The sequence below is a fragment of the Lactuca sativa genome, chromosome 3 (genome assembly GCF_002870075.4).
Source record: "Lactuca sativa cultivar Salinas chromosome 3, Lsat_Salinas_v11, whole genome shotgun sequence".
NCBI classification, from domain to species: domain Eukaryota; kingdom Viridiplantae; phylum Streptophyta; class Magnoliopsida; order Asterales; family Asteraceae; genus Lactuca; species Lactuca sativa.
This window is the reverse complement of record NC_056625.2, coordinates 184451722-184523810: the sequence shown is the minus strand read 5'-3', so window position 1 is coordinate 184523810 and position 72089 is coordinate 184451722. Positions and strand designations below refer to the sequence as shown.

Below are 72089 nucleotides of genomic sequence, written 5' to 3'. Positions count from 1 at the left end.
TTCCTCTTCTTTCCCTTTCCTTGACCAATAGCCAAGACAGGAGTAGCGGGTGGATTGGGAGTTGGTGCAACAGACTTGTCTTTGAAGTTGCTCTCAGCGACCCTCAAGAGACCTTGGAGTTTGCTTAGGGTGACCTCCTCTTTGTTCATGTGGTAGGTCATCCTAAATTGTTGTACATCGGAGGCAAAGAGTGAAGCACCATGTCGATCACCAAGTCTTCCCCAAAGTCAACATTTAACTTGCGAAGGCGGTCGACATACCTTTGCATCTTTTACAGGTGCACGGTAAGAGACTCTCCATGACCCATCTTAGCGGAAACCATGTTAGTGAAAATCTCATACCGCTCTTGTCTCGCGTTTTGGTGGTATCTCTCCAATAAGTCTTGATGCATCTCGTACGGGTACATGTCCTCGTAGGACTTTTGGAATTCGGAGTTCATGGTGGCTATCATGATGCAATGTATCTTCGTTGCGTCTCGCTCATGAGTTTCAAAAGCGGTAATTTCAGTCGAAGTAGCGATTTCAAGGTTAATCTTCTCGAGCTTCTCATCGAGGACATACTCCTTATCCTCATAGCGAGCAATGGTGCGAATGTATCTTATCCATTCGCTAAAGTTCGTTCCATCGAAGGTGACCTTTTGGCAAAGGCTCATCAACGTGAAAGAACTAGCAGCAGCATTGTTTGTGTTCGAAATCTACAAATAGAAAGGACAAAGATAAATTAGAATATAAATCCATAATTATCACCCAATAAGAAAAATTAGGGCTAGGATCCAACAATAACATTTACATATTAGAAAAAGGATGCCGTAATCTAACATGCAAATAAATTGAAGGTAAGTGAATGACAATTCACTAATTCTCCACCATAAAACCTAACTATTAGTCCTAAATGTATTGAGAATTCCTAGGATTGGATGAGATTCATTGAAACTATTCAATGGCATGTTTAAATCTCGATATGCCCCTCTAGTTTGTGACTGGGATACCGAGGATCACAAAGCGGGTGTGAATTACCATGCAAATCACATGGTGCCTTCATTGTAACGATCACTTATTCGATGTGCCAGTAAACCACACACGCTCCATCGAACTATGATAAATAATGAATCACCCTTTGCCACCTTTTCTTAGAACCAATTAGTGTGCCGGTAAACCACACACGCTCCACTAACTTCTTAGCAAGGGTGCAAAGTGTAATTTCATGGGATTGCATCAATTCACTTTTCCTAAAGTAACTAAGATTGAGAAATTTTAAAATATGTGTAGTTACTTTGTATTTCCTATTATAATTTTAATGAGAAGATGAGGTTGCCCTATCCTACCCGTTCGGCTAACGACCCTCCACCGATCAAGCAAGCGGTGGGTGTGAGTGTACACCCATTAAGCGCCATTTTATAGGCCGCAACCTTATACCCACCTTATAGATCAGCTTTGTGAATGAGGCCTACTAACGGTAAGACTAGCATTTTAGTTATACATATATATATATATATATATATATATATATATATATATATATATATATATATATATATATATTAATCTTGTAATATTATATTAGTATAGGGTTGTATTTTAAACCTTTTAAAATCTAGGGTTTTTGAAATTTAAATTGTCTAAATTAAAACTTTTAATCACAAAATATAAATTTCAAAACTTGAGGACAAGTTTTAAACATTTAAAACATGAAGGATCAAATAACAAATAATTTTAATTAACAATTAATTTCCTAATTATCTATATTTGATTTATTCAAGATTTCTTTCAAGATAATTACCAAAATAATCAAAATAATTAATTAATTATCATATAAGGAAATTAAATATTTTATTAGTTGATAATTATATTTAATTAGATCAAGATAATAGTCATATATATCAAAAAATCGGATTAGGGTTGATCTAATATGATTAAGGTAAGTTTCCATAAGATAATCATGAAGAAATCCCGAATCTGGCCATTCCTGACGCTTGGACTCGCCGAGTGCACCAAGGGACTCGCCGAGTCAGGCCAACTCGCCGAGTCCATGACACAGAAACACAAAAATCGAATTTTTCAGTTTAGTTTCAAACAAATAAGCAACAATTTAATGAAAACCAAACTAGGCTCTGATACCACTGATGGGTTTTAGCCATAAGAACTTTCCTATGTGCTCATGCAAAACCCTAATGCTTGGATCTAGGCTTTCTAATTAAACATGCTTTGAATCCAAGACTTCTAATGACTATTTAGGTGTAATAACAATATTGAAACAGATCTAGAATCATACCTTTGAATTCCTTGTTGATCTTGTTGTCTTGGAGCTTCTAGAGTCACAATTGTCACTCCTCTAATGGCTTACAAACACCAAATAGCAAGGAGGATGATTTGGGAGAGAGGAGAGGGGAGGAAATCGGCCAGGGTTTTCTTACTTTAGATGAAGTGCCGATTTCCTTATGCCATAGGGTCTATTTATACTTGTAGACTCCTTAAGGTTTACAACCTAAACCCAAATTGGATAATCTTCTCTTAAGGCTATCCAAATCCATTCCTTAGATAACTCTTGGACGATTTGAGCTATCCTTTAGCTTCTAGAATCCGTCCAATCCATGTCTATATGGATTTACAGTCTAAAGTTTAACTATAAAACAATTGACAGTTTATACCCTCTTATTTAATTAATCTCTTTAAGTCACCAAATTAATTCCAATTAATTCTATGACTTATATTAATCAAATAAAAATATATTATTCTTTATATTATTCTCATAATATACTAATAATATTTACTCTCTCCTAATAAATCATCCTATCAAGTTGCTATGGTGAAGGCAACCCAAAAGGACCATGCACAACCGGGTCAAATACTTGCCTAATATAGTTGCAGCCTTAGACACTATTCTAACAGTTACAACTCTCCCCCACTTAAACTAAACTTCGTCCTCGAAGTTCACTATGGCTAACTGACCTGCAATCTGCCTCCAACACCTTTCCTAGTGACTCTAACCCTATTAGCCTTATGCCCGATCATTTTGGATGGCATAATCCTTACAGGTCAAATCCCCGAGTACAATCTAATCCTTAACCTTCCTGAGAACACCCCTTGCTCAACTGGCAATCCTTCTTGTACTCCCCGAGTACCTAGGATAAACATTCTTGGGGTTTACTTCCTTTTCCTCGTGTGTTTCTGGCCTCCCCAAGGCTAACCTTTATAGCTATCCATTTCCTTTGTCACTGTGAGGAACGTACCCTTCACGATGACCATCACTCCAGCCACTCCCGGTGCCGGTCACTATTGCCGGTAGTACCGAACTGCCTGAAACACTGAATTGACTAAAACACTAAACTGTTATATGGTTGTGTCCCAAAATATCTCGAGACCTTCCTGGTCTCCAATCATCCGTCGGTTATCAGCAACGACGAGTTCCAACTCAACTATGGAGTCCAAAGACTCCTCACTCAGTCTCTCCCACGACTTATGAACAAAATCTTTCTCTGGAACTAGTTTCCACTAGTTATCCTGTCACTGTGGCTCTAACAACCTCCCACTACTACGAAACTGCTTTTCTGAAGAACGATCGGGACCTCCCTGGTCCCGTCTTGACTGTCAACTGTCCGAAGCACCGGACACCTTCCTGATTGCTGAGCCAGAGACACATGATCCACATTCCCACATGACCTCCAAAGGACACTGTAACACCCAAAATCAGGAAGCCAAGAAAGGAAAGAAAACCCTAAGTCAAAGGGTCAACTCGTCGAGTCCAGGGAGGAACTCGGCGAGTCCGAGCGGGATCCGGGTCAATGAGTAAGTGAACGACTCGGTGAGTCGGCTAAGGGGACTCAGCGAGTCTGGTCTGAACGAGAAAAACCCTAAATCCGGGACTTGGGGCCTATTTAAACGCCTCATTCTCTTCCTTAGGGTTCCTTTACACCTCTTCTCATTTAGAACATCGAACCCTAGCCGCCATATCCGTTTTTGAGCAAAGATCTAGCCTTGGAGTTGTGATTTGAAGCTTGGAAGAGATGGAAGTTCATAGTGGTGCAAGGGGAAGCCTTGGATCCAGAGTTGGTGTGGTTTTTTTTTGAGCATTTGAAGGTAAGAAGTCATTACCTTCACTTCTTTGCTCATAGTTTCCTTTTTGTCATGAGATTTGGGGCTTTTATGCCATGTTCCAGAGCCAATTGGAGTTAGAAGTCCAGATCTGAAGTTGCTACTTCAGATCTAAGTGTATTCTGGCCTAGAGAGTCATAAAGCATCAGTCTTTGGGTTGGTTGTTAAGCCTCTTTGTTTTAAACCCGAGATTGGAGTGTTTTGGGCCTAGATCTCCTTAGCTACACGTAAAGTTTGCACCTTTAACTGGGATAGGCTTTGGAAGTATGGATCTATGATTTGGAGCCCCTGCATGGCTCGAAGAGCCATTGAATGGATTAAGATTTGGAGCGACTCGGCGAGTCACATGGGTGGACTCGACGAGTTGGATGAAGTTGGGCAGGAACTCGGCAATTTGGAAGAACAACTCGGCGAGTCTGTTGAAGATTGCCTTGGACTCGACGAGTCTGTTCTTGGACTCGCGAGTCAAGTCGCGAAACCCCAAACCCTTCGAGTTAAGACTCAGATCAGTGAGTTGAGTGGGGACTCAATGAGTTGGACAGGTCAGGACTCAGAAATCGGTAGACTCGGCGAGTCAGGGGCTGACTCGTCGAGTCGAGTCGCGAATGGAAGGACTATGAGCATATGAACTCGGCGAGTCAGTAGGCAGACTCGGTGAGTAGGGTTGACCGGGAAGATTGACTTTGACTAAGACTTTGACGTTGACCAGAGTTGACTTAGTTGACTTTCGGGGGACAGTTAGACTAAGTGTTGCATTGATATTGGTAGCTCAGGGAGCTAGTGGAGCAGGAGTTCAGAGAGTTGTCGGGCAGTAGCTAGAGGGGTTATCAGCAAGTTCAGCAAGTGCATGTGAGTTTCCCCTTGTGTGAATGGGTCTAAGGCCACAATGCTGGCCCATGTAGTTATGAGTAGAAGACCCGAGGGTTAGCCCTAGGCACAATATGCTAGTATGATATTCAGGACGAGGTCCAATGATAGAGGGCGGGTGCCCAAGGATTGGTTTATATGATAGTTTATACTTGTTGTGTGTGTGATACATGTATGTGCCTAGTAGGGAGGTGAGTGTGGACGAGGTCCCGTATCTCACCAATAACAGAGTGTGGATGGTGTTCTACATCTCATTAGCAGCAAAACAGGGGTGAGGCCCAAGTTAGGGAAGAAGTGAGTGTGGGTTGGGCCCGTATCTCATTATTAGTAGGAGCGTGGACGGGGTTCCATGACTCATCAGTAGCAGGACAAGGGCGAGGCCCAGGATAGGCGAGGCCTTAGGACAGGATCCATTAGTATATGTTTAGCTTATGTGTTGCAGTATGTTTATGTGCTATTATATGTTAGCGGGCGAGGCCCTGTGATAGGCGAGGCCTAAGTGAAACAGATCTGTATCCGAGAGGGGCTCGAAGCCAGGCGAGGCCTGGAGCGGCAGGGCCGTTGTAGCGGGCGAGGCCCGAGGTAGGGGGCGAAGCCCAGAATAGCGGGCGTGCCCCAGTATGTGCAGTATGTGGTTATGCATGGTATGTGGTAGGTTGGGGAACTCACTAAGCTTCGTGCTTACGGTTTTCAGTTTTGGTTTCAGGTACTTCCGGTAGCGGAGGGAAGAGCTCGGGGTGATCGCATGGCACACACCATTGATTAGACAGCTTGGGAATGTTTTACTCTGATAATGAACATATGTTTTGAAATTAATACTCTGGTTATGTTTTGGATTGATGATTTTGCTTTAAGTAATGTTTTATTAAAAGAAATTTTTAGTCTTGAATTTTGGGACATTATAGACACCTCGTCTGACAATAACCGCCCTGGCGATATCTTTTCTCTCGACTCCTTCACTCCCTTGATCCATCCGATCATGATAGGATGACAACCCGTCGCCACTGAATCCGACGCAAAAATGAATGCCACAAGAACAACTGTGGTCTTACATCATACCCGACCTCCCTCGACCTGTCTTTCCCTGGTTAAACATGTCATGGTCCCATTACTGATAGAACCAATTCGAGTCACACTGTGATGGCTTGAGCTACCATAAACCACACCCATTCATTACCCTGGTATTCTGCATTTGATGCCCTTGTCATCTTATGCTCCCAATCTCATCTTACTGAAACAAAATCATGTACTGAACATGCACGAACCCTGATTCGGAATCCTTTCTGAAACCAGTCGACACCCCGCTACTACCTCGAGGTTCATAATACACCATAACTTCTGACGTCCCCTTCGTGGCCGATAGACAATCACCCTTAGCCGATCCCTGAGACTACCAGTCTCTCATCTGGTCCAACCACCAGGTTTCCAGGTGATCAAAAACCAAGACTACCCAGCCGTAGCCATACTGCATCACGTGCCACTTATCCACAAGATCCTGCAACTCGAGATCCAACCCTTGACTCAACAGTCTCTACCATTTCCATTCTGAAATCCCATACCCATTCGGGCTCGCCCATGAACAATCCATCGAATAATCCCTCCGATCTTGATTCTACCTAAGTTGTGGCTTTCCCACGACTTTGCGAACTGATCTACCGTAGACCCAATCGCTCGAAGAACTCATGAATGCTACGACTACTCCGTAGTCTTACAACACTTCCCATGCCATCCGATTATTAGTGAATGCTACAGCCCCCTGTAGTCTGACAACACTCCCACCCTGATTGTCCCTTAGTGAACGCTACGACTCCCCCGTAGTCTTACAACACTTTCACAGTGAATGCTACGGCTCCCCCGTAGTCTTACAACACTTCCACAGTGAATGCTACAGCTCCCCCGTAGTCTTACAACACTCTCACAGTGAATGCTAAGCCTCCCCCATAGTCTTACAACACTTTCATACCTCATGATCATTGCCCATGGCCCTACTGCTCACCTATCAATCCGAACGCATCTCACTGTTTAGCACTGACGTAGCCTATCCTCCCAAACTGAACTCAATTACCGACTGGAACACTATCTGGTTCCCTTCCCCGAAGCCTGCAATATGACGTCAGAAGGACGCGATCCAAATGTCGGGGAGTTTCCCGAACTCCCATCCAACAATATCCGATACTCAGTCGGCCCCTAAGGCCGCCTTTCCTCCCCAAAAGGAAAATGTGAGACGCATCCACGTCTCACACTCGCTTTTCTTCGGGATATCTGAATAATTCTCCCCCACTTAGATTCGACTAAGTCCGCTTGGCACATGAAAATTGAAGGATTACCACATCCTCTCTCTCTCGTTCCAATGGTTAATTTGCTGACGGGCGGCGCCTAACAAAGCTAGAACACCAAGAGAACCCTTCCCAAAACAACACAACTTCCGAAAACCTGCTAGCATCTCTGAATCCCAACCATATCAACAAATTTAGATGCTTTAAATACTGTTATACTCGGTTCTTGCTGACCGAAGGTCAGATGGTCTAACCAAATCTTCAGCAACAATTCTCTCTTCCCTTGAAAACCTTGGGAGCCTTTCCAAACATGATAGCTAAGGTTACTGGAACCTAGTCATAATTTCCCTCATATAATCCCTGGAACCAATCCAGGCCATACCCAAAATTACACGCGTGTACTAAAAATTCTGAGATAACTGGAGTCGGTGCCCTCACGGCTCCTCCCTGATCGTCAAGTGGTCGACTTCCTTGTCCCCGATCTGCCTTCAACGACAATATGCCGGACTTGCCCCCTATGGGCATTCCTTGCTGACGTGGCCAAACCTGCTACACCTGTAGCTACCCAGATCACCGGATAGCCTCCGACAATGACTAGGAGCGATCCCGATATGTGCAAAATCCACTCCGCAAGGTACGTCCATCTGAAAGCTCCTTAAAGATTCCTCGGCACGCTGGATGGCACCTGATACTCTTGCTAACTCGAACAATAGCAGAAATCCGACACGAGGTCTAACTATCACACTCCCCAAGTAATATAAATCACCGGTACCATCGGAAATGACCGAAGATAGTATATCCGCAAACATCTGGAGGACTCCTGACCATCTCCTCTTGAGTTACCTCGACCATCCGGAAAACATAATGTAACACTTCATCCCGATCCCAATGGCAATCCATTTCCTTGTAACGAGCTCCATCGCATAGTTTTCGCAAGTGTTGCACCGAATACGGCCCTGTTGGCCTCTCAAAAGCTGATGCAAACTCCTGGATCCCCCTCCCGAGATCCTCCACTATAGGCACCCGGGCTGGTCCCCTTTTCCAAAGGTGACCCTAATCAATCCCTGCTCTCGAACTCTAGAAATCATAACATTTAGGGTCTCGTACCCTGACACACTCACCTGCTCAATCGTCCACGGCCGATCTGCAATAGATGGAGCAACCTATGCTCCCAACCAGTTACAAACTATCCCCAAGACAAAGTCTTTAACTCCGAAAGTGTAATAGATCGCAGCATCAATCCTTGCCGCCTGATGCAAGAGATCCAATGCGAACTCCCAATCTTGGCAGTCCTTCTGCTAACTGGCTCTCTACCGGAGCCAGGACCAAACTCTGGTCCTTCCCCTTGCATGCTCATCCGCATTCTACACTACAGCTATCCCCACAGTCCACTCGTAATCACGACCTTTCCCAGGTTTCTTGGATTCTTCGAGACTTTCCCCGATTCGAGTATGGATCCTGTGCTTTCAGTAGTACGGGCCCAATACTACCTTCCACACCTATCCATACTTTCCTCCGGAATCATCCCAAATCCTATAAGTCACCTACTTTCCTGATGTACTAAATGTCTGCTAGACAACAACACAATATCCACCTAAGCACCTCCTAGGTCTCCCCCTAGGCTCCCAATCACACCGAACCGCCTCACTACTCACTGGAGCATATCCTAGGCTTTCCTAGGTTCCCGACCTCGCCCTACCATCAGCTGCTGAGGAACTCCTCACGATGCCAGTCATCTACCTCCTGGATATCGTCACATCCACTTAGTAGCTGACTCCCATCACTAAAGAGTTCCACAAAGCACAAAGCAAGCAGCATTAGTGAAGACGCACTCCTGACACTAATCTAATCCTAGGCTCATCCTAGGGTAATCTCTGACCCACAAACGATCATAGAATATCCGGCCCACGTACCATAACCCAAGTTGTCCACATCCACCCTCGCTGATGGCTGCCTTATGCATGCAAATTGTATACAGAACAGGAAACGAGCCGCACCAATTATTCTATGGCCATGAGATCCTAACCGTATACAATTTTAAAACATACGCGTAGCAGTTACCAATATCAATAATCATTCTCATTCTAGCATGGCATCCAACATCCCAAGCCTACAAACGTCACATATCAGGCCAATCTATCGTTGTCTACTCAGCACTAGCATGCAAGTCTAAGAGCTCATATAGCATACAAAGGCATCCCTCCTAGCCCTAACTAGCATGCGATATTCAGATTCATAACCAAATCATAACAGATAACAGATGTGGGTATTCTGGGGAAACTTACTTATGCTCGGCCGATTGCATGCACCACATCCTTTCTTTTCCTAGAAAACTTTTCCTTGAAAACATTTTCCTTTAAAAAAAACCTTCCAGATCCTAAGTCTGAGTTCAGACACACCTAAAAGTATGTCCGAATCCCTCAAACCAAGGCTCTAATACCAACTTGTAACATCCCAAAAATCAGGGGTACAATTTTCATTTTTAATATAACTAAAACATTGATACCATTTAATTCAAACAATCAAATCACAATCAATCAAATCCTTTATCAGAGTTTATCCCAAAATCATTCATTGCGGAAATCATAGGTGTGTGCACTGCGATCAACCCGAGCTCTTCCTTTCCAAAACGATGATACCTGGAACCATAAACAAACTTGTAAGCATGAAGCTTAGTGAGTTTCCTAGAGCATACCATTCACACAAACCACATATCACATATCCTGTTAGCTATAAAAGCTACACACATATCATATATACTGTTAGCTATAAAAGCTACCATATATCACATAAGCCCTGCATACATAAAACCTGTAATAGTGCCATGGGCTACCCCACATGGTCTTTACCTAGGACTTCCATGGGCTCCCCCACATGGTCTTACATCCAATGCCATGGGCTACCCTACATGGTCTTTACCTAGGACTGCCATGGGCTACCCCACATGGTCTTACATCCAATGCCACGAGCTTCCCACGGGGTCTTCCCTGCAAATACCATATATAACCAAATAGCATATCATGCATCACATTAATTGATGGGTTTGAGCCATAAGAACTTTCCTATGTGCACATACAAACCCCAATGCTTGGATCTAGGTTTCTCTAATTGAAAATGCAATGTATCCAAGACTTCTATTGATAGATCTAGTATAAACATTCAAATCATAACATAAGAAATCAGACCTAAAGGAATACCTTGAGTTGCTTACTTGAATCTTCTTGTCTTTGGAGCTTAGAGTCACAATTGTTACTCCTCTAATGGATTACAAACACCAACTAGCAAGAGGATGATAATAGAGAGAGAGAGAGAGGAGGGTGAGAAATCGGCTAGGGTTACTCCAATAACAAGGGTGCCAATTTCCTTGCCTCCATGGGTCTATATATACTAGTGAGCCTCCTAGGGTTTCACCCTTAAAACCCTAATTGGATAACTTAGGCCCTAAGCAATCCAATATCCTTATTGATAAGCCTTTGGACGATTTCTAGGCTCTTCCAAACCCTAAAATCATCCACCCTCTTATTCATAAGGAATCATAGCCCAAAATACAACTATCATACAATTGACAGTTTATGCCCCTTTATTTAATTAATCTATTTAAGTCACCAAATTAATTCCTAATTAATTTATGACTTATGTTAATCAAATAACAATATTATTATTCCTTATACTATTCTCATAATATATTAATAATATTTCTTCTCTCATTATAAATCATCCTGTCAAGTTGTTGGGCTGAAGTTCTGTTTTGTATTGCGTCTTTTGGGCTCGTAGATTAGCCTTGTATTCTCCGGTTTGGGCCTGTCCAACCGAGAGCCTTTTATGTATTGTATATAAGTTATCGCTTGCATGCATATTAGGTTAAGATTCAAGATTTCTGTTTTAGCGTTCCAGAGTTTACGATATTGCTCTCTTGTAATCTTCCAATCCTTTACAGTTGATGTTCTTAATCGAGCTCTTCTAAGGATTTTATTTAATCATTCGACACGTTTGATTCAAGCTGTTTGTTCTTATTATTGCGTTCTGCCTTGTTATTTATATTGTGTTCTTGCAGTTTCATATTCATATACCTGTTCACGATCTAATCGATCTTTATAGATTAAAAGTTATTGTTTTAATCTCGTCAATTGGTATCAGAGCAGGAGGCTGTGTAATCGATACACTTCTTTTCTGTGAAAAAGATTTTCATTAGGGTTTTCCGCAATCATCGATATTTATTGAGCCGTCATCTTAATTGACGTATCTTAGTATTTATTGTTTTGCCCTAATCTGCTTTATTGCAAGTCTGATCTTTGAACAGGTTATTACGATCATTATGGACGCAACGCAATCAAACCCTATTAATATTTCCAACAGCATTGGTTCGACGACAAAGATTCCAATCTTATACACCCATGACTATGAAGTATGGGCACATCATTTTGAAGATTACGTGATTGGATCGGAGGACAATGGTTTTCTCATATGGGAAGCCATTATCAATGGACCATTTACTCATTCCGCGACATCCAGAGTTATTAAGACGCAAAAAGAATACAACGATTTGCTCAAGGACGTGACAAATATTGCGCAGGATGAGAAAGATAAATTCCAGTGCAATATTAAGGCACTAAGGTTGATCAGATTCGCCCTTCAGTCCGACACATTCAGACTAGTCAGCTCATGCACTACGGCGAAGGAAGTGTGGGATAGACTTCGCGAACTGTATTCAACAGACGAAGATCTTGAACACTCCATCCAAACCTTGCTTCTATCTGAGTTTGGAGAATTCAGGCAAGGGGCCGAAGAAACCGTGACCCAGACGTTTGATCGCTTCAATCATCTTCTCAGCAAGATGATCAAACACGACATTGAAAGGAAGCTCATCGAACAAAAGGTTACTTTCTTGAACGGACTGAGATCGGAATGGAGAGCAGTAGTTTCCACAGTCAAAGCCCATGAACAGTTTAAATCATACTCTTTGGCGAAACTGGTGGGTATTCTAAAGTCCCAGGAGAAGATTGTTGTTCAAGAGAAGAACGTTGTGTCTAGTCTTGGTTCGTTGGCTCTCCTATCTAAAAGTAAAGCCGTGATGGAGGATGAAGAGCTCAACTTGGAAGAATATGACCTCACAACTGAGGATTATGCCATGATGGTATCCAATCCTAAGAGGTTCATAAAGAAGAGATTCCCCAGCAACAAAAACCGAAACTGGCAGGGGAGTTATAGCTCTGAAAAGGCAAACAATGAACCAAAGGCTGAGGAGTCCAAGAAGGAACCGAAGGCAGATGGCGATTCCGGAGTAAGCTGTTTTTACTGTGGTGGCAAGAACCACTATGCTAAGGACTGTGTTCTTAAAAAGATGGCTGAAAAGGATGACGGAAAGGATGAGGAAGCCGTACTGCAGAAGAGGTTGGATGAGTTGAGGAAGAAAAAGTCTACCGCTAACCCTTCTATTAATGCTCTTATTGTGCAGGGTTCGGTTAATAACAATGAGTTCGGTAGCACCGAAGTTTGGTCTACTGACTCAGAAGACGAAGAAGTGAGGAAGCCTACTCATGGAAAGGCTTATATGGCTAAGGAGGAAAGCAGTGGTGGAAAATGCTTCATGGTGTCAAGCTCATCTCAAATGAGGGGATACAATACCGATGGAGGAAGCAATGGACCGAAAGTGCAGGAAGATATGTGCTTCACAGCCAAACCACTCAGCCAACAGTTCAATGAGCTTGATGAACTGATAAAGAAGGTACAATCTGTTTTTATTTCATCTAAAGTACCATCATCCTCATATGAGAAAGAACTAAAAAGCGTTAACACAAGAATTTCTCATTTAGATAGTAGCTTAACTCAAACTAGAGTCACCAATTCTAACCTGACTGATCAATTAAGCAGGGTGGCGTCGAAGAGTGAGGAGCGGCGTATGTGGATTGAGTTAAAAGAGTCGGAATTAATTAAAGTCAAAGACGAAAACATTTATTTGCAGAGAGACAATTTGAAATTGTTAAAACAACGAAATGTTTTTTGTTTAATAGCTAAACATTTATATTCCAATATTACTCAGCTGCACTTAGACTGTGAGATAGGCAAAAAGATCCACCGTATGATTTTACCATTCCTAGAATTTAAGGAGGATGAAATCGATGCCGAAGCTTACAATTGTGAGAGTGTGATTTCGTCTGATGATGTCAACCCAACTTATCAAATTGGACTGGACAAAATTGAGTCCTTCATTAAATCCAAAGACCATAAGGACATGCTCAAAAATCTATTGGACGAAAATGATAGACTTAAACTGAGAACCGAAACCATACAAAAGTTTGACTCTCTAAATGCCAAAGTAAGCTCAGAAAATAAAATTGATGTTGAAAATGCATCTGAGCTTAACGAGGACGAAAACATGAGTGAAATTTCTGTAGAGGATACGGTTGACTGCTCAGAATTTGTGAAAAGCGAAACTGAAAACCACAAAAATCTTGTTTCTGAAAATTCTGTGGAATTCGCTAGATTGTCCCAAAAAAAGTCCCCGAAATTAGTAGAAAAGGCTGTTGTCTATCAAAAGGTCAGAACCACTCCGAATCAGGTATACAAAGTGTCTGGAGTAACCGAACATCAGACAGCTGAACTCACGGCTATTGTTAAAGAAGACAATGCTGATGGCTGTGATGAGTTCTTCTGGGAAGCTCCTATTGACAATGGAAACGAAACCGTTGGCCTATCTGAAAGAACCTCTTGGATGAAGAAAGGGAGATACATACCTGAACCCTTGAACAAGCCTGATAATTTCAGTGAACCAAGCACAAGTGGTACAAAAGACACTCCTCAAGAGGTTGATCATTCAGTAAAAGAAGACATTCCTTCAACGCCAACAGCTCGAAGTGAAACTTCATCAGATACTCCTTCCACTTCCTCAGGAAAAACTGAATCTTCTTCAGATATTCCCTCTGCTCCCTCGTTTCAAAGAAAAACTCCTAAAGTTCAAAAGGAATCAGCAAAGGTTACATCAAAAGCGAATGCGAACGTTCATCATCAACCTAAACAGATGAGGGATAAAAAGATAGAAAGAAACCTAAGATACAGGAAAAACCTTTCTGAAAGGAAACAATTCTGGCAATCCCAGAATGCATACTATTCACACAAGGACAAGAATCTGAAGTATGAAAATAATCTCGTAAGAAAGCACGATAATTCCAACAACCGAAAGCCAAGGTTCGGTTCGCAAGAAGATACCAACCGAAAGCCAAGGTTCGGTTCGCAAGAAAATTCTAACCGAAAGCAAAGGTTCGGTTCTGAAAAGGATTTCAACCGAAACCAAAGGTTCGATTCCAAGAACAACTCCAACCGAACTCAGAGGTTCAGTTCTGAAGTCAGAAGAGAACAAGACTCAAAAGTTAAACCCACAAACGATCAAAAGCAAAAGGGTCACCTAGAGTCATCAGCAAGGAAGACACCTCCATCTGCTGAACAGAAGGAAAAGCAGAAAGTTGGTGAATTCAAACCTGAGTCTAAAGCGAACAAATCCAATCCTAACAAAATAAAAGTTTTCACCATTAAAAAGAAAGATGAAACAACTTTAATTAAAAGAACTTATCTTGTTGATATCTCTCTAACTATTCCTGTTCCCATGAAAACCTCACATGGACCCAAGAAACTTTGGGTTCCTAAATCTGCTTAAATTTTGCAGGTTATAAGTGACGAGCAGTTTGACGAAGAATGGTATATCGACAGTGGCTGCTCGCGTCACATGACAGGAAGGAAGGAGGAACTCAGGGAATACAGATCTCTTGCAAATGGTGGCAACGTTAAGTTTGGAAATAACTCTTACGGCACCATAAAGGGATATGGGATGATAACGAATGGTGATTTTACCATAAGAAAGGTGGCTTATGTGGAAGGACTTCAACACAACCTCATCAGTGTATCTCAGCTTGTTGGAGGTACAGGTCTCAAAGTTTCATTCGATGATGAAGGTTCTGAAATCATAGAGAAATCAACAAAGAAAGTGATTCTGAAGTCAGAGCGAAAGGGTGAAATGTTTCCGCTGAACATGAAACCCATCAAAGGAAACCCAGCAATTTGTCTGCTATCAAAAGCTCAATACGACGAAAGCTGGTTGTGGCACAGAAGACTCTCTCATCTCAATTTCAAAGATATCAACCGACTTGTCACTGGAGGTCATGTTAGGGGTCTTCCATTGCTCAAGTTTGACAGAGAGCATTTATGTGCTGCATGTGAAATGGGAAAGCAGAGTCGTCAAAGTCACCCATCCATAGTTAACACAAAAGTTGTTGAACCACTCGAATTGCTTCATATCGATTTATGTGGTCCTCCATCTATTGAAAGCATCGGTGGTAGCAAGTACATTCTTGTTGTCGTTGATGACTTCTCTAGATTTACATGGGTGTTCTTTCTAAAGCTCAAATCTGAAGCGACTCAAAAGCTGAAAGTGTTTATCAAGCAAATTGAAGTCCAGCTCAAGAAGGTCGTTCGCAACATCAGGAGCGACAATGGTCTCGAATTCAAGAACAAGGAGTTTGAAGCGTTTCTTGCAGAAAAGGGAATTAGCCATAATTTCTCAGCTCCATACACACCACAGCAGAATGGAATAGTCGAAAGACGAAACCGATCTCTGTGTGAAGCTGCCCGAACTATGTTAAGTTTCGCTTCCTTACCTCTATATTTTTGGGCTGATGCTATTTCTGCTGCTTGTTATACACAAAACAGGTCCTATCTCAACAAGCGATTCACGCTCACACCATATGAGATACTAAACAACAGGAAGCCCAATGTGAAATTTTTCCACGTTTTTGGCTCAAGGTGTTTCATCTTTAACTCTAAAGAACACCGCAACAAGTTTGATGTCAAAGCCGACGAGGGAATCTTTCTGGGTTACTCACTCACTTCAAAGGCGTACAGGGTCCTAAACAAACGATCAAGAAGGATTGAAGAAACATACTATGTGACCTTCGACGATAGCTATGTCAAGAAGCTACAGGCCATAGATGACACTGCCAGGGAAATCTTCCCTCAAACTGGTCAAGTCACAATCTCAATCGCCAATATGTACGAAAATTTTCTGGATCTCTTTGATGAACCGGAAAAAGCTTCTCTCTCAGAAGCAGGGGCAGCCGACAATAAAATAGATCATATGAAAAAGATTGTCGAAGATGCTGCAAGAAGAATGCATGAAGGAGAATTGCCTACTGATGAATCTCCAATCAACAATGCTTCAGTCGAGGGGGAGCCAAATTCTCTTGTCGAGGGGGAGCCTAGCTCACAAGTCCAGGGGGAGCCAAGCTCTACTACTTCAACCGAAGGTCCTTCATCAACCGAAGATGCACCTCCTCATGAAGGTCCTTCAATGTCTGAAAATCCAGCACCACAAGAAACCCCCGAACCTCACGTTTGTCAAGACTCATCAATTGAGGGGGAGCATGATGATATGACGCTTGATTTTGATAGCCAATCCGAGCCTGAAGAGATGATCAACGCTGAACTAGATCCATCCTTTGATTCGAATTACCCTCCTCTTACAAAATGGACCAGAGATCATCCTATCTCTCAAGTAGTTGGTGATGTATCTGAAAAGGTTCTGACCCGATCTCAACTGAAGGCAAAACAGACATCCTTATTCTCAAAAGTTGAGTTTTGTATGTTTAACTCATTTGTATCAAAAGTCGAACCGAAGACAGTGAACACTGCCCTCGATCACTCTGATTGGGTTCAAGCTATGCAAGACGAACTAAATGAGTTTGAGAGGAATAAAGTCTGGCGTCTCATTCCAACTCCTCCGGATGCTTCAGTTGTTGGTCTCAAATGGGTTTTTAAAAACAAAATGGACAAGGAAGGTAATGTCATAAGAAACAAGGCTCGCCTGGTTGTCAAAGGATACTGTCAGGAGGAAGGGATAGATTACGAAGAGACGTTCGCTCCTGTAGCAAGGCTAGAATCGGTTAGAATATTTCTGGCCTATGCTGCTCACAAAAACTTTGAGGTTTTCCAAATGGACGTCAAGTGCGCATTTCTCAATGGAGAACTTGAAGAAACGGTGTATGTGGAGCAACCTCCTGGGTTCGTGAACGAAAAGTATCCACATCATTGCTACATTCTGGATAAAGCTGTGTACGGTCTCAAACAAGCTCCGAGAGCCTGGTATGAAACGCTTACAAAATTTTTAAAGATGTCCAAATTCAAACAAGGTTCGGTTGACCCCACCTTCTTTCGCAAAAAGGAAGGTAACCACCTTATGATAGTTCAAATTTATGTCGATGACATCATCTTTGGCTCTACGAATCCCAGCTTAACAGCTGAATTCAGAAAGTTGATGGAGACTAAGTTTGAAATGAGCTCAATGGGTCCTATTAATTTTTTCCTTGGTTTAAATATAAGACAGGGACCCGAAGGCATCTTTATCAATCAGGAAGCTTACACGAAGACTCTCCTAGCAAAGTTTGGCATGATGGGAGACTCAAAAGTCAAAGTCCCTATGGCATTCGGCACCAAACTTACCCCTTCACTAGATAAACCGGCCGTCGACATCACACTCTATCGTCAAATGATAGGCTCACTGATGTATCTAACTGCTAGCAGGCCTGATATCATGTTTTCTGTATGTTATTGTGCTCGATTTCAGGCTAACCCACGAGAACCTCACATCCTGGCAGTGAAGAACATCCTACGCTATCTCAAGCGAACCGCCTCCTTGGGTCTATGGTATCCATCCAACTCTGGCTTCTTCGTTCAAGCCTATTCTGATGCAGACCTTGGAGGATGTGGACTCGACCGCAAAAGCACAACTGGTGGCTGTCAATTTCTTGATGGGAAGTTGGTCAGCTGGCAATCCAAGAAACAAACATGTGTGTCGCTGTCTACTGCTGAAGCGGAATACATTGCCGCTGCATCCTGCACATCACAAGTGATTTGGATCCAGAGTCAACTTCGAGACTATGGACTCAATATGAAGAAGATCCCTCTATATTGTGACTCTGAAAGTGCAATTAGGATCTGTCATAACCCGGTGCAACACTCTAAAACCAAACACATAGCACTGAGGTATCACTTCATCAAAGATCATGTGGAAGATGGAAATGTCGAAGTTCACTTCGTAAGAACCACTGATCAACTGGCTGATGTCTTTACCAAAGCTCTTCCTGAAGCATCATTCAATAAAATATTGCAAGGGCTAGGTATGATGGAATCAGAATCAGTACCTCACACTACCTCTCAATCTCAAACGTAAGAAGCGAATCCAACCGAACGTTCGGGTTCGGTTCAACTATCTGACTCGCTCATTACTTCAAAGGTAGTTTTTCTGTGTTGTATATTTCTTGTGCAAAATTTATTTTCTTTATGTAAAAAGTTTTTTTTTATTGCATATCTATACTCCTTGGTTTTTCAAAATTTTCAAGAACCGAAACCAACCGAAGGTTCGGGTTCGGTTTTTCAAAATTTTCAAGAACCGAAACCAACCGAACGCTCGGGTTCGGTTTTTCAAAACTTTTCCCAACCGAACGCTCGAGTTCGGTTTTTCAACTTTTTCCAACCGAAACCAACCGAACGCTCGGGTTCGGTTTTTCAATCTTTTTCCAAGTTTTTTTTTTTTTTTTTCAAATTTTTTTTACTCTTCTATAATTTTTTTTATTATTATTTTTTTATATATATAAATTTCGAAAACTACAAAAATATTTTCTTTTATTTTTCTTTGTGTGCTCATTTGTTTATGGGAATATATTCCATGCCTTACTTAAGTGTCCCTAGAAGCATGCTGCTGTATGTGACCCAAGCCTCATAAGATTTTGAATAATAGCCTTCATGACCTGGTAAAAACAAACCTTGTCTTCCCAATAAGGCTAACTTATTTATTCTAATCGTGAGCTACCTCACTCTATTCTCACACGAGTTCAGAGTCTCCTGCTTGGTCCTTATGTTCGCAGCAGAGGTACTACGTCTTCTTTCACCATCTCCATTACAAATTCTCCATAACATTCGTTTCATCACTGTAACCCTTGAGACTCTCAGCAATTTCCACTGGGGTTTATGGTTACACAACCTCTGTGTTTATGATCTTAGTTTCGTGCCACTACGAACTGAGTGAAACCCAAAATTCAACACCAAAGAATTGACGGTGACCAATTAACCTGATCAAGTTTTCACCAATGAATTGACGAATGTACCTTCATGAAATCTCAATTTCTTTTCTTTTTGCGTGGTTCCAATGAAATTGTTACACACCATAACATTTCTTCCCATGGGATCCAGTTTTAATTTTTTTTTTTTTTTTGAGATTTCATATTAATCCAAGCCACTAACGAATCAACTCAAACCTACTTGTTCAACAGACTACACTGGTCTCACAAGTACTTTGTTCACGTTCGTTCTTATATCAAGAATTGAACTGTTGAATCAAAGCGAAACCACCTTTAATTTGCCTTATTAAAAGAAGCCTTTCAACATTTATTAATGAATGTTTGATCGTAATTCAACGGGATTCCACACTAACACTTTGAGGTCTTTCTTGACCTTGAAGGAAGAGATTCGTGCCCGGGATCATCAGTTTCGTGTCCTTATGGACATCACAGATTATCCTAAAAAGAGTTGCTTTATTTCTTTTTCTTTTACACTCTTTGCACGAAAATCCAAGATTTTCAAAAATTCCGTTACTAATTATTTTACAGGCTGGATATTTACTGGATGGTTACAAATGAAGTTGTGGTCAAAAATTAGCCACGTGGATCATTAATTACAAACAGCCGTTTAAAAGGGGAAGAGACAAAAGATGCTGACGCGGCGGAAGTTCAAAGGATAGAAATTCAAACGACGGTAAAAGGCGGGCGCGTGAATTTGAAGACGCCGCGCTTTTTTCTGACGCTATTGGACGCGTGTGCAAGTATTGAAGCATCATCCATCAGGCATTAATGGCGCGTGTGGAAATTGAAACGGTTCCTCTCTCTGAACCGGCGCTTATTGGGCGGCGTGATCCTAGGAATCTGACACTCTCTCTCCTACGTGATCATCGCACGTCCCAACTGTCACCAATCAGTCACTCAAAAACCCTTCCGTATTTCCATAAGAGATTTGAAACGATTTTTCTCTCTCCTATCACCTACTATAAAAACCCATCAACACCACCTTTTACCTCTTTACTGCCCCATAATTTCCAAAGCAAAAATACTTCCAAACACTCTCCCGGTTATCTTCTTCTCCAACCTGCAACAATGGCTGAATCCTCTTCTGTCCATGCTACTTCTCAAATTCTTCCCATCAGACCTCAACAATGCCTCGTGATTGATCTGAACCCACTGGCCTATGATCCCTACATGTCGCCGGTTATTGAATGCCTCAAGTACTCCCAACTTGCTCCGGCATTGTCCAGAATTGAAACGGTGCCAATGGTGGCTCTATCTCAGGTCTATGCGACGGCCTACTACGACAAGGGCGTCGACAGGATCTTTTTCGAAGTGGCGGAACACAAGACGTCGATTTCTCGTTCCCGCTTCTGCTCTATGCTTGGGTTTGCTGCTGACCCATCGCGTGTTCACCCGGAGACAATTCCGGTTGGTATGCTCTACAGCATGTTCTACAACATGGGCTACACGGAAGTTCTCACCTCCGTCGCCAGATTCAAGAAGTCATGCCTACCGCCCCAATGGAATGGGTTATTTACAGTTCTCTTCAAGGGACTGTCAGAACGAAGCTCAGGATCGGACGGGGCCAGTCGTCTTTTCCTGTCGATTATGTATGCGGTGTACAACGGGATCAATCTGGACTACGGATTTGTCCTTTGGCAACAACTGATTCAGAGCCTCTCTTCCGTTTCCCGACACTCCGAGGTGTCACTAGCCCGGTTCTGGATCTTGATCACAAGATGGGCTATGGACAAGTTCGATGTCCAAACTGCTGACGGTGCACCGATGTCTTCGATTGGTACGTTCCACACCACGAAGATCATCGTATCCGCTGCATCGAAATTCTCCTTCATTGGCTCTATCCCGGAGTCGATGTATGGTAGTGTGCCATCAGACAGCAGTATGATCAAGGTGATCAAGGAGTTAGGGCCATCTGGTCCGAGGGAACTGACACCGGACATGTTGAGATCGATCCATGATGCCGACAAACCGGTGGCCAGGGGTAAGAAGGCAGACAAGGGGAAGAAACCATCCAAAGCCCCAAAACCTACTCCCAAGAAGCGCAAACAACCGAAGGCTGCCTCGTCACCACAACCGAAAAGGAGGAAGACCCAACACAAGCGAAAGCTAATCCTTTCCTCCTCATCAAGTGAATCCGAAGGTAGGAGTTCGGACTCTGAGGGGTCACAAGGAGACGAATCTCCACAAAGAGGCAACACACCCCCTCGGTCCCCAACCCCGGAGATGGAACTTCACCAATCCCCAGTTCCTTCCCCTCCACCCACAATACCTATTTCCATTCCCACCATACCCCCTACTATACCACCAACCTCATTCCCTATACCTCCACCCATATTCACCACCTCAACCGAAACACCACCTGTAACCGAAACCCCTCCCGTAACCGCACCTCCACAAACCGAAACCCATACTCAACCACCACCCGAAACTAACCCCCCACCTACTCAACCTGAACCAACCAAACCCATAACACCCCCAGCTTCACCATCACCTCAATCTCCAGAAGACGCCTCCGATGGCGATGATCAATACCTAGGTGGTGATCACCTGAACTTTGATTCGGTCTACTATAGTCCGTTTCAAGTTCAAAGTGATGAGGAGGATGATGCTCCTGTAACCAAGAAGCATCTCCGCGAGCTGAACGAGAAGGTTGATCAACTTCTCGCCTCCTCTTCTAATCAGCAGTCATCCTTATCTGAAGCTGCCCTTCAGAGGATAGTTGATGCCTTCTCTAGGGCTCAACATGACTCAGTGGCCTCTGCTACTGCTGCAATAGACGCCTCCACCCGAGCTTGTGAGGCTGCGACCGAAAAAGTCGATAAACTATTCCATGACGCTACAATCCTGCTGCAGTCTATGCAGGAAAGCGCCGATGCCACCAAAACAACACTGGAACCACTTGTTAATCAATTGGCCCAGTTTGTGAAGACGGAGTTATCCTCGTTCGCTACCATCAGACAAAACCTTAGCGACGACAACTCGGCACTCCGTGCCTCCATTGAAGCCCGCTTAACAAAGCTACAAGAGGATCTTGCGGCTGAAAATAAACTGATGGACGTCCTGGCGAGTAAGACTACTGCCCTCAAGGTCAAGAGCACCCAACTTTCCAACTCCGAACAACAATTGGAGGCTCTTCGATCCGAAAGGGAAATCATCAAGACGTGTGTTTCGGATGTCCACGCCGCTCTATCCAACATCCTGGAAGCACACGACCCCATCCTGAATCACTCGGTGAGGCGTACCCTCGCTGAGAAACTCTCTCCGGCCATGGCTCTCTTGAGTAAAATTGAAGGCCTACCCAGTTTCGTGTCCATTCCGAAACAAGGGGGAGATGAGAAGAAAGGATCGAAACCACCTCCTACCTCAAAAGCAACTCACACAACCGAACCAACCCCAACTGGTCATGCCTCGGGTTCGGGTGTGAAGGACAAGGGCAAAAACATTGCAGAGGGAGGAGATGAAGATGAAGATGAAGATGAAGACAAGGAGACTATTGCGGACATGTTAAAGAGAAAGAACAGTCGCAATACTGATGACGATGTCAGTCGTGTGGCACGTGAAGCTGAAGAAGCCGAACGTAAACAAAAAGAAGCCAACGATCTCCTTGAGAGCCGAAAGCTGCTCTTCCCTGCCTGGACCAGGGATCGACTGATAAAAGAGGCCATAGAGACTCCAAGCATACTATGGCTCGAGCCGGTGATATCATTCGACTGCATCAACTCGGTCGATTCGCAATTCGATATGCCGCTGACTCGAAAGGCGTTCATCTTCCACGCCTTCTCCAACATTTTCGAAGTCCCGCATCCGAACGATGAGCTTGACAGGGAGCTCATTGACTTTTATCTGGAGGCCGCTCGCCCTCAATTCCTTACATGGAGCGCCCAGAAGATTGTCAATGTTCGGGTGATGAAGCCGTTTGCTGTGGGGAGATTCACAAACGTCAAGTTCAAGCTTATCCGAGGATCTGCAAGAACTGCTCACATGATCTCTCTGGCGGATCTACCCAATCTGAACCCTCATGATTGGATAGTCTTGTACAACATCTTGCTGACAAACGAAGCCGAATTTGGTCCCATCTTAGACCATGTCAAAAGGATGCTGGCATGCTATATCATGGAGGTGGCCCTAATGGATCAGGAGGTTGCCACAGTGTTTAAGAAGAAACCGAAAGTCAAGCCTGTGGGATCGGCCAGTGATCTAAACACGATGAAAATGGGCAAGATAGATTCGAGGCGAAACTCTGTGATGTTCACCAGAGCCGAAGGACAGAAATGTCTGTTCGCGTTAGCTGACAAGCACCTCTACACCACTCCCTGCTTGGAACACGTCCTATCTATCGTCAAGCGGTGTAAGGACAATTCGGCTGATGACATCAAATACTTTGAAGATATGATCAATTGGTACATCCGGTTTAGACAGACCATCCTTTCCATAACCAAGTGTCTGTTTAGTACCGTGAAGAAGAAGGTACCAGCTTCAGCCGCCGGCCCAAGTAAGAAGTGATGGTCTCGCTCCAAATTGACGCAAAGGGGGAGATTGTTGGGCTGAAGTTCTGTTTTGTATTGCGTCTTTTGGGCTCGTAGATTAGCCTTGTATTCTCCGGTTTGGGCCTGTCCAACCGAGAGCCTTTTATGTATTGTATATAAGTTATCGCTTGCATGCATATTAGGTTAAGATTCAAGATTTCTGTTTTAGCGTTCCAGAGTTTACGATATTGCTCTCTTGTAATCTTCCAATCCTTTACAGTTGATGTTCTTAATCGAGCTCTTCTAAGGATTTTATTTAATCATTCGACACGTTTGATTCAAGCTGTTTGTTCTTATTATTGCGTTCTGCCTTGTTATTTATATTGTGTTCTTGCAGTTTCATATTCATATACCTGTTCACGATCTAATTGATCTTTATAGATTAAAAGTTATTGTTTTAATCTCGTCACAAGTTGCTATGGTGAAGGCAACCCAAAAGGACCATGCTCAACCGGGTCAAATACTTACCACATATAGTTACAGCCTTAGACACTATTCCAACAGTTTCCCACTTGGATAAGTCTAGTAACTATATATGCAAATACAAACTGATTAGCAATCGTAGCTCTCAAAGACGCTGTCAACTCTGATCTTATCAGTTCTGTCCTTTAGATAAGGGATCGTACAGTCCTCTGTTCTGATCTACCATGATCCCTCGGTTCCTTGGTCAAGGCAACCGCTCCTTCGTTGTCACAGAAAATCTCCATGGGCTCCTTTATGGCAGGTACAACTCCAAGATCACCAATGAAGTTCTTCAACCATATTGCCTCCTTCGATGCTTCGCTTGCTGCAATGTACTCTGATTCGCACGTTGAATCAGCTACGGTTTCCTGCTTGGAACTTTTCCAAGTTACTGCTCCTCCATTCAGGGTAAAGACCCAGCCCGACTACGAACGGTAGTTGTCCCTGTCGGTATGAAAACTGGCGTCACTATACCCTCGCACCTTTAAGTCATCACTCCCTCCGAGGACTAAAAACCATTCCTTGGTCCTCCGAAGGTACTTAAGGATATTCTTGACCACAATCCAATGGGCTCTGCCAGGGTTCCCTTGATATCTATTGACCATGCTCAAAGCAAAGGCTACATCAGGGCGAGTACAAGTCATAGCATACATGATTGAGCCAACTGTGGAAGCGTAAGGTACTCGGCTCATCTCTGCTATCTCGGCTTCGCTACTCGGACTTTGAGTCTTACTCAACTTGGCATTACTTTGTATCGGTAATTCCCCCTTCTTTGAATTCTCCATACTAAAACGTTTTAGTACTTTATCTAAGTAAGTGTTCTGACTAAGTCCTATTAGTCTCTTACTTCGTTCTCTCACTATCCTTATACCCAAGATATAGGAAGCCTGTCCGAGGTCCTTCATAGCGAAGCACTTCCCGAGCCAGGACTTAACCTGCTGCAGTGTCGGGACGTCGTTTCCTATGAGTAGTATGTCATCGACATACAGAACGAGGAAGCTGACTATACTCCCACTGGCTTTGACATATACACATGATTCATCTTCGCTTTGTACAAATCCAAACTCTTTGACTTTCTCATCAAAGCAAAGATTCCATCTGCGAGACGCTTGCTTAAGTCCATAAATGGACTTCTCAAGCTTACACACTCTATTTGGATGCTTCAGATCAACAAAACCCTCTGGCTGAACCATGTAAACATCCTCAGCCAACTTCCCGTTAAGGAAAGCAGTCTTGACATCCATTTGCCAAATCTCATAATCATGAAATGTGGCAATCGCTAGCACCACTCTAATAGATTTTATCTTCACAACTGGTGAGAAGGTCTCATCATAGTCAACTCCAGAAGTTTAAGTAAAGCCCTTCGCAACCAATCGCTCTTTATATGTGTGTACGTTTCCATCCACGTCGGTCTTCTTCTTGAAGATCCATTTGCACCCAACGGTCTTACGTCCGGGCACATAATCAACCAAATTCCAAACTTGGTTATCATACATGGATTGGATCTCGCTATCCATTGCCTCTTTCCATTTCGCAGACTCCGGGCCTGCCATGGCTTCCTTATAGCTATTAGGTTCATCTAGATTTATTAGTGTACCATCACTAATATACGTGTCCCCTTCGGTAGTAATATGAAAACCATAAAACTAGGGTTGAACTCTAACTCTTTCGGAACGTCTAAGAGGTAAGGACTCGTTAATTGGTTCAACTGGAGTTTCCTCCTTGGGTTGAGCGCCAACGGTAGAGGTTCCTTCATCACTTGATTCTTGAATCTCTTCAAGCTCGATCTGCCTCCCACTATCTCCTTGGCTTATGAGTTCTCGCTCTCGGAAAACCCCTCTCCTCGCAACGAAGACAACATTGTCATTTGGTCTATAGAAGAGATATCCAAAGGATTTCTGCGGGTAGCCAATGAAAATACATCGCTCACTTCGAGGTTCGAGCTTGTCGTGAGTATCTCGTCTTACGAAAGCCTCGCAACCCCAAACCTTTATATGTGCCAACGAGGGAGCTTTCCCTGTCCACATCTCGTGAGGTGTTTTGGCAACCTTCTTAGTAGGGACTCGGTTAAGGATATGGGCGGCAGTCTCTAAGGCATACCCCCAGAATGAGATAGGTAGTGAAGCATGACTCATCATAGAACGAACCATGTCTAACAAGGTTCGATTACGCCTTTCTGCCACACCATTCAACTGCGGTGTCCTAGGTGGTGTCAATTGCAAAACTATTCCACATTCTTTGAGATAGTCGTGGAATTCAAGACTTAGGTACTCTCCTCCTCGATCGGATCGAAGCATCTTGATTTTCTTGCCCAATTGATTCTCCACTTCATTTTTGAATTCTTTGAACTTTTCAAACGTTTCTGACTTCTGCTTGATTAAGTAAATATACCCATATCTACTATAATCATCGGTAAAAGTCACATAGAAGCGGTTCCCATCCTTTGTGGTAGATCTAAAGGGTCCACATACATCGGTATGTATGAGGTCCAATAAACCCTCACCCCTTTCACATGTGCTAGTGAAGGGTGACTTGGTCATCTTTCCAAGTAAACAAGATTCGCATGTGTCATCTTCCCTAAGGTTGAATGACTCCAACACTCCATCCTTTTGGAGTTGGGCTATGCGCTTCTTGTTGACATGTCCAAGACGACAATGCCATAAGGATGCTCTATTCATACTATTGGAAGAATTCATACACAACACATCATTTCCTAGGTTATCTACAACCATAACAGTTTCATAAATTCCATTACAAGGCATTGCTTCAAAGTATAAAACACCATTTAGATAAGCATAAATAGAACCATTCATATTATTAAATGAATATCTAAATCCTTGTTTAAACAACCCATGAAAAGAAATGATGTTTCGTGCCATATCTGGCGAGTAGCAACAATTATTTAAATCTAAATTCAATCCATTATTAAGCCCTAAAGAATACACTCCAATCTTGGTAACAGGCGGCGATCTTCTATTCCCCATGATTAGATTTATTCTTCTGAGCTCCACATCTCTACTTTTTCCTAGTCCCTGCAAATCAGAACAAATGTGGTAACCACATCCTGTGTCAAGAACCCAAGAAATAGTGTGGGATGAATTACTGGATTTAATTGTGTATATACCTGCAAAAGATGGCTTGATCTTTCCATCCTTGATGGCCTGCAGATATTCCGGGCAGCTTCTCTTCCAATGCCCTATTTTGTGGCAATGATGGCACTCTGCCTCCTTCGGGTTAGGGTTGGGTTTAGCAGGATTAACTTTGGTCCCACTAGAAGAGGAACCATCTCGGGACTTTCCCTTGTGGTGGATCTTTGACGGAGCCTTCCTCTTTTTGCCCCTTCCCTACCCTATAGCCAAAACAGGAGCAGTGGACGGATTGGGAGTTTGTGCAACAGACTTGTCCTTAAGGTTGCTCTCAGCAACCCTTAGGAGCCCTTGGAGCTTGCTTAGGGTGACCTCTTCCTTGTTCATGTGGTAGGTCATCCTAAATTGGTTGTAACACGGAGGCAAGGAGTGAAGGACCATGTCAATAGCCAAGTCTTCCCCAAAGTCGACATTCAACTTGCGAAGACGATCGACATACCTTTGCATCTTTTGCAAGTGAACGGTTAGAGATTCTCCATTACCCATTTTAGTAGTGATCATGTTAGTGAAGATCTCGTAACGTTCCTGCCTCGCGTTTTGATGGTATCTCTCCAATAAGTCTTGATGCATCTCGTACGGATACATGTCCTCATAGGACTTTTGGAATTAGGCGTTCATTGTGGCTATCATGATGCAATGAACCTTCGTTGCATCACGCTCATGAGTTTCAAAAGCAGTCATTTCAGCCGGAGTAGCGATTTCTGGATTGATCTTTTCGAGCTTCTCGTCAAGGACATACTCCTTGTCCTCGTAGCGAGCAATCGTGCGAATGTATCTTATCCATTTTCTAAAGTTCGTTCCATCGAAAGTCACCTTTTGGCAAAGGCTCATCAATGTGAACGAGCTAGCAATAGCGTTGTTGGCATTCGACATCTACAAATAGAAAAAAGAAAAAGTTTGATTAGAATTGAATCCCTAATTATCACCCAATATGAAAAATTAGGGCTAGGATCCAACAACATTATTTACATATTAGAAAAGGGATGTCGTAATCCAACATGCAAACAATTTGAAGGTAAGTGAATGACGATTCACTAATTCTCAATCACAAAACATAACCTTAAGTTTTAAATGCATTTAGAATTCCTAGATTTCAATGAGATTCATTGAACTTTTCAATGGCATGTTTAAATCTCGATAACCCCCTCTCGTTTGTGACTGGGATGCCGAGAATCACAAAGTGGGTGTGAATAACCATGCAAATCTACACGGTGCCTTCATTGTTACAATCACCTATTCGATGTGCCGGTAAACCACACATGCTCCACCGAACTATGATAAACAATGAATCACCCTTTGCCACCTTTGCTTAGAACCAATTAGTGTACCGGTAAACCACACACGCTCCACTAACTTCTCAGCAAGGGTGCAAAGTGTAATTTCATGGGTTTGCATCAATTCACTTTTCCTAAAGTAACTAGGATTAGGAATTTGAAAAACATGTAGTTACTTTGTATTTCAATATTATACTTTTAATGAGGATATAGGGTTGCCCTATCCTACCCGTTCGGCTAACGACCCTCCACCGATCAAGCAAGCGGTGGGTGTGAATGTACACCCATTAAGCGCCATTTTATAGGCAGCAACCTTATACCCACCTTATAGACCGGCTTCGTGAATGAGGCCTACTAACGGTAAGACTAGCATTTTAATTATACATATATATATATATATATATATATATATATATATATATATATATATATATATATTAAGCTTGTAATCATATAGTAGTATAGGGTTGAATTTTAAACTTGTAAAATTCTAAGGTTTGAAATTTGTCTAAATTAAACTTTTAATCACAAAACTTAAATTTCAAAACTTGAGGACAAGTTTTAAACTTTTCAAAACATAAAGGATCAAATAACAAATAATTTAAATTAACCATTTAATCTCGTAATTATCCATATTTGATTTATTTAAATGTTTCTTGCAAAACAATTTACCAATTTAATTAACATAATTAATTAATATCATATAAGGAAATTATTATTCAACTTATTGGTAAATATCTTTTATTAGGTCAAGAATATACTCACATATATGTTAAAATCCGAATTTTATTGACCCATAAAGATTAAGGCAAGTTTCCATAAGAAAAACAGCAAGAAATCCTGAAACTAGCTTCTTCTGACGCTCGAACTCGCCGAGTACCACAATGGACTCGCTGAGTTGAGGCCTACTTGCCGAGTCCACTATGGAACTTGCTGAGTTCATCAGGAAGAAGGTGTCACACCCCAAAACCAGAACGACGGGAACGTTCTGGGATGGATGACGTCATGTCAAGTATCACAATACATGCATTATAGTAATCAAAGTACAACAAAACATTGAATTAATAGTAATAGTTTTACATGGTTTACATTACAATATATCAAAGTAATACAAGTAAATAATATAGGTGCAGCTTGGTACTAAACTGTCTTCGTCAGAAGCTCCGGGGATGTACCCGTCTAATGCTGACCTTAGAATACAAGTTATTTGAAAAGCGAGTATCAACATTTTTACAAATGCTGGTGAGTTCATAAGTATTTAGTGTCATTTTATTCAAATAACTTTAATAAAAGTGGTAGTTTTAGAGTATCCAATAAATTAGAGTCTTTTCCAGAAAATCCTATATTTTCTTTAATAAATGCAGTCTTCTACCAAGACTGGACGAAGTTATGTGGTAAAAAGTAGTTTTCCCTTAATCGCTATCATTATCAAAATACAAAATTTGATTATTAAAGAAAGCAAGAGAAATCAGGGAAATAACATATGCCTCAGCAGTGAAGACTGCTGACTAAGGAAAAAGGACTCATAGACTCCAGGAGAGTATCGAACAAACGACACGCCTGGCTCAGTCTAACAAAGGGAGACACAGACCCTAGACGGTACCAAATGAAAGGTACGACTAGCAAGTTCTAAAAACAAAGACTACAGACCCCAGACAGTATCAAATGAAAGACACAGCTAGTAAAGTCTAAAACAAGGAATACAGACCCCAGACAGTATCAAATGAAAGATACAGCTAGCAAGGTCTAAAAACAGTGACTCTGAGAGTGGGTTTTCAGCATATAGTGTGACATATCGTTACCTTAAGGCCATGAATTATAAGGTAACCTGGGATACTCGTAACCATACTAACCGACACTAGAGTACCTGACGCCCTATAAGCGTCAATATAAAATATGACATTTGTTACCCCTTGGCTTGGTAGGCCGTGGACTGTAGCTAGCAGTCAGGGTGCGGGGGTGTCAATCCCGTATAGATCTATACACATAATGTCCGCTCTCCCTACAGGAGACTCTGGTTACCAACTAGACGACGGAGAAGGTCGTGTCCCGAAGATGCATCCCAAATAGTGGGTAGTGGGTTTCCAATATAAGTGTTGAACTAGAGGTAGAGACTCATAACTGAACTGACTAGAGCAATCCTATATGTTTATACTCGTATACATAATATATAACTAATGAATCAAATGACCTTCGGGCGACCATCCAATCCCACCAGACCACATCTCAACGAAGAAAAGGAAATATGGTGGACAATCCTTCCTAAGTCCTTCAATCATTATTTATATGCACCTATACAAGCACAGGCATACACCTAACTACGTTTGAGTGTGTAACAAGTGGAAACATATCGTGAAGTATAACCGAATCGTGATGTATAAACGTACAGTGTTGAATAACCATATCGTGATGTATAAACGTACAGTGTGGAATAACCGAATCGTGATGTATAAACGTACAGTGTGGAATAACCGAATCGTGAAGTATAAACGTACAGTGTGGAATAACCGAATCGTAAAGTATAAGCGTTACCAAATATAAGTGTATCACGAAGTGGAAATGTTATCAAGTAGGAGTTTAAACTAAGTAAAAGCGAAGCAGCGGTATCTAACAAGTAAGAGTATACGACATGAAAGAGAACTTTGATGAAAACCTTGGAAAAACCTTTATACTTAAGAAAATCACAACTTGGTATTCTTTGGTAAAATAAGTTTGAAAACCTTTAGAAATTCTTTGGAAACCTTTCATAAACCAGTTTAAAATGAACTTTGATAAAACAATATAAGTAAGAGTTTTTGAACAAGTGAAAACATTTTTTGAAAACCATTTATAATATCCTACTCGGTAAAACAGTTTACAGTGTGGTAAATCCTTGTGCATGCGGGTTATCAATCACATGTGATTGATATGATAAATGGCATGTTTAACTTGTATTCCCCCCCTATAAAACATGTAAAAACATTTAAAAGGTTCATTCAGGGGTATGAACTCACCTGGTGTAAGTGGATCCGACGAAGGTGCCGGTTGGGTGCTCGGTGTCAAGTAAAGACTTGGACACACTTAGTGACCTATTTAACATATGATAACATATGTTCACATACAATTAGTACATTTAATACTAATTAAATAAGTATACGCACTCTAAGAAGCGGAAAACACTTTGGTTAAGAGTTTGGGGTGTCCCGGGTAACATTTAAGGGCTTAAATGGCTTAGGAATGGAGTTTACTCTTCAAGAGTAAACTCTATATATAGAGTTCACAGCCCTGGGACAATTCCCCATGAGTTTACGGCCGTAAACTCATGGTGAGGGTGTTCTAGGATGCTTAAAGGCCTTATCTCAATTGTGGAATTTTGCTAGGTCCAAATATAAAAGGTATGAATGGATTTAAGGCACTTAAATGGACCAAATGGGAGTTTACGGCCCTAACCAAGGGAGTTTACGGACGTAAGCTCCCAAGGACATCTTTCTTGGGTGTTTTAAGGGCTTAAGTGATTGAGAATAAATCCTATGTATTTTTCCAAGTCAAATGGGGAGTTTAGGGCACCATTTAACCCCTAATGGGAGTTTACGGCCCATGAACCACCCCTATGGGAGTTCACGGCTGTGAACTCCTACTCCCTTAGTTTTATTAAAGTTTAAGTCCCTTACAATGATGGAATTGCTTCAAGGTATTTTTCCAAGGCCATAGGAGGGTGTTTGGGGCATTTCTAGCACAAAATCTTGAGTTTACTCCCCATGAAGAGGGGTTTACGGCCCAAGCAAGTTCTTGGGCAGTAAACTCAAGTTTACTCCCTAAAATTATAGTTCAAGGTGTTCTAAGTCCGAATCCATAAGCCTACAATTCGTATCTAAGCCTTAGGGACAATTTGGAGGGGTTTTGGGGCTTAAAAACCCCATTAAATGGTGTTTACGGTCCAAGAGTATTCTTGGGCCGTAAACACATCATTTTGTCCCTAATTTATGTTTTAAACTCGAATTTGTAGCCTAGATAAGCTATATAACAAGTTAGGATAGTTTACCTACTCGTTTGGGGCTCGAAACGGACGATTTTTGGCTAGGGAAAAAGTTGTAGAGAGAGAGTTTAGAGATAGAGTAAAAAGGTGGAAATGGAGTTTACTCTCCCTTATATAGGGGTTGGAGTTGGGGCTCAGTGGAAATCTACCCAATACTGCCGTTAAACGGGGCTTTTGGTCGCACCCGATTTAGTGGTCGCAATAAAATTTAACTTTTTCCAAATTAATATGGAAATGTAATTTGCATGCTTTTACTTTATTTTATTACGACGAATAACGACATAGAATATAAATAAATAAAACATTTATTTATTTTACGACCTTAAATTAACGGAACTTTTATAACGTGGAATATTCCGTTAACGGAAACGGGGTAATGTAACGGAATAACTTTGGGTTGTCACAGAAGGACAAAAAATGAATTTTGCACTCAACAAGCAATCAACCAATGTATCAATTCAATAGAAACCAATCAAGGCTCTGATACCACTGATGGGTTTGAGCCATAAGAACTTTCCTATGTGCACATACAAACCCTAATGCTTGGATCTAAGTTTCTCTAATTGAACATGCAATGTATCCAAGACTTCTATTGATAGATCTAGTATAAACATTCAAATCATAACATAAGAAATCAGATCTAAAGGAATACATGGAGTTGCTTGCTTGAATCTTCTTGTCTTTGGAGCTTAGAGTCACAATTGTCACTCCTCTAATGGCTTACAAACACCAACTAGCAAGAGGATGATAATAGAGAGAGAGAGAGGAGGGTGAGAAATCGGCTAGGGTTACTCCAATAACAAGGGTGCCAATTTCCTTGACTCCATGGGTCTATATATATACTAGTGAGCCTCCTAGGGTTTCACCCTTAAAACCCTAATTGGATAACTTAGGCCCTAAGCAATCCAATATCCTTATTGATAAACCTTTGGACGATTTCTAGGCTCTTCCAAACCCTAAAATCGTCCACCCTCTTATTCATAAGGAATCACAGCCCAAAATACAACTATCATACAATTGACAGTTTATGCCCCTTTATTTAATTAATCTCTTTAAGTCACCAAATTAATTCCTAATTAATTTATGACTTATATTAATCAAATAACAATATTATTATTCCTTATATTATTCTCATAATATATTAATAATATTTCTTCTCTCATTATAAATCATCCTGTCAAGTTGCTATGGTGAAGGCAACCCAAAAGGACCATGCTCAACCGAGTCAAATACTTACCAAATATAGTTACAACCTTAGATACTATTCCAACATAAATATCTACACATAACATGTACATAAACTTGTAAGGATGTCGTGGCTACCCCCAGGGTCTTATACCATTGTGCCATGGGCTACCCCACATGGTCTTCCATGCAAGTATCACAAAGACAACTAGCATATCACATAATTACCAACATAACACCAAGCATAAAGCTAACTATAATATCACACAACATAAGATGGGTCGGCCTTGGTGCCTTAGACCCATTGGTATGGTGAGAAGACTCACCTGCAACTGTCGGCTGAAGAAATAAGATCACGCTGCTCCAACCACGGACACGAACTCCTCCACTGGTCAACACCAAATAACTGAACTCAATAAATACCAATAATTACCAAAATACCCCTAGAAGTCAATTGGTCAACTCTTGGTCAAAGTCAAAGTCCTTAGTAAAAGTCAAACTTCCTGACTAACTCTACTCGCCGAGTCAACCCGTTGACTCATCAAGTCCAAGAATCTTCGAGTCCCATCCTGCTCAACTCGCCGAGTCGTCTCTCGACTCACCGATTCACGAATTAACCAAAAAAGGTTAGGGTTCCATGACTAGACTCGCCGAGTCCAAGAACAGACTCGGCGAGTCCAAGGCAATCTTTAACGGACTCGCCGAGTTGTTCTTCCAACTCGCCGAGTTCATGCACATATTCATACAACTCGTCGAGTACACTCATGTGACTCGCCGAGTATCACCAGTTCTCAATCCATTCAGAGGATTTTCAAGCCATGTAGGGACTCCAATCCATAGATCTACCCTTCTACAAGCTATCCCTCACGTAAAGTTGCAAACTTTACGTGATACCAAGGAGATATAAGCCCAAAACACACTAGGGCTTGGGTTTTAGACAAAGGGGCTTTACCAAAAACCCATGAACTGAAGCTTTATGAAATTCTAAGCCATCATGAGTTTAGATCTGGAGCAGCAACCCCGGATCTAACTCCCAAATCCGAGATAAGTCTCAAAACAAGCTAAGGGACTCCCAAAACAACCACCAAGGATAAACCAAAAAGGAAATAGCTTAAGATAAGGCTCCTTACCTCAGAGATGTGCCCAAAACTGATGTAGATCACAAATCTATACAAGCCCTTGATGCTAACTTCTAATTTCTCAAGCTCCTTCCACCAATTTCCTCTTCTAAGCCCCCAATATCCTCAATAATGAAGCCTCAAACGAATTTTGGGGTTTCTGGAACTCAAAGGGAAGGTAAATAGGCTGAAGGAGGAACATAACATTCTTTATATAGGGCACAACCCCTGGATTAGGGTTTTTCTCTCTTCAGCACCAACTCGTCGAGTCCAACTACCGACTCGACGAGTTGGGCACTTAACTCGTGACCAAATTCCCGCTCTGACTCGGCGAGTTAGAATACCTACTCATCGAGTCCCCTTCTTTATTTACACTTTACCCCCTGAACTCTTGATTCTGACTTGGGATGTTAGATTTCCTTTCTTGTCCTATCTGATTTCGGGTGTTACAAAATCACTGTAAAACAAATCAATAACAATAAGCAAAAGTGAGATCGAACAATCAAAGTCACATGTTAAACATATCTTGATAAAGAGCAGGTTCTGAAACGAACTTCCAAACCAAAAAAATCAGATTTTGGCTTCTGAATGATTTCCAAACATAATGTTACTATAACTAATCCCTCAATTGATTTCAACTGTGTTTGGATCTCAATGAGGAATGAAAGGGCGTTTTTATATCTAATTCATAAGCTTCAACTAGATTTGGTTTTCTGAAGCAAATTCAAACCCATGAAAAAAATCATATTTGGGTTTTTGAAACAATTTATGATTTCGGAACATGACATCAAAAATAAGATGAAGGGCATTGTCAAGGTTAGAGATGGATCTGAGATACATGTGAGGTCGCCGGTTTTACAAAATCAATTTAGGTTGACGGTGAGGAGGGAAGAGGGAGGATATGCAGTCAAAGGTGAAGATGGAGGTGGTCGGAGAAGATGATCAGACCTCTCGGTGGTGGCTCAGATGAGGGCGAAGAAAAGAAGAGATGGGACCGATGAACCATATCTCCCTCAGATGTTCTTCTGTCGAACCAGATCCACCCGATTGAGTGAGATCTCCTTCCGTATGTGGGTGTTTTCCGACGATCTTTGCGGTTATCCCTGTGTTTTCCGGCAACTGAACATAAAGAGGGGAAGGAAGGGTGTGGTTGAAGGTGGCCCAATGGGGTAAGGGGGTGACGAGAATATGGAAAGTGATGAAGAGTGGGAATTGGGAAGAGATAAAATGGGCAGGGGTTGGCCCATTTAGGGATGTCAACGGGGGCAAACGTGACAGGGAGTGCAACCCCCACCCCGCCCCCGCCCCCGCCCCCGCCCCATTGATTTTTGGCTACATTTTTTTGGGCTAAAAGAAGCTATTTTTTATGTAACAAATAATTATTTATAACATAATTTTACATGTTAAAAATAAAAAAGTTATGACATCTTAAAAACATTATAGTAACAATTTAAAAACATGTTTTTTGATGAATTTTGGAAGCTCAAAATCATGTTATTGTTTATTATATTTATATAATTAATATATGTAAATATATGTGTAATTTATTAACGGGGTCCCCATGGGGGTTTCGGGACGAGATTAAGCTTCTAAGTACTTAGCCAATGGATACGAATTCGAAAAAACGGTCAATCTCCGAAAGGCCTTTGCAGAGCTTTAAGGGGAATACTTTTGTGGTCTTTCACCTTCTTCCTTTTGACTGGCCAATATCTTTGAATCAGGGCTTTCGCTATTCCCACAGTCCCTTAGTCTCGTCGGTCTATCTCATATTCGCAGAAGAAGGAACTTGCTTAATGCCATGCCGGAAGTGTAATTAAGTAGGCGGTTGGTCGTATAAAAGTCTTTGAAGTAAGGTTCAATGCTTAGCGTCTAGTTAGGATATTTTTCATACGAGTATGCCCTTATCTCGTAAGCTTGCCATCGTTGGAAGCCCCTTCCATTCGGCCCAAGCTTTCTTTCGATTACGTCTACTTCCTAAAAACCTTAGTTAGTCATTTAGTCAAAGCTGTACGTATGCCCCTTTCGAATCGTTCTATCATTCGAAGTAGGAGCAGGGGTAGCGGGCAGAGAATGGTATAGCGAGTTCACGTGCTTGCAGTTGGTTTACTACCATCCCCCTAACCTTTAGTCTCTGTGAAGTGTCTCTCAGGTATTGGGAGAACATCATGCCCCTTAGCTCGCTTGTATCGGATCAAGGGGGAGCTTACCGCCCTCGAAATTAAAACGGATGTTAACCTTGTCCCGCCCCCAATTTAAAAAAAAAAAATCCCCCAAACGGGACGAGGCCCCCACGAGACTTTTTGATATCCCTAGGCCCATTTCCATTATTTTTATTATCAAAATAAAAAATAACAAAATAGAAAAATAAAAATAAAATTAAAAAGGATATAATTGTTTTTTTATATTTAGTAGGGACCAAACGCATTATAAAAACAAACCATAAGGATGGACCGAATTAAAAAAAATTCTTAGGGACCAAACATACAGATTACCTTAAACCATAAGGACCATCCGTGTAATTTGACCTTTTTAAAAACAACTTTTTACTTTTTCTAAACAAAAACTAATCCATACACATTTAAAAAATAACTTTAAATAACTTTTGTAAATTGTTCAAACAATCATGATGTGCAGTGTGGGAACTTTTCAGTTCCCGATTTCCTGTCTTCGGTTCTTTAAACCCCATTGATATGCGACTTTTGTATCAGGTATTATTTCCTTTTGATAGTCTGATAATCATATTCTTATGCACTCCAGATGTTTGTGAAATTGCCTGATTTCTTTCAACTTTACAGGCAATCGATTTTACTTGCCCTTTCAATGCATCGGGGTTTTGCGTCAAAGATGTTCGGTGCTCAAATTGTATCGATCGAAGGGAGTTCGCATGCTTCCATTTCTGTATTGTGATGTAGTATATGCCTCAAGTAAGTGTGAATTGCGAAGTTGATTAAAACATCTCTTGTGTTGTTTATAAGTTTCCAATGCTTACTTCTACTTGAAGTGAGAATATTTCAAACTCATTGGATGTAAGATATCAAAGAGATTATCACAACTTGAATAGAATACTGAGATTCTTCAAGCTTGGATCGTTGGTTAGTTTTGTACATTTATCTCAACATTTAGAAAGAAAACTGATCATTGAGAATTGAAGAATCATAATAAGATCAAGAGATAATTGGTTGCTTGAAGATAGAAAATCTAATCTTGCTACTTGAAGAATCATAATTAAATGATGTGATAATCAGTTGCTTTAAGCAGTATGATATATTTATACTAACTCTCAGTAATGCTTTCTTAGGCTATTATTATCCAAATATGATTCTCTTAATTTGGAAAATCAAAATTCTTTTTACCCAAATACTTAGACATATTATTACCACTTCTTTTCATATAAAATCAGTTGAAGACATCCATCATGGAAAATGTTCAATCTTTTATGTGTAACATACTATAAGGAAATTCCTTACATATATGCATGCCGTATTTGTCCATTGTAAATGGGAAGCTAGACTGCATAAAATTGAGCTGAAGTTTTGGTATCATTTCACTATTAGTTAATTTTTGTAAATTAGTTATATTTTGCACTTCCTTCAATCATCTCGCTATGAAAATCTATGAAACAAGAGTAATCGCTTTAACCGACTTCTCAAAGAAAGACCATAATGCCCCTTAACAACAGGATTATTACAAAAAAGAGTCAACCCTTTAAGGTCTGACACGTCTTGTATAAGTAAACCTCAAAGGAAAAGGACCACTTTGTAAAGTTTCAGTTTCACCTTGTCCTCAAGGTGAGCATTATTAGGGAACATCGCATCCAAATTCTCCCAATGATGCTTCAAAAAATGATAAGTCTTTCCATTTGACAAGAATTTCAAGTTGAACTTGTAGTCATACCTCCCGATTTTGGTAGTCCTTCAATGAAATCCATAGATACTTCTTCTCACACCTTCAATGGTAATTGAATTGGTTGAAGTAACCAATTCAATTGTGCTACCATTTCATTTGAGTTGAAATTGTGTTTTGCTCCACAATCAGTGAGACTATGTTGTATGAATCATTAAGGCTATGCTTGGCGCGCCATAGCTAGCTTATATTTCAAGCTTTTTTATGTTGTCATGTTTGGCAAGCCAAAAAGTAGCTTATAAGCTAACTTTTTAAAAAGCTACTTAGACTAGCTTTTTAGGAGCTTTTTAAAATATTTCCAAAATATACCCCTTAATTAATTATAGATACACATTTTTTTTGAACGGCGGTTTGGTGCAGCGGGCAGTCACATCTGATAGGGTAGTATGCCATAACACCCAACGAACTTGGGTTCAATCCCTCCCTGAAGAGATAACAACAACATCATCAGCAACCCAATTTCCCATTAAGGGGCTTCACTGCTTTGGACACGAATAGAACTCGACACCATTCCCCCAGAAGGAAACCCTTTGGGAGGGGAAAACTGGAGTGTGCCTCCGCCCAGTTAAACTGGACCTCATTGGCATAAACACATTCTTTTAAATGCCCTTTTATGTCATTTTATATCTTTTAGCTAGTTTTTCAATTTGTTTTACCAAACGTCATTTTTTATCAGCTAACAACTAGTTTTTTAGCTAGTACACCAAACATAACCTAAGTAGGAGCGTGAGAGGATGATGGAAGTAGCAGTGGATATCTACGTTATATATGATTAAAGTTATCTACAACATAAGACGATAAAAAACTTTCTAATAATCTAATCAATTGCATTTATGACATCTAATTCTATCATAAAAGGAAGAAACGTTAATGCAATGATACATAACAATGCATAGTAACCGTTGGATTATATTTTCAATCAACGTCCACAAATCAATCAACTTGCTAACCCTCTCATTTTACCACCCTATAGCCTCCATCCTCATTTACCTTCCTCCTCTCTGTGCTTCTCATGTCTCCCAACACAAAATCTATCGAAAGTTTTCTTCCCAACTCGATTTTTTCAAGTAACAGTTTATCCGAGCCAAGAATGGCTAGTTACCCTTTTGTGGAATCCGAATCTAATCAAGGATTCTTGAAAGATTGGATCTCTTTATACGCCTCAACTCCTTTTGAGTTGAATGATAAAAGCATACGACTTTTGAACACTCCGTCAAGTGATTCTCTCAATGAGATTCACGAAAAAACATCGGGTAGGAAAAAAAACAATAATGTGGAAATTGATGGGAAAGTAAACATGGAGTTGTTGGGAAGAGGAAATGGTAGACGCCAATGGAGTTTTAGAGAAGACATGTATATTTCTTTTTTAGTTATGTTTTATTTTTATAATTTTTGTCATGCTCTTGAGATAAAATGTTTATTTTCAGGTTGTTGCTGCAGCTAGTGCATCTGTATGGAGCCAAGAATTGGACCCGCATTGCTGAAAAGTTCCCTATGAGAATTGGGAAGCAATGTAGAGAGAGATGGCAAAATTATTTGAGGCCAAATATCATGGTATCGATTTTGTGTTATTATTAACAAATTATAACATCAGTTATTTAATTTTTTCATTTTGTTTGTCATACGTTTTTGCTCCATGAATGATGAATCGTATAATCAAGAAAATAGCGTCTTTTGTTGATGTTATATAAAACTACATTATTTTACAAATACATTAGCCTGCAGCGTTAGTGTTTGGTATGGTGGACTCAGAGAAAAATGAAATTGTACGCGTTACAATGGAAATTGGAATAGAGTGGACTATTCCCACCATTTTGTTAATTTTCATTCTTTAGTAGGTTGGTGATTTTTGTTTTTTGGAAAAGGTTTAAAATAACCAACGAACTATTTTGTTTGTCCACTTTTAGTCATTCAACTTTATTTTTGTGAACTTTTAGGTAATATGAACTTTTCAAAATTGTCTAGTTTTAGGCACTCAACTTATTTTTGTCTACTTTTAGGTAATATGAATTTTTCAAAATCGTCTAGTTTTAGCCACTCAACTTATTTTTGTCCAGTTTTAGGTAATATGAAGTTTTCAAAATTGTCTAGTTTTAGCCACTCAACTTATTTTTGTCCACTTGTAGGTAATATGAAGTTTTCAAAATCGTCTAGTTTTAGGCACTCAACTTATTTTTGTCCACTTTTAGGTAATATGAACTTTTCAAAATCGTCTAGTTTTAGCCATTCAACTTATTTTTGTCCACTTTTAGGTAATATGAACTTTCAAAATCGTCTAGTTTTAGCCACTCAACTTATTTTTGTCCACTTTTAGGTAATATGAACTTTCAAAATCGTCTAGTTTTAGGCACTCAACTTATTTTTGTCCACTTTTAGGTAATATGAACTTTCAAAATCGTCTAGTTTTAGCTACTCAACTTATTTTTGTCCACTTGTAGGTAATATGAAGTTTTCAAAATTGTCTAGTTTTAGCCACTCAACTTATTTTTGTCCACTTTTAGGTAAGATGAACTTTCAAAATCGTCTAGTTTTAGCCACTCAACTTATTTTTGTCCACTTTTAGGTAATATGAACTTTTCAAAATCCTCTAGTTTCAGGCACTCAACTTATTTTTGTCCACTTTTAGGTAATATGAACTTTCAAAGTCGTCTAGTTTTAGCCACTCAACTTAATTTTGTCCACTTTTAGGTAATATGAACTTTCAAAATCATCTAGTTTTAGCCACTCAACTTATTTTTGTCCACTTTTAGGTAATATGAACTTTTCAAAATCGTCTAGTTTTAGCCACTCAACTTATTTTTGTCCACTTTTAGGTAATATGAACTTTCAAAATCGTCTAGTTTTAGCCACTCAACTTATTTTTGTCCACTTTTAGGTAATATGAAGTTTCAAAATTGTCTAGTTTTAGCCACTCAACTTATTTTTGTCCACTTTTAGGTAAGATGAACTTTCAAAATCGTCTAGTTTTAGCCACTCAACTTATTTTTGTCCACTTTTAGGTAATATGAACTTTTCAAAATCCTCTAGTTTCAGGCACTCAACTTATTTTTGTCCACTTTTAGGTAATATGAACTTTCAAAGTCGTCTAGTTTTAGCCACTCAACTTAATTTTGTCCACTTTTAGGTAATATGAACTTTCAAAATCGTCTAGTTGTAGGCACTCAACTTATTTTTGTCCAATTTTTAGGTAATATGAACTTTTCAAAATCGTCTAGTTGTAGGCACTCAACTTATTTTTGTCCACTTTTAGGTAATATGAACTTTCAAAATCGTCTAATTTTAGCCACTCAACTTATTTTTGTCCACTTTTAGGTAATATGAACTTTCAAAATCGTCTAGTTTTAGCTACTCAACTTATTTTTGTCCACTTTTAGGTAATATGAACTTTTCAAAATCGTCTAGTTTTAGCCACTCAACTTATTTTTGTCCACTTTTAGGTAATATGAACTTTCAAAATCGTCTAGTTTTAGCCACTCAACTTATTTTTGTCCACTTTTAGGTAATATGAACTTTTCAAAATCGTCTAGTTTTAGGCACTCAACTTATTTTTGTCCACTTTTAGGTAATATGAACTTTCAAAGTCGTCTAGTTTTAGCCACTCAACTTAATTTTGTCCACTTTTAGGTAATATGAACTTTCAAAATCGTCTAGTTTTAGGCACTCAACTTATTTTTGTCCACTTTTAGGTAATATGAACTTTCAAAATCGTCTAGTTGTAGGCACTCAACTTATTTTTGTCCACTTTTAGGTAATATGAACTTTCAAAATCGTCTAGTTTTAGGCACTCAACTTATTTTTGTCCACTTTTAGGTAATATGAACTTTCAAAATCGTCTAGTTTTAGCTACTCAACTTATTTTTGTCCACTTTTAGGTAATATGAACTTTTCAAAATCGTCTAATTTTAGCCACTCAACTTATTTTTGTCCACTTTTAGGTAATATGAACTTTCAAAATCGTCTAGTTTTAGCCACTCAACTTATTTTTGTCCACTTTTAGTAATATGAAGTTTTCAAAATTGTCTAGTTTTAGCCACTCAACTTATTTTTGTCCACTTTTAGGTAAGATGAACTTTCAAAATCGTCTAGTTTTAGCCACTCAACTTATTTTTGTCCACTTTTAGGTAATATGAACTTTTCAAAATCCTCTAGTTTCAGGCACTCAACTTATTTTTGTCCACTTTTAGGTAATATGAACTTTCAAAGTCGTCTAGTTTTAGCCACTCAACTTAATTTTGTCCACTTTTAGGTAATATGAACTTTCAAAATCATCTAGTTTGAGCCACTCAACTTATTTTTGTCCAATTTTTAGGTAATATGAACTTTTCAAAATCGTCTAGTTGTAGGCACTCAACTTATTTTTGTCCACTTTTAGGTAATATGAACTTTCAAAATCGTCTAGTTTTAGCCACTCAACTTATTTTTGTCCACTTTTAGGTAATATGAACTTTTCAAAATCCTCTAGTTTCAGGCACTCAACTTATTTTTGTCCACTTTTAGGTAATATGAACTTTCAAAGTCGTCTAGTTTTAGCCACTCAACTTAATTTTGTCCACTTTTAGGTAATATGAACTTTCAAAATCATCTAGTTTTAGCCACTCAACTTATTTTTGTCCAATTTTTAGGTAATATGAACTTTTCAAAATCGTCTAGTTGTAGGCACTCAACTTATTTTTGTCCACTTTTAGGTAATATGAACTTTTCAAAATCGTCTAGTTTTAGCCACTCAACTTATTTTTGTCCACTTTTAGGTAATATGAACTTTGAAAATCGTCTAGTTTTAGCCACTCAACTTATTTTTGTCCACTTTTAGGTAATATGAACTTTTCAAAATCGTCTAGTTTTAGGCACTCAACTTATTTTTGTCCACTTTTAGGTAATATGAACTTTCAAAATCGTCTAGTTTTAGCCACTCAACTTATCTTTGTCCACTTTTAGGTAATATGAACTTTCAAAATCGTCTAGTTTTAGGCATTCAACTTATTTTTGTCCACTTTTAGGTAATATGAACTTTTCAAAATCGTCTAGTTTTAGCCACTCAACTTATTTTTGTCCACTTTTAGGTAATATGAACTTTCAAAATCGTCTTGTTTTAGCCACTCAACTTATTTTTGTCCACTTTTAGGTAATATGAACTTTTCAAAATCGTCTAGTTTTAGGCACTCAACTTATTTTTGTCCACTTTTAGGTAATATGAACTTTCAAAGTCGTCTAGTTTTAGCCACTCAACTTAATTTTGTCCACTTTTAGGTAATATGAACTTTCAAAATCGTCTAGTTTTAGCCACTCAACTTAATTTTCTCCACTTTTAGGTAATATGAACTTTCAAAATCGTCTAGTTGTAGGCACTCAACTTATTTTTGTCCACTTTTAGGTAATATGAACTTTCAAAATCGTCTAGTTTTAGGCACTCAACTTATTTTTGTCCACTTTTAGGTAATATGAACTTTCAAAATCGTCTAGTTTTAGCCACTCAACTTATTTTTGTCCACTTTTAGGTAATATGAAGTTTCAAAATTGTCTAGTTTTAGCCACTCAACTTATTTTTGTCCACTTTTAGGTAAGATGAACTTTCAAAATTGTCTAGTTTTAGCCACTCAACTTATTTTTGTCCACTTTTAGGTAATATGAACTTTTCAAAATCCTCTAGTTTCAGGCACTCAACTTATTTTTGTCCACTTTTAGGTAATATGAACTTTCAAAGTCGTCTAGTTTTAGCCACTCAACTTAATTTTGTCCACTTTTAGGTAATATGAACTTTCAAAATCATCTAGTTTTAGCCACTCAACTTATTTTTGTCGACTTTTAGGTAATATGAACTTTCACAGTCGTTTAGTTTTAGCCACTCAACTTATTTTTGTCCACTTTTAGGTAATATGAACTTTCAAAATCGTCTAATTTTAGCCACTCAACTTATTTTTGTCCACTTTTAGGTAATATGAACTTTTCAAAATCCTCTAGTTTCAGGCACTCAACTTATTTTTGTCCACTTTTAGGTAATATGAACTTTCAAAGTCGTCTAGTTTTAGCCACTCAACTTAATTTTGTCCACTTTTAGGTAATATGAACTTTCAAAATCCTCTAGTTTTAGCCACTCAACTTATTTTTGTCCAATTTTTAGGTAATATGAACTTTTCAAAATCGTCTAGTTGTAGGCACTCAACTTATTTTTGTCCACTTTTAGGTAATATGAACTTTCAAAGTCGTCTAGTTTTAGCCACTCAACTTAATTTTGTCCACTTTTAGGTAATATGAACTTTCAAAATCGTCTAGTTTTAGCCACTCAACTTATTTTTGTCCACTTTTAGGTAATATGAACTTTTCAAAATCCTCTAGTTTCAGGCACTCAACTTATTTTTGTCCACTTTTAGGTAATATGAACTTTCAAAGTCGTCTAGTTTTAGCCACTCAACTTAATTTTGTCCACTTTTAGGTAATATGAACTTTCAAAATCATCTAGTTTTAGCCACTCAACTTATTTTTGTCCAATTTTTAGGTAATATGAACTTTTCAAAATCGTCTAGTTGTAGGCACTCAACTTATTTTTGTCCACTTTTAGGTAATATGAACTTTCAAAATCGTCTAATTTTAGCCACTCAACTTATTTTTGTCCACTTTTAGGTAATATGAACTTTCAAAATCGTCTAGTTTTAGCTACTCAACTTATTTTTGTCCACTTTTAGGTAATATGAACTTTTCAAAATCGTCTAGTTTTAGCCACTCAACTTATTTTTGTCCACTTTTAGGTAATATGAACTTTCAAAATCGTCTAGTTTTAGCCACTCAACTTATTTTTGTCCACTTTTAGGTAATATGAACTTTTCAAAATCGTCTAGTTTTAGGCACTCAACTTATTTTTGTCCACTTTTAGGTAATATGAACTTTCAAAGTCGTCTAGTTTTAGCCACTCAACTTAATTTTGTCCACTTTTAGGTAATATGAACTTTCAAAATCGTCTAGTTTTAGCCACTCAACTTAATTTTCTCCACTTTTAGGTAATATGAACTTTCAAAATCGTCTAGTTGTAGGCACTCAACTTATTTTTGTCCACTTTTAGGTAATATGAACTTTCAAAATCGTCTAGTTTTAGGCACTCAACTTATTTTTGTCCACTTTTAGGTAATATGAACTTTCAAAATCGTCTAGTTTTAGCTACTCAACTTATTTTTGTCCACTTTTAGGTAATATGAACTTTTCAAAATCGTCTAGTTTTAGCCACTCAACTTATTTTTGTCCACTTTTAGGTAATATGAACTTTCAAAATCGTCTAGTTTTAGCCACTCAACTTATTTTTGTCCACTTTTAGGTAATATGAAGTTTTCAAAATTGTCTAGTTTTAGCCACTCAACTTATTTTTGTCCACTTTTAGGTAAGATGAACTTTCAAAATCGTCTAGTTTTAGCCACTCAACTTATTTTTGTCCACTTTTAGGTAATATGAACTTTTCAAAATCCTCTAGTTTCAGGCACTCAACTTATTTTTGTCCACTTTTAGGTAATATGAACTTTCAAAGTCGTCTAGTTTTAGCCACTCAACTTAATTTTGTCCACTTTTAGGTAATATGAACTTTCAAAATCATCTAGTTTGAGCCACTCAACTTATTTTTGTCCAATTTTTAGGTAATATGAACTTTTCAAAATCGTCTAGTTGTAGGCACTCAACTTATTTTTGTCCACTTTTAGGTAATATGAACTTTCAAAATCGTCTAGTTTTAGCCACTCAACTTATTTTTGTCCACTTTTAGGTAATATGAACTTTTCAAAATCCTCTAGTTTCAGGCACTCAACTTATTTTTGTCCACTTTTAGGTAATATGAACTTTCAAAGTCGTCTAGTTTTAGCCACTCAACTTAATTTTGTCCACTTTTAGGTAATATGAACTTTCAAAATCATCTAGTTTTAGCCACTCAACTTATTTTTGTCCAATTTTTAGGTAATATGAACTTTTCAAAATCGTCTAGTTGTAGGCACTCAACTTATTTTTGTCCACTTTTAGGTAATATGAACTTTTCAAAATCGTCTAGTTTTAGCCACTCAACTTATTTTTGTCCACTTTTAGGTAATATGAACTTTCAAAATCGTCTAGTTTTAGCCACTCAACTTATTTTTGTCCACTTTTAGGTAATATGAACTTTTCAAAATCGTCTAGTTTTAGGCACTCAACTTATTTTTGTCCACTTTTAGGTAATATGAACTTTCAAAATCGTCTAGTTTTAGCCACTCAACTTATCTTTGTCCACTTTTAGGTAATATGAACTTTCAAAATCGTCTAGTTTTAGGCATTCAACTTATTTTTGTCCACTTTTAGGTAATATGAACTTTTCAAAATCGTCTAGTTTTAGCCACTCAACTTATTTTTGTCCACTTTTAGGTAATATGAACTTTCAAAATCGTCTAGTTTTAGCCACTCAACTTATTTTTGTCCACTTTTAGGTAATATGAACTTTTCAAAATCGTCTAGTTTTAGGCACTCAACTTATTTTTGTCCACTTTTAGGTAATATGAACTTTCAAAGTCGTCTAGTTTTAGCCACTCAACTTAATTTTGTCCACTTTTAGGTAATATGAACTTTCAAAATCGTCTAGTTTTAGCCACTCAACTTAATTTTCTCCACTTTTAGGTAATATGAACTTTCAAAATCGTCTAGTTGTAGGCACTCAACTTATTTTTGTCCACTTTTAGGTAATATGAACTTTCAAAATCGTCTAGTTTTAGGCACTCAACTTATTTTTGTCCACTTTTAGGTAATATGAACTTTCAAAATCGTCTAGTTTTAGCCACTCAACTTATTTTTGTCCACTTTTAGGTAATATGAAGTTTCAAAATTGTCTAGTTTTAGCCACTCAACTTATTTTTGTCCACTTTTAGGTAAGATGAACTTTCAAAATCGTCTAGTTTTAGCCACTCAACTTATTTTTGTCCACTTTTAGGTAATATGAACTTTTCAAAATCCTCTAGTTTCAGGCACTCAACTTATTTTTGTCCACTTTTAGGTAATATGAACTTTCAAAGTCGTCTAGTTTTAGCCACTCAACTTAATTTTGTCCACTTTTAGGTAATATGAACTTTCAAAATCATCTAGTTTTAGCCACTCAACTTATTTTTGTCCAATTTTTAGGTAATATGAACTTTTCAAAATCGTCTAGTTGTAGGCACTCAACTTATTTTTGTCCACTTTTAGGTAATATGAACTTTCAAAATCGTCTAATTTTAGCCACTCAACTTATTTTTGTCCACTTTTAGGTAATATGAACTTTCAAAATCGTCTAGTTTTAGCTACTCAACTTATTTTTGTCCACTTTTAGGTAATATGAACTTTTCAAAGTCGTCTAGTTTTAGCCACTCAACTTATTTTTGTCCACTTTTAGGTAATATGAACTTTCAAAATCGTCTAGTTTTAGCCACTCAACTTATTTTTGTCCACTTTTAGGTAATATGAACTTTTCAAAATCGTCTAGTTTTAGGCACTCAACTTATTTTTGTCCACTTTTAGGTAATATGAACTTTCAAAGTCGTCTAGTTTTAGCCACTCAACTTAATTTTGTCCACTTTTAGGTAATATGAACTTTCAAAATCGTCTAGTTTTAGCCACTCAACTTAATTTTCTCCACTTTTAGGTAATATGAACTTTCAAAATCGTCTAGTTGTAGGCACTCAACTTATTTTTGTCCACTTTTAGGTAATATGAACTTTCAAAATCGTCTAGTTTTAGGCACTCAACTTATTTTTGTCCACTTTTAGGTAATATGAACTTTCAAAATCGTCTAGTTTTAGCTACTCAACTTATTTTTGTCCACTTTTAGGTAATATGAACTTTTCAAAATCGTCTAGTTTTAGCCACTCAACTTATTTTTGTCCACTTTTAGGTAATATGAACTTTCAAAATCGTCTAGTTTTAGCCACTCAACTTATTTTTGTCCACTTTTAGGTAAAATGAAGTTTCAAAATTGTCTAGTTTTAGCCACTCAACTTATTTTTGTCCACTTTTAGGTAAGATGAACTTTCAAAATCGTCTAGTTTTAGCCACTCAACTTATTTTTGTCCACTTTTAGGTAATATGAACTTTTCAAAATCCTCTAGTTTCAGGCACTCAACTTATTTTTGTCCACTTTTAGGTAATATGAACTTTCAAAGTCGTCTAGTTTTAGCCACTCAACTTAATTTTGTCCACTTTTAGGTAATATGAACTTTCAAAATCCTCTAGTTTTAGCCACTCAACTTATTTTTGTCCAATTTTTAGGTAATATGAACTTTTCAAAATCGTCTAGTTGTAGGCACTCAACTTATTTTTGTCCACTTTTAGGTAATATGAACTTTCAAAATCGTCTAATTTTAGCCACTCAACTTATTTTTGTCCACTTTTAGGTAATATGAACTTTCAAAATCGTCTAGTTTTAGCTACTCAACTTATTTTTGTCCACTTTTAGGTAATATGAACTTTTCAAAATCGTCTAGTTTTAGCCACTCAACTTATTTTTGTCCACTTTTAGGTAATATGAACTTTCAAAATCGTCTAGTTTTAGCCACTCAACTTATTTTTGTCCACTTTTAGGTAATATGAACTTTTCAAAATCGTCTAGTTTTAGGCACTCAACTTATTTTTGTCCACTTTTAGGTAATATGAACTTTCAAAGTCGTCTAGTTTTAGCCACTCAACTTAATTTTGTCCACTTTTAGGTAATATGAACTTTCAAAATCGTCTAGTTTTAGGCACTCAACTTATTTTTGTCCACTTTTAGGTAATATGAACTTTCAAAATCGTCTAGTTGTAGGCACTCAACTTATTTTTGTCCACTTTTAGGTAATATGAACTTTCAAAATCGTCTAGTTTTAGGCACTCAACTTATTTTTGTCCACTTTTAGGTAATATGAACTTTCAAAATCGTCTAGTTTTAGCTACTCAACTTATTTTTGTCCACTTTTAGGTAATATGAACTTTTCAAAATCGTCTAATTTTAGCCACTCAACTTATTTTTGTCCACTTTTAGGTAATATGAACTTTCAAAATCGTCTAGTTTTAGCCACTCAACTTATTTTTGTCCACTTTTAGGTAATATGAAGTTTTCAAAATTGTCTAGTTTTAGCCACTCAACTTATTTTTGTCCACTTTTAGGTAAGATGAACTTTCAAAATCGTCTAGTTTTAGCCACTCAACTTATTTTTGTCCACTTTTAGGTAATATGAACTTTTCAAAATCCTCTAGTTTCAGGCACTCAACTTATTTTTGTCCACTTTTAGGTAATATGAACTTTCAAAGTCGTCTAGTTTTAGCCACTCAACTTAATTTTGTCCACTTTTAGGTAATATGAACTTTCAAAATCATCTAGTTTGAGCCACTCAACTTATTTTTGTCCAATTTTTAGGTAATATGAACTTTTCAAAATCGTCTAGTTGTAGGCACTCAACTTATTTTTGTCCACTTTTAGGTAATATGAACTTTCAAAATCGTCTAGTTTTAGCCACTCAACTTATTTTTGTCCACTTTTAGGTAATATGAACTTTTCAAAATCCTCTAGTTTCAGGCACTCAACTTATTTTTGTCCACTTTTAGGTAATATGAACTTTCAAAGTCGTCTAGTTTTAGCCACTCAACTTAATTTTGTCCACTTTTAGGTAATATGAACTTTCAAAATCATCTAGTTTTAGCCACTCAACTTATTTTTGTCCAATTTTTAGGTAATATGAACTTTTAAAAATCGTCTAGTTGTAGGCACTCAACTTATTTTTGTCCACTTTTAGGTAATATGAACTTTTCAAAATCGTCTAGTTTTAGCCACTCAACTTATTTTTGTCCACTTTTAGGTAATATGAACTTTCAAAATCGTCTAGTTTTAGCCACTCAACTTATTTTTGTCCACTTTTAGGTAATATGAACTTTTCAAAATCGTCTAGTTTTAGGCACTCAACTTATTTTTGTCCACTTTTAGGTAATATGAACTTTCAAAATCGTCTAGTTTTAGCCACTCAACTTATCTTTGTCCACTTTTAGGTAATATGAACTTTCAAAATCGTCTAGTTTTAGGCATTCAACTTATTTTTGTCCACTTTTAGGTAATATGAACTTTTCAAAATCGTCTAGTTTTAGCCACTCAACTTATTTTTGTCCACTTTTAGGTAATATGAACTTTCAAAATCGTCTAGTTTTAGTCACTTAACTTATTTTTGTCCACTTTTAGGTAATATGAACTTTCAAAATCGTCTAGTTTTAGCCACTCACCTTATTTTTGTCCACTTTTTGGTAATATAAACTTTTCAAAATCGTCTAGTTTTTGGCACTCAACTTATTTTTGTCCACTTTTAGGTAATATGAACTTTCAAAATCGTCTAGTTTTAGGCACTCAACTTATTTTTGTCCACTTTTAGGTAATATGAACTTTCAAAATCGTCTAGTTTTAGCTACTCAACTTATTTTTGTCCACTTTTAGGTAATATGAACTTTTCAAAATCGTCTAGTTTTAGCCACTCAACTTAATTTTGTCCACTTTTAGGTAATATGAACTTTCAAAATCGTCTAGTTTTAGCCACTCAACTTATTTTTGTCCACTTTTAGGTAATATGAAGTTTCAAAATTGTCTAGTTTTAGCCACTCAACTTATTTTTGTCCACTTTTAGGTAAGATGAACTTTCAAAATCGTCTAGTTTTAGCCACTCAACTTATTTTTGTCCACTTTTAGGTAATATGAACTTTTCAAAATCCTCTAGTTTCAGGCACTCAACTTATTTTTGTCCACTTTTAGGTAATATGAACTTTCAAAGTCGTCTAGTTTTAGCCACTCAACTTAATTTTGTCCACTTTTAGGTAATATGAACTTTCAAAATCATCTAGTTTTAGCCACTCAACTTATTTTTGTCCACTTTTAGGTAATATGAACTTTTCAAAATCGTCTAATTTTAGCCACTCAACTTATTTTTGTCCACTTTTAGGTAATATGAACTTTCAAAATCGTCTAATTTTAGCCACTCAACTTATTTTTGTCCACTTTTAGGTAATATGAACTTTTCAAAATCCTCTAGTTTCAGGCACTCAACTTATTTTTGTCCACTTTTAGGTAATATGAACTTTCAAAGTCGTCTAGTTTTAGCCACTCAACTTAATTTTGTCCACTTTTAGGTAATATGAACTTTCAAAATCCTCTAGTTTTAGCCACTCAACTTATTTTTGTCCAATTTTTAGGTAATATGAACTTTTCAAAATCGTCTAGTTGTAGGCACTCAACTTATTTTTGTCCACTTTTAGGTAATATGAACTTTCAAAGTCGTCTAGTTTTAGCCACTCAACTTAATTTTGTCCACTTTTAGGTAATATGAACTTTCAAAATCGTCTAGTTTTAGCCACTCAACTTATTTTTGTCCACTTTTAGGTAATATGAACTTTTCAAAATCCTCTAGTTTCAGGCACTCAACTTATTTTTGTCCACTTTTAGGTAATATGAACTTTCAAAGTCGTCTAGTTTTAGCCACTCAACTTAATTTTGTCCACTTTTAGGTAATATGAACTTTCAAAATCATCTAGTTTTAGCCACTCAACTTATTTTTGTCCAATTTTTAGGTAATATGAACTTTTCAAAATCGTCTAGTTGTAGGCACTCAACTTATTTTTGTCCACTTTTAGGTAATATGAACTTTCAAAATCGTCTAATTTTAGCCACTCAACTTATTTTTGTCCACTTTTAGGTAATATGAACTTTCAAAATCGTCTAGTTTTAGCTACTCAACTTATTTTTGTCCACTTTTAGGTAATATGAACTTTTCAAAATCGTCTAGTTTTAGCCACTCAACTTATTTTTGTCCACTTTTAGGTAATATGAACTTTCAAAATCGTCTAGTTTTAGCCACTCAACTTATTTTTGTCCACTTTTAGGTAATATGAACTTTTCAAAATCGTCTAGTTTTAGGCACTCAACTTATTTTTGTCCACTTTTAGGTAATATGAACTTTCAAAGTCGTCTAGTTTTAGCCACTCAACTTAATTTTGTCCACTTTTAGGTAATATGAACTTTCAAAATCGTCTAGTTTTAGCCACTCAACTTAATTTTGTCCACTTTTAGGTAATATGAACTTTCAAAATCGTCTAGTTGTAGGCACTCAACTTATTTTTGTCCACTTTTAGGTAATATGAACTTTCAAAATCGTCTAGTTTTAGGCACTCAACTTATTTTTGTCCACTTTTAGGTAATATGAACTTTCAAAATCGTCTAGTTTTAGCTACTCAACTTATTTTTGTCCACTTTTAGGTAATATGAACTTTTCAAAATCGTCTAGTTTTACCCACTCAACTTATTTTTGTCCACTTTTAGGTAATATGAACTTTCAAAATCGTCTAGTTTTAGCCACTCAACTTATTTTTGTCCACTTTTAGGTAATATGAAGTTTCAAAATTGTCTAGTTTTAGCCACTCAACTTATTTTTGTCCACTTTTAGGTAAGATGAACTTTCAAAATCGTCTAGTTTTAGCCACTCAACTTATTTTTGTCCACTTTTAGGTAATATGAACTTTTCAAAATCGTCTAGTTTTAGGCACTCAACTTATTTTTGTCCACTTTTAGGTAATATGAACTTTCAAAGTCGTCTAGTTTTAGCCACTCAACTTAATTTTGTCCACTTTTAGGTAATATGAACTTTCAAAATCGTCTAGTTTTAGGCACTCAACTTATTTTTGTCCACTTTTAGGTAATATGAACTTTCAAAATCGTCTAGTTGTAGGCACTCAACTTATTTTTGTCCACTTTTAGGTAATATGAACTTTCAAAATCGTCTAATTTTAGCCACTCAACTTATTTTTGTCCACTTTTAGGTAATATGAACTTTCAAAATCGTCTAGTTTTAGCTACTCAACTTATTTTTGTCCACTTTTAGGTAATATGAACTTTTCAAAATCGTCTAGTTTTAGCCACTCAACTTATTTTTGTCCACTTTTAGGTAATATGAACTTTCAAAATCGTCTAGTTTTAGCCACTCAACTTATTTTTGTCCACTTTTAGGTAATATGAACTTTCAAAATCGTCTAGTTTTAGGCACTCAACTTATTTTTGTCCACTTTTAGGTAATATGAACTTTCAAAATCGTCTAGTTTTAGCTACTCAACTTATTTTTGTCCACTTTTAGGTAATATGAACTTTTCAAAATCGTCTAATTTTAGCCACTCAACTTATTTTTGTCCACTTTTAGGTAATATGAACTTTCAAAATCGTCTAGTTTTAGCCACTCAACTTATTTTTGTCCACTTTTAGGTAATATGAAGTTTTCAAAATTGTCTAGTTTTAGCCACTCAACTTATTTTTGTCCACTTTTAGGTAAGATGAACTTTCAAAATCGTCTAGTTTTAGCCACTCAACTTATTTTTGTCCACTTTTAGGTAATATGAACTTTTCAAAATCCTCTAGTTTCAGGCACTCAACTTATTTTTGTCCACTTTTAGGTAATATGAACTTTCAAAGTCGTCTAGTTTTAGCCACTCAACTTAATTTTGTCCACTTTTAGGTAATATGAACTTTCAAAATCATCTAGTTTGAGCCACTCAACTTATTTTTGTCCAATTTTTAGGTAATATGAACTTTTCAAAATCGTCTAGTTGTAGGCACTCAACTTATTTTTGTCCACTTTTAGGTAATATGAACTTTCAAAATCGTCTAATTTTAGCCACTCAACTTATTTTTGTCCACTTTTAGGTAATATGAACTTTTCAAAATCCTCTAGTTTCAGGCACTCAACTTATTTTTGTCCACTTTTAGGTAATATGAACTTTCAAAGTCGTCTAGTTTTAGCCACTCAACTTAATTTTGTCCACTTTTAGGTAATATGAACTTTCAAAATCATCTAGTTTTAGCCACTCAACTTATTTTTGTCCACTTTTAGGTAATATGAACTTTCAAAGTCGTCTAGTTTTAGCCACTCAACTTATTTTTGTCCACTTTTAGGTAATATGAACTTTCAAAATCGTCTAATTTTAGCCACTCAACTTATTTTTGTCCACTTTTAGGTAATATGAACTTTTCAAAATCCTCTAGTTTCAGGCACTCAACTTATTTTTGTCCACTTTTAGGTAATATGAACTTTCAAAGTCGTCTAGTTTTAGCCACTCAACTTAATTTTGTCCACTTTTAGGTAATATGAACTTTCAAAATCCTCTAGTTTTAGCCACTCAACTTATTTTTGTCCACTTTTAGGTAATATGAACTTTCAAAATCGTCTAGTTTTAGCCACTCAACTTATTTTTGTCCACTTTTAGGTAATATGAAGTTTCAAAATTGTCTAGTTTTAGCCACTCAACTTATTTTTGTCCACTTTTAGGTAAGATGAACTTTCAAAATCGTCTAGTTTTAGCCACTCAACTTATTTTTGTCCACTTTTAGGTAATATGAACTTTTCAAAATCGTCTAGTTTTAGGCACTCAACTTATTTTTGTCCACTTTTAGGTAATATGAACTTTCAAAGTCGTCTAGTTTTAGCCACTCAACTTAATTTTGTCCACTTTTAGGTAATATGAACTTTCAAAATCGTCTAGTTTTAGGCACTCAACTTATTTTTGTCCACTTTTAGGTAATATGAACTTTCAAAATCGTCTAGTTGTAGGCACTCAACTTATTTTTGTCCACTTTTAGGTAATATGAACTTTCAAAATCGTCTAATTTTAGCCACTCAACTTATTTTTGTCCACTTTTAGGTAATATGAACTTTCAAAATCGTCTAGTTTTAGCTACTCAACTTATTTTTGTCCACTTTTAGGTAATATGAACTTTTCAAAATCGTCTAGTTTTAGCCACTCAACTTATTTTTGTCCACTTTTAGGTAATATGAACTTTCAAAATCGTCTAGTTTTAGCCACTCAACTTATTTTTGTCCACTTTTAGGTAATATGAACTTTCAAAATCGTCTAGTTTTAGGCACTCAACTTATTTTTGTCCACTTTTAGGTAATATGAACTTTCAAAATCGTCTAGTTTTAGCTACTCAACTTATTTTTGTCCACTTTTAGGTAATATGAACTTTTCAAAATCGTCTAATTTTAGCCACTCAACTTATTTTTGTCCACTTTTAGGTAATATGAACTTTCAAAATCGTCTAGTTTTAGCCACTCAACTTATTTTTGTCCACTTTTAGGTAATATGAAGTTTTCAAAATTGTCTAGTTTTAGCCACTCAACTTATTTTTGTCCACTTTTAGGTAAGATGAACTTTCAAAATCGTCTAGTTTTAGCCACTCAACTTATTTTTGTCCACTTTTAGGTAATATGAACTTTTCAAAATCCTCTAGTTTCAGGCACTCAACTTATTTTTGTCCACTTTTAGGTAATATGAACTTTCAAAGTCGTCTAGTTTTAGCCACTCAACTTAATTTTGTCCACTTTTAGGTAATATGAACTTTCAAAATCATCTAGTTTGAGCCACTCAACTTATTTTTGTCCAATTTTTAGGTAATATGAACTTTTCAAAATCGTCTAGTTGTAGGCACTCAACTTATTTTTGTCCACTTTTAGGTAATATGAACTTTCAAAATCGTCTAATTTTAGCCACTCAACTTATTTTTGTCCACTTTTAGGTAATATGAACTTTTCAAAATCCTCTAGTTTCAGGCACTCAACTTATTTTTGTCCACTTTTAGGTAATATGAACTTTCAAAGTCGTCTAGTTTTAGCCACTCAACTTAATTTTGTCCACTTTTAGGTAATATGAACTTTCAAAATCATCTAGTTTTAGCCACTCAACTTATTTTTGTCCACTTTTAGGTAATATGAACTTTCAAAGTCGTCTAGTTTTAGCCACTCAACTTATTTTTGTCCACTTTTAGGTAATATGAACTTTCAAAATCGTCTAATTTTAGCCACTCAACTTATTTTTGTCCACTTTTAGGTAATATGAACTTTTCAAAATCCTCTAGTTTCAGGCACTCAACTTATTTTTGTCCACTTTTAGGTAATATGAACTTTCAAAGTCGTCTAGTTTTAGCCACTCAACTTAATTTTGTCCACTTTTAGGTAATATGAACTTTCAAAATCCTCTAGTTTTAGCCACTCAACTTATTTTTGTCCAATTTTTAGGTAATATGAACTTTTCAAAATCGTCTAGTTGTAGGCACTCAACTTATTTTTGTCCACTTTTAGGTAATATGAACTTTCAAAGTCGTCTAGTTTTAGCCACTCAACTTAATTTTGTCCACTTTTAGGTAATATGAACTTTCAAAATCGTCTAGTTTTAGCCACTCAACTTATTTTTGTCCACTTTTAGGTAATATGAACTTTTCAAAATCCTCTAGTTTCAGGCACTCAACTTATTTTTGTCCACTTTTAGGTAATATGAACTTTCAAAGTCGTCTAGTTTTAGCCACTCAACTTAATTTTGTCCACTTTTAGGTAATATGAACTTTCAAAATCATCTAGTTTTAGCCACTCAACTTATTTTTGTCCAATTTTTAGGTAATATGAACTTTTCAAAATCGTCTAGTTGTAGGCACTCAACTTATTTTTGTCCACTTTTAGGTAATATGAACTTTCAAAATCGTCTAATTTTAGCCACTCAACTTATTTTTGTCCACTTTTAGGTAATATGAACTTTCAAAATCGTCTAGTTTTAGCTACTCAACTTATTTTTGTCCACTTTTAGGTAATATGAACTTTTCAAAATCGTCTAGTTTTAGCCACTCAACTTATTTTTGTCCACTTTTAGGTAATATGAACTTTCAAAATCGTCTAGTTTTAGCCACTCAACTTATTTTTGTCCACTTTTAGGTAATATGAACTTTTCAAAATCGTCTAGTTTTAGGCACTCAACTTATTTTTGTCCACTTTTAGGTAATATGAACTTTCAAAGTCGTCTAGTTTTAGCCACTCAACTTAATTTTGTCCACTTTTAGGTAATATGAACTTTCAAAATCGTCTAGTTTTAGCCACTCAACTTAATTTTGTCCACTTTTAGGTAATATGAACTTTCAAAATCGTCTAGTTGTAGGCACTCAACTTATTTTTGTCCACTTTTAGGTAATATGAACTTTCAAAATCGTCTAGTTTTAGGCACTCAACTTATTTTTGTCCACTTTTAGGTAATATGAACTTTCAAAATCGTCTAGTTTTAGCTACTCAACTTATTTTTGTCCACTTTTAGGTAATATGAACTTTTCAAAATCGTCTAGTTTTAGCCACTCAACTTATTTTTGTCCACTTTTAGGTAATATGAACTTTCAAAATCGTCTAGTTTTAGCCACTCAACTTATTTTTGTCCACTTTTAGGTAATATGAACTTTTCAAAATCGTCTAGTTTTAGGCACTCAACTTATTTTTGTCCACTTTTAGGTAATATGAACTTTCAAAGTCGTCTAGTTTTAGCCACTCAACTTAATTTTGTCCACTTTTAGGTAATATGAACTTTCAAAATCGTCTAGTTTTAGGCACTCAACTTATTTTTGTCCACTTTTAGGTAATATGAACTTTCAAAATCGTCTAGTTGTAGGCACTCAACTTATTTTTGTCCACTTTTAGGTAATATGAACTTTCAAAATCGTCTAGTTTTAGGCACTCAACTTATTTTTGTCCACTTTTAGGTAATATGAACTTTCAAAATCGTCTAGTTTTAGCCACTCAACTTATTTTTGTCCACTTTTAGGTAATATGAAGTTTCAAAATTGTCTAGTTTTAGCCACTCAACTTATTTTTGTCCACTTTTAGGTAAGATGAACTTTCAAAATCGTCTAGTTTTAGCCACTCAACTTATTTTTGTCCACTTTTAGGTAATATGAACTTTTCAAAATCGTCTAGTTTTAGGCACTCAACTTATTTTTGTCCACTTTTAGGTAATATGAACTTTCAAAGTCGTCTAGTTTTAGCCACTCAACTTAATTTTGTCCACTTTTAGGTAATATGAACTTTCAAAATCGTCTAGTTTTAGGCACTCAACTTATTTTTGTCCACTTTTAGGTAATATGAACTTTCAAAATCGTCTAGTTGTAGGCACTCAACTTATTTTTGTCCACTTTTAGGTAATATGAACTTTCAAAATCGTCTAATTTTAGCCACTCAACTTATTTTTGTCCACTTTTAGGTAATATGAACTTTCAAAATCGTCTAGTTTTAGCTACTCAACTTATTTTTGTCCACTTTTAGGTAATATGAACTTTTCAAAATCGTCTAGTTTTAGCCACTCAACTTATTTTTGTCCACTTTTAGGTAATATGAACTTTCAAAATCGTCTAGTTTTAGCCACTCAACTTATTTTTGTCCACTTTTAGGTAATATGAACTTTTCAAAATCGTCTAGTTTTAGGCACTCAACTTATTTTTGTCCACTTTTAGGTAATATGAACTTTCAAAGTCGTCTAGTTTTAGCCACTCAACTTAATTTTGTCCACTTTTAGGTAATATGAACTTTCAAAATCGTCTAGTTTTAGGCACTCAACTTATTTTTGTCCACTTTTAGGTAATATGAACTTTCAAAATCGTCTAGTTGTAGGCACTCAACTTATTTTTGTCCACTTTTAGGTAATATGAACTTTCAAAATCGTCTAGTTTTAGGCACTCAACTTATTTTTGTCCACTTTTAGGTAATATGAACTTTCAAAATCGTCTAGTTTTAGCTACTCAACTTATTTTTGTCCACTTTTAGGTAATATGAACTTTTCAAAATCGTCTAATTTTAGCCACTCAACTTATTTTTGTCCACTTTTAGGTAATATGAACTTTCAAAATCGTCTAGTTTTAGCCACTCAACTTATTTTTGTCCACTTTTAGGTAATATGAAGTTTTCAAAATTGTCTAGTTTTAGCCACTCAACTTATTTTTGTCCACTTTTAGGTAAGATGAACTTTCAAAATCGTCTAGTTTTAGCCACTCAACTTATTTTTGTCCACTTTTAGGTAATATGAACTTTTCAAAATCCTCTAGTTTCAGGCACTCAACTTATTTTTGTCCACTTTTAGGTAATATGAACTTTCAAAGTCGTCTAGTTTTAGCCACTAAACTTAATTTTGTCCACTTTTAGGTAATATGAACTTTCAAAATCATCTAGTTTGAGCCACTCAACTTATTTTTGTCCAATTTTTAGGTAATATGAACTTTTCAAAATCGTCTAGTTGTAGGCACTCAACTTATTTTTGTCCACTTTTAGGTAATATGAACTTTCAAAATCGTCTAATTTTAGCCACTCAACTTATTTTTGTCCACTTTTAGGTAATATGAACTTTTCAAAATCGTCTAGTTTTAGCCACTCAACTTATTTTTGTCCACTTTTAGGTAATATGAACTTTCAAAATCGTCTAGTTTTAGCCACTCAACTTATTTTTGTCCACTTTTAGGTAATATGAACTTTTCAAAATCGTCTAGTTTTAGCCACTCAACTTATTTTTGTCCACTTTTAGGTAATATGAACTTTCAAAATCGTCTAGTTTTAGCCACTCAACTTATTTTTGTCCACTTTTAGGTAATATGAACTTTTCAAAATCGTCTAGTTTTAGGCACTCAACTTATTTTTGTCCACTTTTAGGTAATATGAACTTTCAAAGTCGTCTAGTTTTAGCCACTCAACTTATTTTTGTCCACTTTTAGGTAATATGAACTTTTCAAAATCCTCTAGTTTCAGGCACTCAACTTATTTTTGTCCACTTTTAGGTAATATGAACTTTCAAAGTCGTCTAGTTTTAGCCACTCAACTTAATTTTGTCCACTTTTAGGTAATATGAACTTTCAAAATCCTCTAGTTTTAGCCACTCAACTTATTTTTGTCCAATTTTTAGGTAATATGAACTTTTCAAAATCGTCTAGTTGTAGGCACTCAACTTATTTTTGTCCACTTTTAGGTAATATGAACTTTCAAAGTCGTCTAGTTTTAGCCACTCAACTTAATTTTGTCCACTTTTAGGTAATATGAACTTTCAAAATCGTCTAGTTTTAGCCACTCAACTTATTTTTGTCCACTTTTAGGTAATATGAACTTTTCAAAATCCTCTAGTTTCAGGCACTCAACTTATTTTTGTCCACTTTTAGGTAATATGAACTTTCAAAGTCGTCTAGTTTTAGCCACTCAACTTAATTTTGTCCACTTTTAGGTAATATGAACTTTCAAAATCATCTAGTTTTAGCCACTCAACTTATTTTTGTCCAATTTTTAGGTAATATGAACTTTTCAAAATCGTCTAGTTGTAGGCACTCAACTTATTTTTGTCCACTTTTAGGTAATATGAACTTTCAAAATCGTCTAATTTTAGCCACTCAACTTATTTTTGTCCACTTTTAGGTAATATGAACTTTCAAAATCGTCTAGTTTTAGCTACTCAACTTATTTTTGTCCACTTTTAGGTAATATGAACTTTTCAAAATCGTCTAGTTTTAGCCACTCAACTTATTTTTGTCCACTTTTAGGTAATATGAACTTTCAAAATCGTCTAGTTTTAGCCACTCAACTTATTTTTGTCCACTTTTAGGTAATATGAACTTTTCAAAATCGTCTAGTTTTAGGCACTCAACTTATTTTTGTCCACTTTTAGGTAATATGAACTTTCAAAGTCGTCTAGTTTTAGCCACTCAACTTAATTTTGTCCACTTTTAGGTAATATGAACTTTCAAAATCGTCTAGTTTTAGCCACTCAACTTAATTTTGTCCACTTTTAGGTAATATGAACTTTCAAAATCGTCTAGTTGTAGGCACTCAACTTATTTTTGTCCACTTTTAGGTAATATGAACTTTCAAAATCGTCTAGTTTTAGGCACTCAACTTATTTTTGTCCACTTTTAGGTAATATGAACTTTCAAAATCGTCTAGTTTTAGCTACTCAACTTATTTTTGTCCACTTTTAGGTAATATGAACTTTTCAAAATCGTCTAGTTTTAGCCACTCAACTTATTTTTGTCCACTTTTAGGTAATATGAACTTTCAAAATCGTCTAGTTTTAGCCACTCAACTTATTTTTGTCCACTTTTAGGTAATATGAACTTTTCAAAATCGTCTAGTTTTAGGCACTCAACTTATTTTTGTCCACTTTTAGGTAATATGAACTTTCAAAGTCGTCTAGTTTTAGCCACTCAACTTAATTTTGTCCACTTTTAGGTAATATGAACTTTCAAAATCGTCTAGTTTTAGGCACTCAACTTATTTTTGTCCACTTTTAGGTAATATGAACTTTCAAAATCGTCTAGTTGTAGGCACTCAACTTATTTTTGTCCACTTTTAGGTAATATGAACTTTCAAAATCGTCTAGTTTTAGGCACTCAACTTATTTTTGTCCACTTTTAGGTAATATGAACTTTCAAAATCGTCTAGTTTTAGCCACTCAACTTATTTTTGTCCACTTTTAGGTAATATGAAGTTTCAAAATTGTCTAGTTTTAGCCACTCAACTTATTTTTGTCCACTTTTAGGTAAGATGAACTTTCAAAATCGTCTAGTTTTAGCCACTCAACTTATTTTTGTCCACTTTTAGGTAATATGAACTTTTCAAAATCGTCTAGTTTTAGGCACTCAACTTATTTTTGTCCACTTTTAGGTAATATGAACTTTCAAAGTCGTCTAGTTTTAGCCACTCAACTTAATTTTGTCCACTTTTAGGTAATATGAACTTTCAAAATCGTCTAGTTTTAGGCACTCAACTTATTTTTGTCCACTTTTAGGTAATATGAACTTTCAAAATCGTCTAGTTGTAGGCACTCAACTTATTTTTGTCCACTTTTAGGTAATATGAACTTTCAAAATCGTCTAATTTTAGCCACTCAACTTATTTTTGTCCACTTTTAGGTAATATGAACTTTCAAAATCGTCTAGTTTTAGCTACTCAACTTATTTTTGTCCACTTTTAGGTAATATGAACTTTTCAAAATCGTCTAGTTTTAGCCACTCAACTTATTTTTGTCCACTTTTAGGTAATATGAACTTTCAAAATCGTCTAGTTTTAGCCACTCAACTTATTTTTGTCCACTTTTAGGTAATATGAACTTTTCAAAATCGTCTAGTTTTAGGCACTCAACTTATTTTTGTCCACTTTTAGGTAATATGAACTTTCAAAGTCGTCTAGTTTTAGCCACTCAACTTAATTTTGTCCACTTTTAGGTAATATGAACTTTCAAAATCGTCTAGTTTTAGGCACTCAACTTATTTTTGTCCACTTTTAGGTAATATGAACTTTCAAAATCGTCTAGTTGTAGGCACTCAACTTATTTTTGTCCACTTTTAGGTAATATGAACTTTCAAAATCGTCTAGTTTTAGGCACTCAACTTATTTTTGTCCACTTTTAGGTAATATGAACTTTCAAAATCGTCTAGTTTTAGCTACTCAACTTATTTTTGTCCACTTTTAGGTAATATGAACTTTTCAAAATCGTCTAATTTTAGCCACTCAACTTATTTTTGTCCACTTTTAGGTAATATGAACTTTCAAAATCGTCTAGTTTTAGCCACTCAACTTATTTTTGTCCACTTTTAGGTAATATGAAGTTTTCAAAATTGTCTAGTTTTAGCCACTCAACTTATTTTTGTCCACTTTTAGGTAAGATGAACTTTCAAAATCGTCTAGTTTTAGCCACTCAACTTATTTTTGTCCACTTTTAGGTAATATGAACTTTTCAAAATCCTCTAGTTTCAGGCACTCAACTTATTTTTGTCCACTTTTAGGTAATATGAACTTTCAAAGTCGTCTAGTTTTAGCCACTAAACTTAATTTTGTCCACTTTTAGGTAATATGAACTTTCAAAATCATCTAGTTTGAGCCACTCAACTTATTTTTGTCCAATTTTTAGGTAATATGAACTTTTCAAAATCGTCTAGTTGTAGGCACTCAACTTATTTTTGTCCACTTTTAGGTAATATGAACTTTCAAAATCGTCTAATTTTAGCCACTCAACTTATTTTTGTCCACTTTTAGGTAATATGAACTTTTCAAAATCGTCTAGTTTTAGCCACTCAACTTATTTTTGTCCACTTTTAGGTAATATGAACTTTCAAAATCGTCTAGTTTTAGCCACTCAACTTATTTTTGTCCACTTTTAGGTAATATGAACTTTTCAAAATCGTCTAGTTTTAGCCACTCAACTTATTTTTGTCCACTTTTAGGTAATATGAACTTTCAAAATCGTCTAGTTTTAGCCACTCAACTTATTTTTGTCCACTTTTAGGTAATATGAACTTTTCAAAATCGTCTAGTTTTAGGCACTCAACTTATTTTTGTCCACTTTTAGGTAATATGAACTTTCAAAGTCGTCTAGTTTTAGCCACTCAACTTAATTTTGTCCACTTTTAGGTAATATGAACTTTCAAAATCGTCTAGTTTTAGCCACTCAACTTAATTTTGTCCACTTTTAGGTAATATGAACTTTCAAAATCGTCTAGTTGTAGGCACTCAACTTATTTTTGTCCACTTTTAGGTAATATGAACTTTCAAAATCGTCTAGTTTTAGGCACTCAACTTATTTTTGTCCACTTTTAGGTAATATGAACTTTCAAAGTCGTCTAGTTTTAGCTACTCAACTTATTTTTGTCCACTTTTAGGTAATATGAACTTTTCAAAATCGTCTAGTTTTAGCCACTCAACTTATTTTTGTCCACTTTTAGGTAATATGAACTTTCAAAATCGTCTAGTTTTAGCCACTCAACTTATTTTTGTCCACTTTTAGGTAATATGAACTTTTCAAAATCGTCTAGTTTTAGGCACTCAACTTATTTTTGTCCACTTTTAGGTAATATGAACTTTCAAAGTCGTCTAGTTTTAGCCACTCAACTTAATTTTGTCCACTTTTAGGTAATATGAACTTTCAAAATCGTCTAGTTTTAGCCACTCAACTTAATTTTGTCCACTTTTAGGTAATATGAACTTTCAAAATCGTCTAGTTGTAGGCACTCAACTTATTTTTGTCCACTTTTAGGTAATATGAACTTTCAAAATCGTCTAGTTTTAGGCACTCAACTTATTTTTGTCCACTTTTAGGTAATATGAACTTTCAAAATCGTCTAGTTTTAGCTACTCAACTTATTTTTGTCCACTTTTAGGTAATATGAACTTTTCAAAATCGTCTAGTTTTAGCCACTCAACTTATTTTTGTCCACTTTTAGGTAATATGAACTTTCAAAATCGTCTAGTTTTAGCCACTCAACTTATTTTTGTCCACTTTTAGGTAATATGAACTTTTCAAAATCGTCTAGTTTTAGGCACTCAACTTATTTTTGTCCACTTTTAGGTAATATGAACTTTCAAAGTCGTCTAGTTTTAGCCACTCAACTTAATTTTGTCCACTTTTAGGTAATATGAACTTTCAAAATCGTCTAGTTTTAGGCACTCAACTTATTTTTGTCCACTTTTAGGTAATATGAATTTTCAAAATCGTCTAGTTGTAGGCACTCAACTTATTTTTGTCCACTTTTAGGTAATATGAACTTTCAAAATCGTCTAGTTTTAGGCACTCAACTTATTTTTGTCCACTTTTAGGTAATATGAACTTTCAAAATCGTCTAGTTTTAGCCACTCAACTTATTTTTGTCCACTTTTAGGTAATATGAAGTTTCAAAATTGTCTAGTTTTAGCCACTCAACTTATTTTTGTCCACTTTTAGGTAAGATGAACTTTCAAAATCGTCTAGTTTTAGCCACTCAACTTATTTTTGTCCACTTTTAGGTAATATGAACTTTTCAAAATCGTCTAGTTTTAGGCACTCAACTTATTTTTGTCCACTTTTAGGTAATATGAACTTTCAAAGTCGTCTAGTTTTAGCCACTCAACTTAATTTTGTCCACTTTTAGGTAATATGAACTTTCAAAATCGTCTAGTTTTAGGCACTCAACTTATTTTTGTCCACTTTTAGGTAATATGAACTTTCAAAATCGTCTAGTTGTAGGCACTCAACTTATTTTTGTCCACTTTTAGGTAATATGAACTTTCAAAATCGTCTAATTTTAGCCACTCAACTTATTTTTGTCCACTTTTAGGTAATATGAACTTTCAAAATCGTCTAGTTTTAGCTACTCAACTTATTTTTGTCCACTTTTAGGTAATATGAACTTTTCAAAATCGTCTAGTTTTAGCCACTCAACTTATTTTTGTCCACTTTTAGGTAATATGAACTTTCAAAATCGTCTAGTTTTAGCCACTCAACTTATTTTTGTCCACTTTTAGGTAATATGAACTTTTCAAAATCGTCTAGTTTTAGGCACTCAACTTATTTTTGTCCACTTTTAGGTAATATGAACTTTCAAAGTCGTCTAGTTTTAGCCACTCAACTTAATTTTGTCCACTTTTATGTAATATGAACTTTCAAAATCGTCTAGTTTTAGGCACTCAACTTATTTTTGTCCACTTTTAGGTAATATGAACTTTCAAAATCGTCTAGTTGTAGGCACTCAACTTATTTTTGTCCACTTTTAGGTAATATGAACTTTCAAAATCGTCTAGTTTTAGGCACTCAACTTATTTTTGTCCACTTTTAGGTAATATGAACTTTCAAAATCGTCTAGTTTTAGCTACTCAACTTATTTTTGTCCACTTTTAGGTAATATGAACTTTTCAAAATCGTCTAATTTTAGCCACTCAACTTATTTTTGTCCACTTTTAGGTAATATGAACTTTCAAAATCGTCTAGTTTTAGCCACTCAACTTATTTTTGTCCACTTTTAGGTAATATGAAGTTTTCAAAATTGTCTAGTTTTAGCCACTCAACTTATTTTTGTCCACTTTTAGGTAAGATGAACTTTCAAAATCGTCTAGTTTTAGCCACTCAACTTATTTTTGTCCACTTTTAGGTAATATGAACTTTTCAAAATCCTCTAGTTTCAGGCACTCAACTTATTTTTGTCCACTTTTAGGTAATATGAACTTTCAAAGTCGTCTAGTTTTAGCCACTCAACTTAATTTTGTCCACTTTTAGGTAATATGAACTTTCAAAATCATCTAGTTTGAGCCACTCAACTTATTTTTGTCCAATTTTTAGGTAATATGAACTTTTCAAAATCGTCTAGTTGTAGGCACTCAACTTATTTTTGTCCACTTTTAGGTAATATGAACTTTCAAAATCGTCTAATTTTAGCCACTCAACTTATTTTTGTCCACTTTTAGGTAATATGAACTTTTCAAAATCGTCTAGTTTTAGCCACTCAACTTATTTTTGTCCACTTTTAGGTAATATGAACTTTCAAAATCGTCTAGTTTTAGCCACTCAACTTATTTTTGTCCACTTTTAGGTAATATGAACTTTTCAAAATCGTCTAGTTTTAGGCACTCAACTTATTTTTGTCCACTTTTAGGTAATATGAACTTTCAAAATCGTCTAGTTTTAGCCACTCAACTTATCTTTGTCCACTTTTAGGTAATATGAACTTTCAAAATCGTCTAGTTTTAGGCATTCAACTTATTTTTGTCCACTTTTAGGTAATATGAACTTTTCAAAATCGTCTAGTTTTAGCCACTCAACTTATTTTTGTCCACTTTTAGGTAATATGAACTTTCAAAATCGTCTAGTTTTAGTCACTTAACTTATTTTTGTCCACTTTTAGGTAATATGAACTTTTCAAAATCGTCTAGTTTTAGCCACTCACCTTATTTTTGTCCACTTTTTGGTAATATAAACTTTTCAAAATCGTCTAGTTTTTGGCACTCAACTTATTTTTGTCCACTTTTAGGTAATATGAACTTTCAAAATCGTCTAGTTTTAGGCACTCAACTTATTTTTGTCCACTTTTAGGTAATATGAACTTTCAAAATCGTCTAGTTTTAGTCACCCAACTTATTTTTGTCCACTTTTAGGTAATATGAACTTTCAAAATCGTCTAGTTTTAGTCACTCAACTTATTTTTGTCCACTTTTAAGTAATATGAACTTTTCAAAATCGTCTACTTTTAGCTACTCAACTTATTCTTCTCCACTTTTAGATAATGAACTTTCTAAAATCATCTTATTTTAGTCATGTAAGTATGTAAGGGCTACAGCCAGTTAAAGGGACTAAAACTATATGATTTTGAAAAGTTCATTACCTAAAAGTGGACAAAAATAAGTTGAGTGGCTAAAAACAGACAATTTTGAAAAGTTCATATTACCTAAAAGTGGACAAAAATAAGTTGAATGACTAAAAGTAGCCAAACAGAATAGTTTGTTGGTTATTTTTAACCTTCCCCCCCCCCCCCCCCCCCCACCCCTTTTTTTTTTTTTTTTTTTTTTTTTCATTCCATAGTTAATGAAAGATTACAATATAACCTATTTTTATTTATGTAATATCTGATGACATAAATTCATTTTTAGAAATTACTTCATTTTAATTTTTAAGTACATTACAATTTTATTTTCTAAATATAACTAAACATATATTCTCTATTGTTATATTATTTGTGTTTTGATGAGATGGGCATTCGTGTCTTTTTGCATAGACAGGATTATTTTCGAGGACATAATGGTGAAGGGCATTAATGTCTTTTTCACAGACAAGACTATCCCACTTTTTTTTGGTGGGACAAAATAGTGCAAATTTGTCCCATTGACATCTGATCTAAGAAACATTCCAATGCATGTCAAACACAGTACAATCCAGTCTGTTATGACTTGAGTGGGCCCTAATAGCTTTTTGTATATTAACTCTTTATTCTCCTTTTTCTTCTTGTAGAAAAATGCATGGACCGAAGAAGAAGACAAGTTACTAATTTCATTACACCAACAATTCGGCAACAAATGGGCAGATATAGCAAGAAGGATGCCAGGAAGGACAGAAAACAACATCAAAAACCACTGGAATGCGACAAAAAGAAAACAATTTTTAAACAAGAATCATGAAAAGACCAAAAACCCCTCCTCCCTTTTAAAAGATTACATCACAAGCATTACTTCTTCCTCTTCACCCAATCATCAAATCAACATCCAGCAATCACCACCCCCGGTGGTGGATCACACCACAACTGATTCCGAGGTTGGTTATAAGCCTGCTGAGCTGGCACCTGATGAAAGGGATGTTGATTTTGATTTTGATGATGTGTCATCTCAATTGGTTGATGAGTTGGTGTTTGATCCAACAAAGGAGATGGATTTTCTGAAATTGTTCTGTCAGTAGTTTAATTGCTGGGTTTTGGATTCGGGTTTCGGTTATTTCATTTCTTGCGGTTTTTATTGGGATTGTGAACTTGATATGAATTAAGTTTGAATTAGACAGTTTGTTTGTTTTAGGAAGTAATTGATATGTCAAATAAATTTGAATCTGAAAGAATGGGAATTTGACTTTGAATGATTCATAATTTGATAGTTTGAATATTTTTTGAGTGTTTCTTTATATTTAAAATAATTATCAATGGTTGTCTTTGAATGATTATCAATAGAAATCACATAATTTATAACATAAACATAATGATACATTGTGTTTGAAATCACATAATTTATAACACAGCACAAATGAAGTTATCGAACTCATGTTTTACTTTTTTTACTTTTAATCGAATACAAATGCGATTTTGATGCAACTTTGGTGGTTGCTATAGATTTATGTTTCAACCCAAAGAAGCTTTAGCACACAATTTAGCACTATGGTTGTTTTAACAGGAAAATTTAGAAAATTTTAAATCATAAATCTATAACCATTTTTTAATGTTATCATGCACATAAACTAGTAAGTTTGTGTACAGGTTGAGTAACCACAAGTTGGTATAAAAGCATTTGCTTTATATTAGAAGAATGTAAATCAACTTTGGCAAAACTTTGTTAATACTGAGAGGTACATTTGATTACACATGAAGTCAGTTTTATAAAATTTGTGTGATTAGCTTTAGGTCTGATTATAGTGCTTTACTTCTGATATGAGCAGAAAGAAAGCAGTTATATTTTCTGAGAAGTTTCTAGATGTTGACCTATTGGCACTTAGGCTATTACAGAAATTGTTGGCGTTTGATCCAATGGATCGATCAAGTGTTGAGTAGGTATGTTTTACGAATCATTAATAGACAGTTATGATATAGACTAGAATTAGAAGAATACAAAGTGTAATTATGTAGTCTATATATGTCCTATGTAATCTATCAGTCATAATAATACAACACAATATTATATAAAGATTGTTATGGTATTAGAGCTTGTCTATTTTTAAACCTAATCGGCGCCTAACAACTTCTCTTATTGTCGATCAAACAATAATCGACAATCACAAGTCTTCTGATCCTTCAACAACAATCAGCGATCCAACACATAGATTTTGTTCTTTTTTTTTTATCAGCCCCTGTTTCCTGATTCTACTTGGCTAAACAATGGCCTTGAAAACATTTCACAACTCTCACAAATTCAGATTTACTCTCTCCCCAAACAACTATGGTTTTTGGAAAACAATGATTCATCCATTCCTTGTTACAAACAATCTAACTCGATATGTTGATGGTACCATTCCATGTCCATCACCACTGGTTGAACAAACCACCTCATCAGACAAAGAGATTGTCATGACATCCCAATCAAATCCTATTATCCTATATGGGTCTCTAACGATGCTCATATCAGGATGTTGATCATCTCAACAATCTCAGAGGCTGCTTTTCTTCATGTTCAAGGTATCTCCACATCTTACGAAGTCTGGCTTCCCTGGAACGTGCATACGCCCCTCATACCTCCTCCAGGGAATATACCCTAAAAACACAATTACTAAAGATTCAAATGAAGGAGACGAAACATCATCAACATATGTCAATCGGGCAAAGGAGTATGCTGATGCTTTGGCTAATATCGGTCAACCTTTTAAAGAGAAACACCATGTCATGCTTGTTATAGGAAATCACTCAGTAAAATTTAACCATAATTAGGATACTATGTATGACAAAATAATATATATATATATATATATATATATATATATATATATATATATATATATATATATATAAGATCTAAAAATTATAATTATCAAATATAAAGTAAAAGATTTATATTGTGATAGTTATAGGAAATCACTCAGTAAAATTCAACCATAATTAAGTTATATATATATATATATATATATATATATATATATATATATATATATATATATATATATATATATATACACACACACACACAGAGAGAGAGAGAGAGAGAGATAATTATGATATATATAAATTATAATTATCAGATATAAAGTAAAAGAGTTATATTGTGATAATTATAGGAATTATTAAGTAAGAAAGTTAAAGAAAATATAAAAGACCTAAGGTTAACGTGTTAGTGAGTTTTATCTTTAGCCTGATTCGGTTACCCCAAACCTATAAACCTATCAAAATTATCAAAGCAAAGATAATATATATAAGGTTAAGTATATATAGGGATAATTATAGAAAGAAATTATATTACGCTGTCACTCCTCGCATATATTGGTTAGACATTATGTCACCATTTCGCCAAAACACCCTTTATGGTGTTTACGGTCCATGAATGTTCATGGACCGTAAACTCATGTTTACTCCCCTAAAGGCACGATTTTGGTTTTCTAGTTTCATGCATGCAAGTTTCTAAGTCAAAGATGAGCATTAGAAGGGTTTTGGAGGGATTTTGGGGCTTCAAAACCCCCTTATGGGAGTTCACGGTTTTGGGAGATGTTCCTCAACCGTAAACTCGAGTTTTTAAGGTATTTGGGTGATTAAATCCCGAATTTGCATGGATACAAAGCTAAACAACAAGCTAGGAAGGATTACTTACGGTTTTGGAGCTTGAATGAGGTGTTTCTTAGCCAAACCCACTTGTAGAGAGAGAGAGTAGAGAGAGAAAGCTTCTAGGAGTGAGAAAAGGTTCAAGTGAAAGTCACTCAACCCTTATATAGGGCTTTGAGTTGGCGGCCAGGTGGGGGTCCATCCCATACCGACGTTAAACGAAATTTAAAATTTTACTCGATTAAATGGTCGTACCCCGGCTTAGACGTAAACTAAAATTTTTCCCAACTAATTTTGAGGGTATTACACGTGTTTTTATTTATTTCATTTCGACACTAATAAAATAAAATAAAACATTAATTGATTTGTCTAACCCAAATGTTAACAGAAATTTTTAATAATAATAATAAATATTCTATTAACGGAAATGGGTTACAGTGACGGAATAAATTTCAGGTTGTCACATCATCCCCCCGTTAGAGGAAATTTCGTCTCGAAATTTAGCATTCAAACAACTAAGTTATTACAACACAACTAAGCAAAAAGATGAGGATATTTAAGTTTCATTTGATCA

At 36.7% G+C, this 72089-nt stretch overlaps 1 protein-coding gene across 1 annotated transcript; it reads left to right on the top strand.

The window, feature by feature from the left end:
• Positions 1–37662: 37662 nt before the first annotated feature.
• LOC111890281 (transcription factor MYB98-like) lies at positions 37663–69164 on the top strand. The gene is made up of 4 exons (XM_052770074.1): positions 37663–37790; positions 37878–38006; positions 40413–40539; positions 68527–69164. The coding sequence occupies exons 3-4, from the start codon at positions 40480–40482 to the stop codon at positions 68965–68967; spliced, it is 501 nt and encodes a 166-aa protein (XP_052626034.1). The 5' UTR covers positions 37663–37790; positions 37878–38006; positions 40413–40479; the 3' UTR covers positions 68968–69164.
• Positions 69165–72089: the final 2925 nt, after the last annotated feature.

Bases quoted from the DNA above. Each gene is read 5' to 3' on its own strand.
- LOC111890281 (XM_052770074.1), top strand. From the start codon at position 40,480: ATGAGAATTGGGAAGCAATGTAGAGAGAGATGGCAAAATTATTTGAGG. The intron at 40,540-68,526 runs GTATCGATTTTG...TTCTTCTTGTAG, and splicing joins ATTTGAGGCCAAATATCATG to AAAAATGCATGGACCGAAGA.